General features: G+C 50.9%; 1 long non-coding RNA gene across 1 annotated transcript; it reads right to left on the bottom strand.

Annotated features, from left to right (window-relative positions):
• Nucleotides 1–40,950: 40,950 nt before the first annotated feature.
• Nucleotides 40,951–48,852, bottom strand: LOC113916691. The gene is made up of 3 exons (XR_003518003.1): nt 48,653–48,852; nt 41,630–41,756; nt 40,951–41,307 (listed from the first exon to the last, which is right to left on the bottom strand). It is a non-coding gene; the product is annotated as an uncharacterized LOC113916691 (long non-coding RNA).
• Nucleotides 48,853–71,343: the final 22,491 nt, after the last annotated feature.

The following is a 71,343-nucleotide window of genomic DNA, read 5'->3' as shown; positions in this document are numbered from 1 at the left end:
AGCTGCGAAGGAAGGCAGCGCTCGCGTCGTGCTCTCTCCGGCCGCCGCGAGTCCTGCATAAACATGAGCCCCGCGGGGCAGCGGCGTGGCCGAAAATCCGCCCCCCGCCCCGGACTTCTGCTGTGACCGCCCAGCCGAGGTGTCGCCGACTGAGCTCAGTTCCCTGGACCCAGCAGCCGTTTCCACCCGCCGCCACCTCGCGTCTGCGCCTTCTACAGGTGCCAGAGCCGGGGGGCCCAGAGAGGTTAGGGCGCTTGCTCTAGGCGGCGCGGCCGGCCGGGGCGCCACTCTCCCCTCGCTCGGCTGGGAAACAGGAGGTCTGCGGGGGCCGGCGGGGGGGGGCGCCCCTGACTCCCGGGTCCTCTGTTCTCAGATATGGGATCCCTAGCCCTCGGCGACCCCCGTCCTGCGTACCCAGTCCGCCGCCCGCCGCGTCCCTCCGTCTCTCTCCCTGTGGCCAGTCGGGCCTTGTCTACGGTGAAGGGAATCGGAGAGCACAGCCCCAGGGGCCTTAGTTGGAGGTGGGGGTGTCCTCCGGGCTCCACGCCCCACGCAGGATTTCTTAGTACACACGCACTGCCTCCAGGGCCTCGTGTCCCTCCCTTTCCTTCCCAGGGTTCTGTGTGTCTCCCTCCGGCCTCTTGCGCGTCCCTCTCCCAGTCTCTTCCTTTCTGACCCGGTTTACTTGTTCGCCCGTGTCTCGCTGTGCCTTTGTCTCTGTCTCTGCCTCTCATCGGATCTCGGCCTGTGAAGCACACAATCCACCCCCCCCCTCCGTCGCCCCCGCAAAGGAACACACACCGGCAGAATCCGCCTTTTCAATAAAAAACGACAACTGGGAAACAGAGTGAATTAAAAAGCATTAACTTAAAAACAATCCATGTGTCTGCAAATGCGTTCCAAATGGCAGTCCTTCGGCGGGGGTGGAAGGGGGGGGATTGGGGAGGGGGGGCGGCCAGTCGGCCACATGTTCTTGAGCCCCAGACACAAAGTGTAGGGGGATCAACGCCTGGCGGTGGACCCCTCCCGCTAGCCACCTGGGAGGCAGGGTCTAGGGAAGGGGGTTTTTTTCCATGCCCTCACTCTCAAGGACCCCCACCTGGTTCCTTGGACCTTCCTGGTGGTTCTGGCATCTGCTGGTCCCTCCTACTCCCCCAGTGCCTCCAAACCTCCCTATGCCGACCCCAACTCTCCCTTTGCACCAGTCCAGCCCATACCCATGGGCAGATTCCTCCCTCTTCCTCCCACCCCCAGTCTCAGAACCCATATTCCCGGCCTTGCCCTGCCCCACCCCCATTCTGCCCTCCTGCCCCGAGACCACCCAGCAACCCTGGCTCAGCAGAAGTGGTTAGAACAAAGCTTTCCTTGGCCTGAAGAGACTCTCCTGGGAGCTGCGCGCAGAAAGGACGCTCCCAGTCCCAATACCTGCAACTGCTCTATCATGCCAGACGCTAATCAAAGTTGTGTCTCTGAAGGCCCTACTCTCCCAGAGGTAGAAGTAAGATGCTGGGATTTGAAGCCCTTCATCAAGAGGGGGCACTCCCCTCCCTGCTGAAGTGCATCCTGCTGCCACCCGGCCCACTCTCAGCAGCCTTCCTTTGCCCCTTTCCCTGGGAGGTGGAAGGGTTGGAGTCCATCAATCAGAACGTAATTAGAGATGGAACTGGGCGGGGTGCCCAGACTTCTACTGCCTCCTCAGTGTCTTCTCAACTGGGAAGGAAACCCTGACCATAAACCTGATGGGAGGAAGATCTGGATTCTTAGCCTTGCTCAGCTAATGATAATGACTAATGATAGAACAGTAATCATAACAATATAGCAGTTAACACTTAGGGAGCTCCTGCTGTGTGCTCTCCATACATTTGGTCAAAGAAATCACTAACAGCTCTATGACTTTGAACAATAGGATGCCCTACCCGGGCCTCAGTTTCCCTATCTATAGCAGGAAGGTGTGGGACCTTCCAGTTTAGATAGTGAGTCTGAAACATTTGTGATTGAACCAAAATCTGGACAAGGTGTGTTTGTTGTCACCATTCCTATCTGTTTAGTGAAGACACAAGGAAGTCAACCAGGAAAAAGCTGCCTCCCAGTTATTCCGTGTTCTCGAAACAACAAAACAAAAGTCATCACTTTAAAAAATCCTAAGAGTTCTCACCCAACCAAATTATTCTTCCTCCTAATAGTCAGCAGTGAGCTGTTTAATTTTATTTTTATTTTTAATGATAAAATGGTTCTGTGTTCCTGATATAAGGGAGCCTTTCCTAACACTCCTGGCAACCACTGTACCACAGGCCTTAGCGATGGCTTATCGGATTCTGGGGGAGCCCAATACGAGGGTAGACACTGGTGAGTCTAACAGGAGAATTCTGATTTGCTTACGATTTCTGAATCTGATATCAGGTATCTGCTATCTCATCTGATCTATTATCCTCGCATCCGATGCTGATCGGAGACTGTGACTGAGAATCAGCCTGGGTTCTGAGAATTTTTGTTGAGAGCTTCTCTGTACCTCTCCTGCCGGATGCCCTCACTCTCCGTGTGCTCTTATGCACCTGTTCCAGGGAGGCTGTGAAGGTGCATCTACTGTACACATGTAAGTCTAGGTGTGTGCATGTGCACACACGTGTGCAGGTGTGTGTTTTTTCATGTGTGTCCATGGGTACAGGTCTCAGGGTATCTCGGGGTATTTGTGAGTGGATGTGCTGGGTGAGGGCCTCTACCTCTCTGTTCACATGTGTGGGCCTCCGCGGGTGGGGGCCCATGAATCTGGGCGAATTCCTGTGCTATGACTTTGTGTCTTGTTTATGTAAGAGGGGAGATATTTGTATGTGTGTGTGGACACGTCTGGTGTGCCTGCACTAACGAACCTGCCATTTTCCCTGCAAACAGGGCTGAAGGTGGAGAAGGTGCTCCATCCAGGCCCCTGAAATGCCAGTTGAGCAGTCTCCAGGCTCTGGAGCTAGCAGCCAGAGCTCCTCTCCGGGTTGGGGAAGAGAAACAACAGATTTTGAGCATAAACACAGATCTCTGTGCTGAGCATTCTAATTCAGCAAGTCAAGTAGAAAGCTCGGGCAGCCACCTGCTAATTAGCCACCCTGGGGAAAAAATTGCCTGTGTTGGAGTGGATAATGTGTTTGCCTGTTTCCGTGGGATCCTTGACCACCTGAATGCCCCCCACCTCCCTCCTACCCTCTCCCATGGGTCTGTCTCCCTGCACTCCCCACTCAGAAAGATGGTGCAGCATTTCGCTCTAATACATCGGCTTTTTCAAACAGGCCAATTGCTAAGCAAATGTCATTTGGGCTGAAGCTCGGAAGGCTATAAATGAGATAAATGATCCATTTGAATAGATGAAGATGGGTCCCAGGCTGGACAAAGATGAGCTAATAAAGTTCCCCACAACATCAAGGACGGGTTCCGTGTCCCCTCGCCAGGAAAACTGCTCTCAGCTGCTGGGGCTCCTTTGCAGCATAGAACACATCCTCCAGGACGTGCAGCTGAGGATTCAGGCTTACCAGATGCCCAGTCCCAGAAAGCCCAGTCCCAGAAAGCCCCAGAGCCCCTCTACCCAGGTCCCTTCAGCAGCTGCTGTGGGCTGGTGGGAGCAGGAGCAGCCTCTGTGGTTGAAGTCATGCCCTTCCCATGCTTGTACACACCTATGTGTACACATACTGCACGTGGATACACTCACACTTGCAGCCTGAGCCCATGACTTTAGCCCGTGCTAGGCTCTCATGTACACATTAAGTCTGACATGCATTTCAAAGGATTTGCATACACCAAATTGCCAGCTAACCTTTAATCAGATCTTGTGGAATACCTGTGCATCAGAAAGGGGACAGACTATATCTATTAACAGATTCATGGGAGGCCAAAGCAAGCCTCCCCTGATCCTGGCCTTGGCGGGCATTTCTAAGACATGTATATTCATCCCTAAGGGGGCTGGACCACATAGCCTCAAGAGCGGTTATTGAGCAAACATGACCAAGATGGAGGGCCAAAGATGGAGCTGATATTGTCAGCACTCCTACACATACATTGAAGCCCTAACCTCCAATGTGATGGTATTAGGAGGTGGGACCTTTGAGAAGTAATTAGGTTTAGATGAGTCGTGAGGGTGGGGGCCTCTGAATGGAATTAGCATCCTTATAAGAAGGGGAAGAGAGACCAGAGCTCTTCCTCTTCTCTACCATGTGAGGACGCAGTGAGAATACAGCCATGTGCAAGCTTAGTAAAAGGACCCGCTCCAGGAACCAAATTCGCCAGCACCTTGATCTTGGATTTCTCAGCCTCCAGAACTATAAGAAAATAAAAGTCTCTTGTTTAAGTTGCCCAGTCTAGGGTATTTTGTCATGGCATCCAAGCAGACTAATACGGAAAGGAACTAGGAATTAACTTGCACAGATTTGCAAATACTGACTCACATATGAGTACAAATTACTGATACACTGCTAGAGAGAGAGCAATGCCATGTGTGCCATTGCCACCTTTACTGCTGCTTATCAGTGTGCCCAGTGTTTTACAGACTTTACCTTATTCTCAAGATAGCCCCAAGAGGGACACATCTATTAGCCCCATTTTCTCAAAAAGATTAAATCTTGAATAACACACTCAGGGTTGGTTGCACAACTGCTAAATGACAGAGTCAGGATTTGAACCCAGGTCTCCTGACTGCAATGTGCATGCTCCCTAGGGATAATAGTGATTCCCTGCAAAGTTGGGGGAGGGAAGCCTCCCCAGGTTCCGGGGAGAACAGTCCAGCTGTGCCCATGAGACCAAAGCTTCCCTTCCCCGGGGCCACCTGACTTGTTCAGCCTTGCACCTTATAACCCGATTACCATAATTGGGTACAGCTGTCTCCCGGAGCGGCGGATCCACAGGCATCCCTGAAGCCGTTGAAGAACTGGCTTGTGACTTTCGTTCAAAAGAATGACCATGATACAGTAATAACATAAGATGATTTTAATCTATGCCCAGCTAAAGGACAAGGCTTAGCTCCAGTGTTGGCATTTTCTTGAAATACAAGATTATTTTATTCTCAGCATAAAGTCACTTTTCATATTAATACAGCTCCATGTTTTGAATTAATAATGAGACCATTTAATAGTGCATTTGGACATGATCTCTAGCTGCAGCCCCCCTACCCACACCCAGATTCCCTCATGTCCTGCTCAGTGGAGCCCCACCTCTCCTGGGCTCCCCCGTCCCTCCCTCCCGGAAGCCCCTCGTGCCTGCCCAGAGCTGTCCTGAGGATATTCTGGAGTCTTCACCAAGGCTGCGCGACAGAAGGGCCTACAGACATGTCACATTCTTTCAGCTCTGGACCAACACCCTGGCTGGCTCCCTCGGAAGAAAAATGAAGGTCTTCCTGACAGGCAAGCATAAATATTTTCTTTCCCAGCCTGGTTCAGATGGAGATATTTGCTGTTAATAAAGCGGCAGCTGGCTATCTGGGAGTGTCTGAACGTGGCCTTCCCTGGCAGGGAGCGTGACATCCATCTCTGTCTGCACCCTGTCAGAAGACAAGACTTCGCTGGCCTGCTTCCTTTGGAATGTGCCTCAGATGGCAGAAGGCAGGCAGGGAGCGTTCACGTCACGCTGGTTTCGGCCACCATCTATCTCTTGAAGGGCTAAGAGGTGCGGCCCGGGGTTTGCTGCTCTTGGCAAGCACACCTATCAGGAGTGTGGCCATCGGGTACCTGGCAAAGCTATTTATTTAAGCCCTACATCAAGCGGTGCAATTTTATTTACGGGGATAGGAGGGGGGTGTGCTGGAGCAGACTGGGTCTTCCCACTTTGAAAGGTGCTCAAACCAGAAAGGGCAACACGACGTAATGGGAAATCGTGCTTTTCTTTACAGCATGTGGCCTGGAAATGCAGCTGTGAGGCCCGGAAAGGTTTTGAAATAACATTTCGGGCTGGAGCCCTCCCTGCCCCCACCTGGAAATAGGTGTTAGGATGGAAAACAGGGCACCTCTCCTCACCACTCATCACCAGCCAGGGCTGTTTGAAATGAAAACAAAAAATTCTTCTTTAAAAAAAATGTGTTTTCCAAAGTACTATGAATTCTCTTCTTGACTTCCAAGTCCACAAAAGACGTGTGAAGGCCCGGTTCACAGCTTGGAGCTAGGGAGACTGTTCTGGGAACAAGGAAGGCTGTTGGGGTTAGGTATCACCAGCCCCCAGGTTTTTGGGGTCGCTCTGTGGCAAGGATTGCACTCGACCAACAAACACTTGATGAGTGCTAGGCCTCTGGGTGATACAAAGATATTAAGGTTCCAGGTCAAATCTCGGCTGCAGATTGCCTTAGGAAAGTTATTCGAACTTTCTGTGTTTCAGTTTTCCCATATGTAAGATGGGGACAATAATACAAATTTCACAGGATTGTTCCAAGAAATCTACTGAAGCCTGCATATGAAAGTGCCCACTGGAGCACGTGACTCCTCATCAGTGTGGGGCAACGTGTTGAATTTTGTTGAAGAAGCTCCCGGCCGGCAGCATAAGGCAGAGCTCCTCAGTTTTGCAGTCAATACCTTCTGGGATCTGACCCAACCAATTCTCCCACCCAGTGGCCAGGCTTCTCCTACTGAAATCAGCTTCCCACAAGCCTGGCCTACCCACAGTTCCTCGATGAGTGACACACTGCTGCCATTCCCATGTGCTGGTCCATGCTGTTCCACACACAACGGCCCACCCCTGCTTCATTGTACCTTCCACCTGGATGCCCATGTCTTTGGAGATGACATAACTATCACTTACTGTGTGCTGTGTGTCAGACACTTCTATATTATGTCAGATCTTTGGTTCACAAGGTCAGGAAAGACAGAGTCAAGAGAAAGAAAAGAGGGGACCAGTGAAGAGTTTCCAGGAGGTGACTCACATGGTCACATTTATCGTCGAGGAAAGATCCCTCCGGGCCAGAGAGGCAGCTAGGGGTCAGGAGGAGGCTGGGGTCAGGGAGGAGGCTGAGGGGTCAGGGAGGAGGTTGTTGCAGTGTCCAGACAAGAGAAGACAGTGGTTGTGGCTTTTGGAAGGAGGGGCGGGGCTGGATCTGAGCCACTGTTACCCACTCAGTACCTATCTAGTGGCAGGCTCTATTCCTGCTCCTGGGATCCAGTAGTGAACAAAACAATGCAAAATCCCTGCCCTCCTGGAGGAGAGACAGATGCTAAACAAAATAAATAAGAAAAGCACACAGTGCGTTAGATAAGGATGGGTGCTATTAAGACAAACGGAAGGAAGGGAGAGGGATACAGAAGGTAGCAGCCAAGGGATAAAATTACAGGTATCGTGGCCACAGAAAGCCTTAGGGTAACTTTTGAGAAGAGGCCCGAAAGAAGTGAGAGGGCCAGGCTACAGACATCTGGGAACGCATCCCTGGCAGAGGGATGGCAGAGAGACGGGGGAGCCCAAAGTTCCCAGCTGAGGCTGTGGGCATGCGCCAGGAACAGGGCGGAAGCCAGGGGGCTGGAGGGGGGCTCACGGGGGAGAGGCTAAGGCAAGGTCAGAGATGAAAAGGGGCTTTGATGATCCCAGCAAATACTCCTTAAGGCCCTTGGAGTCCGCCTTGGGCAGTCCCCTCCCGGTCATGAGCCTGATTTCTCACCGCAGAGGGTACTCATGGTGCTGGGTGTCAATGCAAAAGCTTTGAGGTTCATTCTTTGCACTGAGCCAAAATCAGACCCCAAAGGCCCTGAGATTCTACATGCTAAGGTCTGCAGCCCTTTCCAAGACGGACTTTCCATGCTGAGACAATGGCAACGGTGCTGACCTCAGGGTGCAGAGGGCCGGCTCCCTCTGTCCCCCAGGGAAGAGAGCGAGGGGCTGACTTTGGGCAACCTGGGCCTCTAGGCCTCGGGCCCATAAACACTGGGTCACGTGACATGGATTCTTGCCCTGGCGAGATTAACCTTCATCCATCATTCCTTCATGCCTTCATTTATGCTCCTCGATATTCATTTACACATTCATTCCCTCTCTTATTCTGTTTGCTTACTCCTGTCTTCACTCATTCCTCACACACTCACTTACTTGCTTATTAATTTTCCTCTCTCATGGCATTTTATCACAAGAATAACTAAATAAGTACTAGATCGTGCAGCTCTGTAAGGCTGACTTCTCAGCTAAAAGGTAAGGGCATGAGGGCAGAGAAAGCATGTCTCATTCACGGCTTACATGAGCACTTCGCCCGCAGCCTGGCCCAGGGTACGTGCGCTGTAAATGGATGCCCGTATCCCTTCATTCACGGCACACCCATTCATGCCTTCATGCGTTACCAAACTTCCGCATGGGCCAAAATCTCTGCCTGGCACATTTTAGAAGAGGGATAGGAAAAAAGAAAATAGAGAGATAAGAGTTTACGTGAGCTCATCACCTATCCATTCATGTATTCGTTCTTCAGTAAACATTTACTGATATCACTCAGGACCAAATCCTTTGCTAGAAATTCCTTCACTGAGGATGATCACGGGAAGCATGAGGTTGAGCTGGAGCTGGATCTCAAAGAACACGTAAAATTCCCGGAATGGCAGGGAGGAAATGTAGTCAGGGAGAGGGAACGGCATCAACAGAGACTACGAGAAACTTCCCAGCCAGGTGGGTTCTGAGGGCAACTGGCGCTGCCTGGTAGAATGCTAGGGGCTGCCTGCTATCAAGATAGCTTAGGGCAAATCTCGGAGGCCTTTAATTGCCAGGCATAGGGTTTTGCTGTGCTCCAGGGGAGACTGACTTGGGCCTTTTCCAAATGCGGGGCGGGGGTGGGGGAGGCAAGGAAGCACCAAAGGTTTCAAGTTGGTTGCTCCTGGTGCCGTGGGATTCCCTGTTTTCCCTAAGAGGAGACAAAGGCCTTCCAAAGATGCCTAAGATTGCCCAACAGGACACACAGGCACAGGCAGCTCTTAAAGACACAGCTCTGTGATATGGCCTCACTGCAAATGCCCCGAGGTGTGTGGCCCACATGTCCTCCCCCAACACAAGAGCAGGTGGAAACCAGAAGAGTATTTAGGGGCAGAGAGCTGGGTGTCTGGACCCAGCAGAACCTCCTGGGTTCTCTCAGGAGGAGTGGGGGTTTCTGTGGAAGCGTGGGGAGGCAGAGCCCAAGCCTGGGCACCAAGGGCCCCTTGAGCTCACTAGGGAGCCCATCTTAGCACTAACTGGGAAGGTGTCAACCGTGTGGGTCCCACAGGCCCAGCCAGCAGGCGTGGACTTAAACAAGGACAAAGGGTGTTCAGCCTCTAACTGCAGCTTCTCCAGGCTCCTGGGCCCTGCAGGGGCCCCAGCAGAGCTCCTGGCCTCCTCTTGGCCCCCTGACCAACCGAATTTGCTCCCAGGCTTAGGTTTCCAGGGGACCTGAGACCCTCCGGCTAGGCAGGAAGGAGAGTAAACATGAAATAATGACAAAACAGTTGGGATAACGTCAATGCTTATTCTCTCCTATGTAAATGCATTCAGCTCACAAAGCACCTTTGTAATCACGATCTCATTTGATCCTCGTAAGAAGCTGAGGGATGGGTGGGGGAGGAGGGTTATAATTCCCATCTTACAGATGAGAGAGCTGAAGCCCAGGGAAGTAAAGTGACTTTTCCCAAAGTCACGCCTCTGTTTAAGTGTTCTGCCTCAAACCTCCAAGCCAATAAGAGCACGGCATCCTGGCTGGGTGAAGACGGTGTGCGTCCTGGGTGTGAAGAGCAGTAAGCGGTTCCTGTAGTTGCCTCCTACTTTCTTAGGACCTGTGTGTTACAAGCTGAGGCTACAATCGGCGGTGGGGTCAGGGGTCAGCAGTTGTGGGGATCAGGGCTCAGTATGTGACTAGGATCTGGGTTCAGCCCAGACAAGAACCCAAGTCCAGTCATCCTGACCCCAGCCCGGTGTCATTGCCCCCTTACCTGCCCTGATCTGACCTGGGCAAGGCCCCCTCTACACCGGCAGCCTCCCCATCTGGCATTAGAAGGTGTGAAAAAGGAGGCCTCTCAGGGTCCAGGCTGTTGTCACCAGATCGGAGCTCAGGATGTGAAGGTGGGGAGTGAGAGCAGGACATCCCTGGGCTCCTCGTTTGGGAGGTGGAGGGCACTAAAGCCACCCTTGACCGGGCCCCTAACCCCCTGCCACGTCCTCCTCTCCAGCCTGGGCATCTCCTCTGCGTCCACATCTTCTAACTTTGGAATTGACAAGGCGTGCCCACTGCCACGGCCCTGGGACAATCACACACCTTGGACCCACCTTAGGGAGACACTCTCCCTATGCCAGTGTTCACGAGCGGCCTGGAGGCAGAGGCGGGGGCCCATGATGGGCTCTCTCGAGTGCTAGGAAAAATTGTAGGAGGAAAATCATTGAAGAGGTGATAGAAGGAAGAAGTCAAAGACAAGCTGCATTCTGGAAAGGAAAGGGGAGGGGGCGGTTCCCGGTCAACCTGACAGTCGTATTCTGAAACTCTGGCTTCAGGACTCCAGGTCTGACTCCAGCCATCCAGCAGAGCTCAGGCTGGAGTGAGAAGCTTTATGGTATTTCCTTGCTTTGTTGGCTCCTTGGAGGAGGAGATGAGGCCCCAGCAGCTCTCTGGAGATAGGACCCCCTCAAGGAGAAGCTAAGATTTACGGTTTCCGGAAACCTCAAGGTTACTCAAGGCCAGGCAAAGCCAACTGTCCTCCGCTCCCAGGTTTGAGAGGAGGAGGACCTGGAGGTAAAGGAAACCCCAGCACTGTGGTGGGAACCATTCCCCACAATGCCTTCTCTTCTGTCACCTCCCATGGTTCCCAGCAAGAACTCCAGGATGCTGTGACCCCAGGGATCTCTCCTCCTTCACTGAGACGATGGGGGACCTGAGGCTGGGGGAGCTGGTGGGCCAGCCCAGGTCCTACAGAATCAGTGTTAGAGGAGGAGCTCCGACCCAGCGCCCAGCCGGGGCCCCCCTCCCTGAGCTGTTGCCACTAGAGTGAACCCTGAAGCCCAGTCACAAAATACCTGAGTCACTCTGACCAAAGAAAAACAATATTGCTAGGGCCCTGGCCTCTCTGTGTCACCCCATGCAGCTCTGGGACAATAGTCACCCAGCAGGGCTCAGCGAGGTGGCCCGAGTGTCCCCCTCCACCAGCATGTGACCACACCAAGGGTGCTTGCCCTTTCTGGGAAAGCACCCCGCCCCCCCCACGCATATGGACACTGGCCCAGGCCAAGTGGCTCTGGACACAAATGTTTCGTTGACAACCCTACTTTACAGGCACAAGAGGCTGGTTCCTGATGCGGCCTTCCAGTCTTCCATGGCCCCTGTGCGCAGGGTAAATTTTATTTCTGGGCTTAATTAGGGGACATGCCATAAATATTCATGCAGCAAAATGAGCCCTGGCTCACAAGTGTAGCTGCTTCCCACTTGGGGGAAATTAACATTGTTTTCCAGCCCGTGAGTAATGAGGCTCCGCTGCTGGAGAGAGGAGCCTTTTCAACAGCCTCTCTAGGCCGGAAAGAGAGAGCCACAGTCAGAGACACCCACGCCCCGGGGAGCCACCCTGGCCATCCCAGGCCCCTCTGCCTCTCCAAAGCTGGACAGCTCGGGACTCTCCTGCGAATCAGCCAGGAAGGGAGCCCTCACCAGGGTGCTCAGAAGAGCAGAAGAGGCATGATCTGTGTCTTGTCTTGAGAACAGTAGTCAGCAAACTACAGCCCGCAGGCCAAATCCACCTGCCACTTGTTTGGGGGAATAAAGTTTTACTGAAACACAGCCACGCCCATTCATTTAGCGACTGGCTACAACAGCAGAGACCTTATGGCTGTCACGCCTAAGATATTGACTGGCCCTTTACAGAGAAAGTTTGCCAACTCCTGCTCTAGAACCTTCTCATCCTGGACATTTATTAGTATTAATAAAAGCCCCCGTAATATCGAATTCTTTGGGCTCCTAGGAACATGGAGTGGTTTTAGAATCTTGTGATCTTAGAACCCCAGGGGCACAGACTGTGGAACCAGAGTCCGGTCTCAGCTCCCCTACTTCCTCAGCTGTGTGACTGTGGCCAGGCTGCTTACCTTTCCCTCTGTCTATGCTTCTTCATCTAGAGATTGTGGGTAATAACACTACCTATCGTACAGGGTTCTTGTGAAGATTAAGCAAGTGAGGGGCGCCTGGCCAGCTCAGTCAGTTAAACGTCTGACTTTGGCTCAGGTCATGATCCCAGGGTCCTGGGACTGAGCCCCGCGTCGGGCTCCCTGGGCTCTTTGCTTGGCGGGGAGCCTGATTCTCCCTCTCCTTCTGCCGCCCCCCATCATGTGTCCTCTCTCTTTCTCTCTCTCCCCCTCAAATAAATAAAATAAAATCTTTAAAAAAAAAAAAGGGAGTGAATATTTGTAAAGCCCCTAAGAAAGTATTTGACACAGGGGAAGCATTATGTAAGGGTTCAATCTCCTATACTTTCAGAATCCTCAACGTATAGGATCTTAAAACCCCTACAGACTTCGGTCTGTCTGATCTTAGCCTCTCAGCTGGGACAGGGGAACCCACAAGTTTCTGACTGTGCAGAATGCTTTACATGCATTATCTCCTTTACTCTCCAAAACAAACAGCTCTTTGAAGTAGAATTAACTGCCTATTTACATATGAGGAAACTGGGATTTTACGAAGTTTAGGAGACTGACCCAAGGTCACGGAGGGGTGAACTGTAAAGCAGGAACTGAGGCCCAGGTGTGCCTGACTCCAGAGCCTATCTGTCCGATAACCCCATCTCCCACCCCGTGCCACAGTCCCCCTTCTGTACCATCCCAGGGCCTTGCAGCCACTGCTGGACCCCCCCTGTGACGGGGAGCTCGCTACCTCTGGAGACAGCTGTCTCTCTTGCTGGAGAGCTCACCCTGGGCTCTGCTCTTACATCTGCCCACCTCTTGGTCTTCCCAGCTCTGAAAAGCCTAGGTGGGAAACAGAGGGCCCTTCTGGGGCTATCTCCCAACTTGCTGGGAGCCAGCAGTAGTCTGGGCCTCAGGCATTTGCAACAAACTAGACCTGGCTAAAAAGACTAAGCTCCATAGCTTTGGACAGAGCACTCCTCCAAGAAGCCCTCCTTGGTGCCAAGGGACAACAAGGACCTCCCTTTCTCCTCAAGGCTGCCACCATTCCTGCCTGAACCATCACACTCGATGAGACCAGGCCCAATGTGAGATTGGTGCTAATATCCCTTGGGCTCTCTGATCCTTGTATTCTGTCTGCTGTCTTCTAAAGTGTTTTGAGACCCAGCCCCTCCTACAGTTCCACGGCGCCCACCAAGTCTCTGGCATCACACTCATCCTCATAGCATCCTCCACCGGAAGGGGCACTGCCATTCCCATGGGCAAGCGGTGCCCCTGAGACCCAGAGCGGAGGGTGAGGGGAAGAGAGAAGCAAGAAAGAAACCACTGCTGGAGAGCCTCCGTGTGCCAGGCAGCGAGCTAACCCTCCGACTCATGGAATCCAGACTAGGTAGGCAGGAGCCCCACTTTACCGAGGAGGGAATGGAGAGGAGCTCAGCCTTGCTCTAAGTTACAGGGATAGGACAAGAAGGAAGGACACATTGATGAAGCTTCTACTGTATGCTAGGTGCGTTCACATACACGTCTTATTTCCCCATCAAACACAAACAAAATCAAGCTCAAAGGGAGGTATTTGTACTCCTGTTTTCCAGATGTGTGAGGCAATGCTCAGAGAGCCAGGGTGGCTTGTCCCTGCAGGCACGGGGCTGGAAGCAGACCTCACCGGCCGGGAGAGAGCCCTGTCACCCACCCCTGGCCGTCCTCCCAGGGCTCGGCACGCATCCTTTCGGGGAGTGGAAAAGGAAACACTGGGCCCTTTTACAGGGTTTCCGTGTGCATGACGGGGAGCCCCTGAGGATGGCCGACCTGCCACGGATGGGAGGAACAGTTTATTTTCTCTGCGTGCCGCTCTGGAGCCTTTCAAAGGTGTGAAGTTCCGTGGCCTGCAAAGGCCAGCTCCGCCGGCTGCCCCGAGCGGGCCCTGCCCGGGCCCCAGCCCCCGCAGGCCCCGGCTCTTCATGTGCCGCCCGCAGGAACTCCCTCCGGCCCGTCTGGCCCCTCACTCGCTGAAAGGCTGCAGAGTGACGGGCCAGAAACCTGACTCCCGTGTTTATTCACCAAACACAGAGCCGGGCCTCTGGGCCCTCCTCCGCCATCCAGACCCTCTGCTACCTCTGGGGAAGAGGGGTTTCCAGCCCACTCCTAGGCTCGGCAAAACTGGCAGGCTCACCTCCAGAGACTGGCCACCAGGAGGAGCATCCAAGCTGGCCCTGCAGCAAGAGAGAGTCTGGTCAGACACAAGGAAGCACTTTCTGCCCCGGAGGGAACATTCAGCTCAGAGAGGAAAGGGGAATCTCGTCGAGGGCTGGACTCTCTTGGTAAGGACCTAGGGCCATTCTGTCTGAGTTTCCGCTCCTCACCCCTACGATGAGACTGCATGACTCCCAAGCCCCACTCCCTACCAGTTCTAACAACGTTATGATTCTGAGCTTCACAGCGTGAGACAAGAGCAGGAGACCCCGGCTCTATTCCAGCTCCACCAGCAGCTGACTGTGGGAACATGAACGAAGTTACTTCGCTGCTCTGGGCCTCGGCTTCCCCATCTTTAAAATGGGCATACGTATCAAAGGGTAGTGATGAATTAATGGACACAAAATACACTGTGATAAGTACTACCCACAAAGTGCTCTACAAGGGCGAAGTGGATTTGTTATTTCCACTCTTCCTGCCTTCTTGCTTCCTCCTTCTGTCTTCTCCCTCCTCAAGCTTCCTTTGATCCTGCCTCCTTTCTTTCTTTACTTCCCCTAAAAGGGAGAGTCAGTATGGCCCTTTCTCTACCTGGCCAGTTAACTGAGAAATGTTGTTTACAAACTGAGAGGTTTTTGTTTTGTTTGAATTTTTTTTAATGCAGTTAATACAGTGGCCATAGGAAGGTAGTGGGGCCACAGGGAAATACTGTGAAGCGTCCAAATCCCCTCCGGCAGCCCTCTGAAAGGGTCTGGACTATTCCCCCTGCTGGGGAATGTCTGGCTGGGTCTCTGTGAGGGGAGGGCAGTGAGAAATCCCTGTCACAAGGTTGCTGGCCTGGATCAGAGGCCGATTTCTCAATGTTTCCACCTCCAGAGCTATCAAATCACAGACTGCTTAGACACCAGGCAGTTACATTCGTGAACTGCTGGGTTGTTTCCTTATAGAACAGCCAAGGAGGCTGCATGGCTACTTTTTAAAAACTGAGCTGATATTCTTGCTGTTTTTCTGCCCCGCCCCGCCCCACACCACCACCACCATTTTTATAGCTGAACTGACTGTTTTGGTTGGACTGACCTATTGTTTGTCTAAATGGACCCATTGCTGGAGGAACTGACTGGCTGTTTGTCTGTAGTGACCAGCTGTGGCACCGAGGGGGTGGGTTGGGGGCTGTTCTGACAGGATATTTTGGCTAAATAAACTGGGCCGAGGCCCGCGGTCAAAAGGGCCTATACCAACCCCACCCCTCAACCTTATCGCCAACAATGGCCTTCCCAGAGACCCCACCCCAAATGTTCCGGCCACAAACCCCACCTCGTCCACCGTGAAAGGACGTGCAGGACTGTCGTATGGCACAAATCGGGCTTCACAGCAAGAAAAGAGAAAGCCCAGTTGCATAGCTGAGAAACCACGCAGCTGCCTGTCCCCCTCAGCCCTGCCTGCCTGGCCGGCTATCCCTGGGGCCTGAGCCATCAGGCCTGTCCCTGGTCGGAGGTAGGGCTTCGCCGCGCCCCCAGCACAGCCCCCTCACTTGCCTCTTTAACTCACTTCCTTTCATCGCTGACCGGTTCACGGGCTTTCAATGGGGCTGTGGCAAGAAAGTCCTCATCCCCTCTGCCTGGTTCACCCTGCCCACCCCCTCCTTGGCCTTTCAGGCTCCCAGTGAAAGGGACTCGTCCACCAATTGATTTGCCATTGTCCTCTTTGTAAAGGCTCTCCATTTCCCTCAGCCCCACCCCTCCCACCACTGGGATCAGCAGGGGTGGCCGACGTCACAGAGCATAGCACACCCAGCACTCTTGCTTAGGATCGGGGCTGGGGCCTCCGAAACTTGGACTGTGCTTTGGAGCAGAAAGACCAGATCTAGACTTCTCCCTGCTTCTCTCCCCTCCCTAGGCTTCAAATGGGGAGACGAAGAGTCACACAGTGGGACCCCGTGACGCCCGGTTTGCCATCCCCATTAGCTCATTTCCACTGTTTCTTTCAGTATGGAGAAGGCAACAGCGTTTGTCATCTGTGTTAATCCAATATGCCGCACCATTGAAAATGTGTATAAAAACTGCAGTGAGTAGTTGAGGAAGTTTGGGGTCGTGGTTTTGTTGTTTAGCATCTGAAATCAAAAGCTAAAGCCATGAAAACAGCAATTCTTGGTTGAACTACTTCAAAAATAAATAGAAACGCTGGCCTCACTAATTTGAAATTCAACTCACAAAAAGGAAACAAAGCCAAATTGTTCTTTTCCTGTTTCTAATATTTTTGCTCCCACGTTTAGATTATTTAATCCAACTTCCTATCTGTAGGTGGGCCTACTGTGGCCCAGAGAGGAGGTCTACTTGACTAGGGGCACACAGCACCACAGGCAGGGCTGGGCTGGCTGTACCTGGGGCAGACCACGCTCTGCCTCTCAGGCAGGCGTTTCAGTTTTGGAAAAATCTCCACTCCATCGAAATGGTATTCCTAGAACTAGCTGGGCACTGCAATTTGGTTTGGGGGGCTTTGCAGCTTCTGAACTAAATGGGTTTTTAAGGAAAGGTTTGAAATTGGCAAAAGAGGTTGTTTACAAAGTTTGGTCTCCGGGGAAAATTGCAAGATCTCTTAGCCTTTCTAACTTGAGCAGCTCCCTCCCTAAGGAGTTTTGGGGAGCTTTAGGTGAACACCGGACTGGGAGATTCTGAGTGTAAGCTGAGCCAGAGAAAAGATCTTTCGAAGAAGACAGCCTCACATTTAAGTGACCACCGCACAGACTCTTGTCTTTATAATGCTTAAATAAAAAGTAGGAGGTTTTATATTTAGGTTGTTGATCTCTGGGTAGTCCTTTTAGAGAGTTTTGGGAGGAACTCACTAGGAAACGAACGTTTTCTTTTTTTTTTTTAAAGATTGTATTTATTTATTTGACAGAGAGAGACACAGCAACAGAGGGAACACAAGCAGGGGGGAGTGGGAGAGGGAGAAGCAGGCTTCCCAAGGAGCAGGGAGCCCGATGCGGGGCTCGATCCCAGGATCCTGAGATCATGACCCGAGCCGAAGACTGAGCCACCCAGGCGCCCCGGAAACTAACGTTTTCTAAAGTAGCAGGGTGACTCTGAAGCTGGCTGTTTTGCTTTTTGGTTTATTCCTCCACGTGGTAATAGAATCCTCAGTGTTACCATCCAGCCCCTTGCTGTACATATACTGTCCCCCCACCCCCCACCGCCAGGATTTATGGCCAGTGAGGAGCCTCCACATCTCTCCAAATCCCAACGAGGACATGATAACATCATCAACTCATCACTGAGCCATCCTCCTCAAGCCGGCTTCTATCTTCCCCAAAGTGTGATAACCATCAGAGGCTGGTAATTCCCAGCCAATTATCTAATCCACATGTTGTCCGGATTGTGTAAACCCCAGCCCGTGAGGATCATAAAATAAATAAGCATGAAACGGTGTATAGTTTCCAATCTCCTCTCACCTGATAGGCCAGGCTCTCGGGTCCCAGCCTCGACTGTGGCTCCAAGTCCTTCCAGAGGGAAAACACAGCTTAGGTTCAAATCTGGACCTGTTTGCTATTGTTCCTGACACAGAGGCCACAGACACCCATGCCAGACACACAAGACTGCCCTGTCCCCCCTGCTCCCCGTCCTATGCCTCAAAGGGGCCAAAGATCCATTTCATGAATACGCTAATCACGGAAATAGTCTTGTCCTGCAAGGTGGCTACATGGGGCGTTAAGACTCTGGATGGCATGCAAAAAGAAAAGCAAAACCGTCCCTCAAAAAGCAAAGGGTGGTAGGAATTCATTGATAACGATGAGAGGTGGAGCAGAGAGAGGCGGAAAAGGAGTCGTCAGCTCTAGGAAATGCAAAGAATGATCAAATCAGACTGTGTTGTCTAGACGTAAACACGGGGATGCCAAGGGGCTGCTGTATGGGTATGGGTGTGTGTGTGTGTGTGTGTGTGTGTGTTGTGTGTGTGTGTGTGTGTGTGTGTGTGTGTGTGTGTGTGTGTGTAGGGTTAGGTAAAGATTTAGACTGGGCCAGGCGTGGGGACCGAATGACCTCTAAATCCCTTTTGGCCTCTGGAATTCTTCAAGGCTATGTCTAAAAGCCTGTAATTCCCAAATTCTATAATTCATAGATCCTATACTTCTCTAACAAAACAGACACTCTTTGATTCAAATGTTCTGTGATTCTAAGAGTCTATAATCCAATGAGTCTGTAATTATAAACGCTATGATTATAGAAGTCTATGATTCTTTAATTCTACCATTCCATGATGCTAATATTCTGTGATTCTAAGATTATATCATTCAACGTTTCCTTAGTTTAATGTTCTAACATTCCACCATTCTCAAGTTCTGTGATTCTAAGAGACCACAATTCTGGTTTTCTATAAATTCTTCTACACTTCTAACACTCTACAATTCTAGAATTCTGATTCCCTAGTCCTAAAATTCCGTAATTCTCATGTTCTGTGCTACTAAGAACCTAAAGCATTCCTGTAATTCTATAAATCATTTTTTCAAGAATTCTAATAGTCTAATAGTCTATAATTCTAATATTCTGGGTTTCCAAGATCCTACAATGCGAAGATATTTTTATTCCAAGTTCATATTTTAAAGAGTCTATAATTCTAAGATTCTAGGCTCCGTGATTTTAATATCGTATGTTCTCATAATTCCAACATCTTGCTTATTTTATGATTTCGTTATTGCAAACAGAAAGTCGCTTCTGTTACAAAGTACCGTGATTAAGCTGCAACTGGCAAAGAATCGAGTGACTCCCACAGCTGTCCCCTGAATCAGGCTGTAGCCTGTCCCAGGGCTGCTGAGCCTTCCTCCTCGGGGAAAGAGACCCGAAAGCGGCTGGTTTGTGCTGCCTGGGTTCCAGAGCTGCCGGCAGACAAAGGCGTGGGGAGGTGGGGGCCCGGGTCCAGGGGGTCAGGCCGAGGAGTTGGCCCCCACGCCTCCCGGAGGCCCCCCCCCCAACAGCCAGGTTTCCAAACATCTGCCAGCATTTGGGTCCCGATTGCTGTCCTTTAAAAGTATCCCTCTCCCCTTTCTTGTTCCCCATCAGGGGCTCCCATGACAATCATTTCAAGCAGCTAATGAGTTTCAGATGGCCTTCAGGAGCCCGGGACGGATGGAAGCTGGGGGGTAAGGGTTCTTAGGCCGAGTTTTGTGGGCGGGGGGGGGGGGGAGAGGGGTGGGGGCGGGGGGTCAGAAAGAAAACTCTTTTGTAGCTGAAGTGCTATGGGCCCCCAGCCCTCCCATCCAGGCCTGGAGTCAGAACCTGGAAAGGAGCCCTTGGTCACTCCACCTTGCTAACTCCTCACTCACTGTTTCAAACTTGGATGGAATGAAGACCCAGAAGCATTGTATGAAAGCATCGAGGCCTTCCTAAGGCTAAGATGTCATTACTCACCTGCTGATAGAAGCATCTTCGCTAGACAGAAATAATCCCTGTCAGAATCTACATCTTCTGTGACTGTCGCTGTCCAGGAACACGGGGGAGAAGCCCAGGGGCTCGTTGTGCGGCGGTCTGACTCTGGCGGGTACTGCACTCTCTGACCCCCCGAGCGGGGCTGGCTGTGGGGGACGCTGCCCCGGGCCCACTGGCTCTGAGCAGGGGTGGCTCGGCCAGCCTGCAGCTCCTTCCCAGCATCGCTCTCCCCCTTTGAGGCACTCCTGTCCTTGCAGTTGGCCTGAGACCCCTGGGGGGCCCACTGTGACCCCAAAGGGTTTTTTTCCCTCTAACACCGGGGAGCCTGGGGAGACCAGAGGCCCAGGAGGGGGGCACCCCAGCTTTCCTTTCCATGGCATTCGGAGAGCCCCGGGGGGCAGCCGGGGCCCAGAACCTGGCCAGGATTACACAGCGGGTTCTGTGGCGTTCTCCCTCCCGGCTGCGGGGGGACTTCCGCTGCTTTTAAGGTCTAATTTAGGGATCCACTTAAGTGAGCAGAACACTGAGAAAGGCACAGCAGTGCATTTCAGAGGCACTCACACTCCACAGCCCACCAAGGCCATTCGTGTCCCCAGGAATTTCGGGGGACAATTCTGCCACGGGATGTGTACAGTGTCAGGTTTGGAGGGGGTTTCTCCTGGCAAAGGAGACCAAACCTTATAATTAAGGAACTTGCCGTTTCCTTGAAGACATCAACAACAACCACCGCGTCCTCCCCGTTGCCTAAACAGGACAAATCCCGGGTTAAGCAGTTCCTGGTGGTCCGCTCTCACACATGTGCAGAGGGAGGAGAAAAACCCGCCTGGAAGCTGGCCTCCCTGCTTCCCAGCAGCACCCGCCTCCCCCGCCCCGCCTCGGCCCCCCTCCCCCCATCGCAATTAGGGGTAATCTTTTGTTGCCTGGAAAGTGTAAAAATCGCTGGCTTTTCTTTTTGCATGCATAATATCATTTCCCCTCCAAGTGCGTTATTTGGTTTGGGAATTGCATCTATTTACAAGAGTAGATGTTGCACAAAGGTTGTGTTTATGTGGAAAATTGTATCGGTGACACAGGCTGATTGGCATGTGGAGGCTGGGAGAGCAGGCCGAAGAGGGCTTCTCATCAGCTTGGAATAACAAAATGATTGTATTTTCAGCAAAGCTAATTGATCACATACCTCGCTGGGCTATCTGTTTACTCAAAGGCCTGCCAGGCCCTGGGAAGGTGGAGAGGAGAGAGCCCCAGGGCAGCGGTCACTGACTGGAGAGGAGAGAGCCCCGGGGCAGCGGTCACTGACTGGAGAGGAGAGAGCCCCGGGGCAGCGGTCACTGACCAAACCAGCCTTCCAAGGTGCTGAGGTGCGGGGCCCAGACGAGGGCACGGGACAGGCCACGGGGTCATGGGGCTGGACGGAGAGGTGGGCTGACCGTCCTCAGGAAACCAGGCCCAGACCTGAAGCTGGCGGACTGTGCCCTTTCCCCAGGACCCCGGAAGTCAGCATGAGACGCGGAAGGCGTGGGAAGGGCAAGCTGGAGTCGGATCGGGGGCTACCGCAAAGAAAGTGAGCTAATTCCCTTCCTCTCTTCCGTTTGGGAAGCTGACCCGAGAAGGGCTTTTCAGCTGGTGCTGAGCTGGCTGTGCTGGGCCCCTCGGCAGTAAGAGTGCTGGAAGCCTGGCTTGGAATGTCTGCCTTGACTGAGGGGCTCTGTGGGTTTTCAGAGATGTCTTTGCCCCACTCTGGGAGCTCTCCATCAGGGCCTGGGCGGCGAGGCTGAATGGGAGAGACGCCTTGTGGGGGCTTGGGGATGTGGCTGAGGACTGCATTCAGCTTCCAAATCCACCAGCAGCAAACCTGAGCTCAACGCTCTCTGACACCCTCCCAGAACAAAGACCCTGCTTCTGGCCTTTGGGGAAGGAGGTGCTTATCTTTGGGCTTGTGACCAGCATTCCCGGGCCCCTGACACCCTCCCAGAACAAAGACCCTGCTTCTGGCCTTTGGGGAAGGAGGTGCTTATCTTTGGGCTTGTGACCAGCGGTTGTGGGCCGGGGGGATGAATCAGTGTGTCAAAGGCCTCCTAAGGAGATAGTAACTTCCCCAAACTGACCTGCAGAGGCCAGGCCTCCGGGCCAAAGAGCTCACTCACCTCAAGAAGCACGGAGTTAGAATTCTATTTCCTCCCCAGCGTTAGGAACTTTCGGTTGTGTGGGGGAAGAAAACAGAACAGTTGGATATAGTTAAGCAAGAGCTTGTATTGAAAATGACCAATTACTCTGAAAATGACTTGTTGGGAATTAGTCAGGGAACTGATTAATTTACCACTCACTTTGCAAACATGAAGTTCCTTTGAAAACCACCCCTTTAAAAATAATCTGACATCTCCGGCCCACATATTGTGAAGATGGCTGGTTATTTCACAAACTTCCAGTTGGAGTCAGTCAAGTTACTAGTTACACTTTACAAACAACTAGGCACAAGCACCAGGCCCTGGTGTGACAGGTTCCAACCGTGGTCTGCTCTCCCTGTTGCTTATCAGTCTCACATTTAGCTAACTTTTCCTAAAACAGGGATCAAGAAATCTTTGGGAACAATCACTAAGGAGGAATTCCCAAATTCTAAATGACCACTGAACCCAACAGCATTGTTTTACAAATGGGGAGAAGGCAGGCCAGCATCTTCCAACCTCTGCAGATCCCAGTTGGTGGGAGAGGAGCCAGGTTTGTGTGTGATTCGGGGCTCCGTGGATCAGGTGATACTGAATAAACTTCAGGTACTTTTTCTCCAAGCTCGGCCACGAGGTTTTTTCCCCTCTATCCAGGGATAAGCTCCACAAGCCCCAGTCCGGAATCTATTCCCAGCGGCACTCTGGATGTCTGTGTGCGTTATTTGTCCACCATTGCATTTCAAAACCTCTGGCCCTTCCGAAAAGGCAAGCAGCTTATTAACGGGGCGCTCTTGGAATTGTTTTTTAATTGGAAACATTTCGCAATGAAAGAACATTAATAAAACCTGAATCCAAATCAAACTTCTCTGTGTATGTTATTTTTACTCCACAATCAAATGCTTTTATTAGATTTAAAACTTTCACTGTGCTTTTTATCTCTGGCTGTATAATGTTCTACAATAAAAAAAAAAAAAAAAAAAAAACCAATGACTTCGAAGCCTGGCAAAATAATATACTTTCTTGGATGTCTCTGTGTGTTGCCAATTAGCTTTGCTGTGAACGCAGGCCTCCATCCATCGCCCACCTCTGGGTGGCTGTAAGGGAGACCTAATTTGTTTCATACGCCCGGTGCTCTCTGAGAGCCATTCACCAGTGCCTCCAACCTGCTGAGGAGCAGCTAGGCCAAAAAAAAAAGAGATGAATGACAAGAAAACCCCGAGACAAGCCAGGGGAACCCCTTATCAGAACGGGTCCCGGCTCTGCTTGCCCCATGGGAAAATCTCAGCCTCCGTGCCTGCCTCCCAGTCCCTCTTCCTCACACCCCCCCACAACCTCTCCACCATTTCTTCTCCCCTTGCTTGACCCAGAGGGACCCAAAGCTCACAGGCTGCTTGAGTAGAGAGAACGGAGGTCTTATCCTATTCCTCTAGCTGCCCAGGGCTGGCCGCTGGCCCGTCCCCTCTCGGCCCATTCCCACCCCCTCCCACCTACTCCTTTTACAAGCCCAACTTTTAAACCTCCAGTTCCCTAGGAATTTTATGAATGCTTGACACAAGCCAAAATAAACTCGTAAAGAAAACGTTTCTAAAGAAGGTCATAGACCCATACAGCAAGTGCTAAGCGGCAAATACAAAAGTTCTTCGGGTGGCTGGGGCTGAGGTCTGGGTGGTGGAAGGTTGGGGCCAATGGAAGGAAAGGCGGGGAGGTAGGAATAAGGAGCAAAGCCTTCCTTTTCTCTACTGAAAGGAGAAAAGAGGAATCTCTAAATCCCAGACCCCCTGAATCTTTATTTAAAGGAAGAAAGAAAAAGAAAGAAAGAAAGAGAAAGAAAGAAAAAGAAAGAGAAAGAAAGAAAGAAGAGAGAGAAAGAAAGAAAGAAAGAAAGAGAAAGAAAGAAGGCCCTACTATAGTTTGACTCCTCATTTTAATGAAGCTCTAGCCCAGGGAGGTGAGAGGTTTATCCGAAGTCACGCAGCAAGCTGGTCTATCCAGTACTGAAGCCAGGTGCTCTGACTCCCAGTCCAGAGACTTCCCTCTCAGTGCTACTGATGCATTGAGGGAAGGAAACAAAGGGTCTTCGGGGTTATGGAGCTTCCTGTTGTAACTCTCTGGAACAGTGCTACCCACTAGAGTAGGCACTCACCACACAGAGCTGGTCAATCAAAAATTCAGTCTCCCAGCAATGTTTCAAGGGCCACCACATTGGCTAGCACAGATAGAAAACATATCCATCATGGTATGAAGTTCTACTGGATAGCATTGCTTTGAGGGTCCACATTGTTGGCCTTTGAAGACATAATTGTGGTCATGGTGCAAGACGGTTCCTTCCTCTGAGCTTTCATAGGCCCTAGAACTTCTGCCCCCCATCATGACACATGCACCTTGGGGGCTGGGGCCCCATTTCTCTTCTCTTTTCACCCCCACCCCATGATGGCCAGCACAAGGGAGATTCTCAAAGATGATTTAGTCTCAAAGCTTAGGGTTGGAAAGGGAGCTCAACTAAACCACTCCCAGGGCAAGAATCTGCCCCAGAGCCTCCCAGAGGGTGGTCCATCCACTCACTGTCTGCACACTTCTAGGCGCAGAGAACTCACCGTCTCCCCAGGCAGCCCTAGTCCATTTCTGAAGAGCTAGAATGATGAGAATGTACTTTCTAAAATCTGAAATTTCCCCACTTGCATCCGTGACCCTGGCTCTGCCCTCTGGGATCTCATAATACTAATTTTGCTCTTCTTTCTATATAATGACTCTTCTAATAGCTAAACATGGTCCAGTCACTCCCTGTTCCTTTTCAAACATGGAACTCACCACTGAACATCTAATTCTAGATGTGGACTGATCACAGAAAATAGCCAATGCTGACCTCCCCTAATCTAGAGACTATTCTTCTGTCAATGCCACACACACTTTAAGCAGCTTCATTACTCCATAGACTCACACTGGGTTTGGGTTGTGAAAACCACCCAGGCAGTACGAGGGGTCCCATGTAACAGGATAGACTGGATAGATATTGTCCCAGTTGTGAACAGGATAGATACAGCCCCTGCAAAATAAGGCTTTTTGACCTGGGCAAGCAGGCCCCCTGCTTCTGTCTGACTCTCCAGGCAGACCTACACTTTGGAGTACTTTTCTGAAATTTTTCTAGGTCCTTCTCCAATGCCTGGCACTGCTCAGGGCTGGTAGTGCCATTCGGGTGAGACTCTCTGAGACCAGAATGAGACTTGCATAGGCTCTGGTCCATTCGTCCCCTTCAAGGCTCTTTCCACCATCTACTTCATGCTCAGGGTTGACCAGATGCCCCAAGAGCTCCAGGATTCATTTCTGTGGGTTTGTCCTGGGGCTGTATAGCCAGGCCCTGGTCCCGCTAGAGCAGCGTGGCAAATGGATAACTTCCATTAACAACATGGTATTTCTTTTGTAGGGTCTCCAGAATGGTGCTGACGTACTGATTTTGGATGACTCAAATTGTTTATATAGACAGGGGCCCAGAGCACCCAGAAGAAGCATTCACAGTCCAAGGGGAGAAACAATCTACTCTAAATGTTATGAGAGAAGCAGCACTGGGTGAGCCTAGAAGAAAGAGCCTGGAGGGCTTCCCATAGGCAGTGTTATCAAAGCTTTGTCTAAAGAATGAGCTGGGAAAGAGAAAAGTGGGAGAATTCCAGACAGAGAAAAGTGTGTGTAGAAAGGGCTCTGAATATGGTACAGCCTGGTAATATAAGCTGGGTGGATTGCTCAGCTTTTTTGAACTCTGGTTTAATTGTCTATAAACCTAAGAGAACAGTCTGTACCTCACAGGGTCAGGCCTTCATTCAGTCATTCAAAGAATGTCCTAAGCACTACGAAGCCAGGCCCTATGAGGTGCCAGGGACATCCAAAAGCACAAGGCAAACTCCTGCTCTTAACACACGCGTGAGGGCAATGTGGCAGAGAGATCCCGAGTTCCCTTCAGCCCCATAGCGGGGTTAGTTAACTCCAGCCTTCCTGTCCCTTGAACTCAATCTTGAAGGAAGCTTAGTAAGAGTTGTCAGGATAGCAAAGATGGGAGGAGTCTTCTAAGATGAGGGAACAGTATATGCAAAGGCCCAGAAGTCTGAGCAAGCCTGAGATATCTGGGGCCTGGGAAGTAGCCCCATACATCCAGTGGGGTATGGTACATGTTGACTGGGGCTAGAATTTGAGGCCAGAGCCTGAAAGGCCTTGAATATCCTTTATTATGTGGGTGAGGCTGAGCTCTGGAGGATTTTAAGCCTGAAAGTCATCTGATCAGATTTGCAGTTTGGAGAGTTTCTCTGGAGGCCAGTGTGGGGGCTGGACTGTTGAGTGAGAGGCTGGAGGCTGGGAAGTCAAGGAGGAGGCTGGTGGGATGTCCGGGTGAGAGAAGTTGAGGCTGTCTCCAAGGGGGATAGAGGAGGGGCATGGCCAGACTGAAGGCTCACATAGGAGGCAGAATCAACAAAAGCTTAACGGTTGGTAGATGTGTGTGGTAGGGGAGAGGTGGAGCCAAGAATGACTCAGGTATGTGGCATGTTTGTTTTCCAGAAGGAATACCAGCAATTGTGGCAATGTTAGCTAGCATTTATTACTCGTTAATTATGTGCTAGGCAACATGCTAAGCATTTTACACGCATGATCTCGTTTAATCCTCCCAGCAATTCTGTGAGGTAGCTACCATTTATCCCCCATTTTATGGATGAGGAAACTGGTTCAGGAAGGTTAGGTAACTTGCCCAAAGTCACACAGCAGACCCGGGACTGGCATTCAGGGCAGCCCTCAGGGGCTCCATTCTTCTATCTCTCCCCCTTTTCTGTCAGGCTCAGGCTCTGGGCTCCTGCCAGGCCGTCCACACCCTGTCTGACCACCCAGGAACTCAGGCACGGAATGTTTCCCTGTCTGCCTCTCCCTCAAGTCTTTCCTACACAAGAGCAGGGGCTCTGCAACTGAAGAGACCCATACTTACCCATCCGTCCACCCGCAGCACACTTGCTGAGCCCTACTCTAGGCCAGGCCCAGGAATACGGACTGGAACAGACTTGGCCCCTGCTGAGTGTTCTCAGCCCTGGACAGGGCAGTGGCCTGTGCCTGCAGACTCCTATGCGACCACTCTGTCTAAAGGCACTCTGCCAGTCTCTGCCTCTATCTCAGCCCCTTTCTGCTCGTTCATAGCCCTTATCAGAGGTGAATCATTTTATATTTCTGTTTGTGGTGTCTATATTCCCCATTAGAGGGAATTGCCCTGTTATGGGCTCAATTGTGTGCCTTCAAAAATCATATGTTGAAGTCCTAACCCCCTGTACCTTAGAATGTGACTACATTTGGAGATGGCATCTCTTCAAAGAGATATTTAAGTTAAAATGAGGTTACTAGGATGAGCCCTAATCCAAAATGACCAGTGTCCTTATAGGAAGAGGTGAGGAGGACACAGCCCTGCCTGGAGGGAAGACCACGTGAGGACGGAGTGAAGACCGCCATCCACAAGCCCAGAGGAGGGGCCTCAGAAAAGCAGCCCTGCCAACACCTTGATTTCGGACTTTCCACCTCCAGAATTGTGAGAAAACAGATTTCTTCTGTGTAAGCCTCTCGCCATCTGCGGTCCTGTGTTACGGCAACCTGAGCCACAGAACGCACTCCCTGAAGGGGAGTTCTCCAGGCCTAGCATCATGCCTCGCCCGTGGCTAGGTGATCAGTAAATATTTGTTGATTAAGTGTGTGCATGAGTGGGTGTGTGTATTACGCTTATAGACGGCCATGTATGCAAGGATCTGTGTATGGATGGACTCAAGCGTATGTCTGCATGTGTGCCCTTTGACCTTTGCATCTGTGACTCAGTGTGAATATGTGTGTGTGGGTGTGCTTGCGTGCAGGAGAGCAGACTGTGAGTGGCACAGGTTCACATGTTTGTGAACAGGCGTGTGGTGGGTGTGGGAAGGTGGGTAAGTGTAGAGGGTGCTGTGTGCACCTCTGTGAGCCTCCCACCCAAGTGTGCATCCGGCCATATCCATATGCACACAGGAATGTGAGTGTGTGTATGAACTGCATCCTTGTGTCTGAGTGTGTGGATCCTAGCCCGGGGGTCTGAGTGTCGGAGCGTGCCCTGGCACTCACATGTGTCTGTCCTACGCCACGGCTGGAACAGTGGCAGTCTCTGCCCTGGCCTTGTGCTGGGGAGGGGTCTTCGCTGCTGATGCTCCCTGAGGCAGAGTGGCTCACAGGAAGAGCTTCCTGAAGGAGGCTGGGCAGGGGAGGTGCTCCCCATCCAGACTGGCCCTGGGGGCGGTGGAAGGGAAAGGCTGAGCTCCCCTTGGATGCCCCCCAATTCCCATCCCCCTTCTCCCAGAATGGGTTGCTTCCCCGCCACCCTCCTGACCCCACACCCCCACCCCCACACAGACTGTTCAGTTCGGCCATTAGACTGTGCTTATGGACTGTGTCCCCCTCCTCTGGTGCCCTGTCGTCTGCTCCTTACTTTCTCTCTTGGGACTGAGATGGCAATGACGACAACAGGGGGTATGTTAAGACAATTGGGATGTTTTATTCCTCCTCCCGAGGTTCCTTCTACCTCCAGCAGGGAACAGCAGCTCCAGACTCATTGCCCCAGGGAAGGTGTATGGCAGGGCAGAAAAAGTCTGGCCAGCAAGTGTCCGTCATTCTTCTTTTCCCAAGAGAAACAGGGCTGTGCAGAGAAGCTGAGACAGAGAAATGACACAGACTGGCCTGGAAGCCCCAGTGAGGGGCAAGGGGCAGGACTTTCCAGACCTGGGCTGTGCAGAGACCCAGAGCCAAGACCCAGGATGCCCCCAAGCGGAGAGGACGACGATGGCCCAGGTGGGGCTGCGCTGTGCAAGGCGGGGGGGCAGCCACCCGGAGCCACCAGGGCCCATGTGGCATGGGCAAGAGACAGCTCTAATGCAGCTGAATGACAACCAGAGCAGCCCCCACCCCAACCCCCCTGGCCCTGGCACATGAGAGCGACAAGGGTCACATTTCCTACCAGCTCAGTGAGGAGGGGACTCAAGCGCTCCATTCCTGTCGAGGCCACACAGGGACGCGCTCTGTCGTGCACACCTGGACCGTGGACTAAGATTCACACCCCGTGTAGTGTTCATACCCACCATTGGCCTTTGTGTGAGCTCATCTCATCTTAGGGGCAGCTCTAAGAGGTAAGTGCTGTGACAGTTCCTTTGTAAAGACCAAGAACCCGAGGCACAGAGCAACTCGCATGGCCCACCACTGCTCTGTAGCTGAGGCAGGATTCCAGTCCACCCTAATCACGACACCACGTCCCGGAATCTTCCTAATCAGCCCCTCCCCTGCCAGTCCATTCCATATACTCCGGATCTAAATGCAAATCTCCACGCCACCCTGCCTGTAGTACCTTCCTCCAAGGGAAGTTCGCAGACCACTTCCTCCAGGAAGCCTTCCCTAACTGCTCTCCTCCCACCCATAAAGCGTCCTTAGATTTCCCTGGATTTTTCTTTAGGTTTTCCCAGTCCCCATGGGTACTTTCTAGATGGTTCTATCACTTCTTACCTTGGGAGTGTTGACCCTAAGACTGTGAGCTTCTTTGACATACAGGATTCATCCCTGTGGCTGCTGAACACCTAGCACAGAACAGAGACGTAGCACATGTCTGGTGAAATGAATGAATGATGTCATTTGCCATTCAGGCCCAAGCTAATGCCTTTCTCCTTCAGGAATCTCCTCTGACCATTAAGAGTGGGTGGCAGGGGAGCAGAGATGGGATCCCGAGTCACACATATTCCATTTTGTCCCTAAGGTACTATGGACCCTTGACAGTCATCCCCCTGTCTGAATCTTAATGCCTCTTTACCTAAAACGGAGTTCAGAAGCCCCCCTTGACTTGAGAACAAAGAGGTGCTAGCTACAAACACACTAGACAAACCTGGAGCTTGCTCCAGTCCCCATGCCTGGCCTGCCCTGACTGCCTCTGCCCAGGGCTCTTGGCCTGGCTGCCGGGCCCCTGGAACTTCACTCGCACCCAGGCCTCCCAGCCTCCTGTCTTGGCACCAACTCCAGCTGCACCAACCGCTGGCTTGGCCCTGCAGGAGAACCTCAACTTGGGGGCCGTGGGGCCCCGCGGGGGAGGTCAGGTTGGCAATTTATGGCGTGTGCAACCAGCTCCCTCCCAACACGTGATCTATCAAGGCTATGTTTTCCTTGGAAAGTTGCTCCCGTGTGGAACCCTCTTCCCGGCAAGCAGCTCTCCCTCAGGTGCTCCCAGAGTTCATGGGCAGGCAAGGGGGAGCTGAGGGGGCCCGAGGCCTCCTGGGAAGGGGCTGTCTCCATCAGCAATAACAAATGGGTTTCCTCCACTCCGGGCCTCAGCCCAAGCACATTCCAGTGGGCAGAGGCGGTGCAGGTGCCAAGGGGCGACAGAGCTCCTGGGTGCTGGGAGGGAACCTTCGCCGGGCTCTCCTCCGATTCCACCCAGAGACTGGGACAAAAGGGGAGAGAGAAAACATTTAAGAGCAAAGACATGGTGGGGTGGAGAGTCTCAGAGACAGGACAAGACAGAAAGAGAGACAGATGGAGAAGAAAAGAGGCAAGCAGAGGGCAGCCAAGGCCTTGGTGTGGGGATGGGGATGGCGGAGAGGCAGGAAGTTGGGGAGAGAGAATAAGAGGGAGTGAGCCGGACTGACAAGAAGCAGGAAGATGATCAGAGAGAGGCGACAGGAGGCCGGGGGAGAGAGAAGCGCAGAGTGTCAGAGCAGCAGTGGAGCCAGGCAGGGCAGGCGGGGCAGGTGGGGCAGGTGGGGCAGGTGGGGCAGGTGGGGCCGGGACGGCCCAGCCAGGCAGGAGTCCTGCTGCGGGAGAAGCACATCTCCGGGACCCCACACAGAAGGCATGGCCTGCTTCCGCACTGACTTGGAACAAATCCCAGGGCCTGTCACGCAACCCTGTCTGCTCACCGCCTTCCCAGACAGCTGTGGTCCCTGGACCTCTGGCTGGGAGTGGGGTCACAGCTCAGTGGGGCCCCCAGAGGACAAGGAGCCACGCGGAAGGCCTAAGGTGGGGGACACTGGGTCCGGGGCTGGTGGAGTAAGGAACAATTTGGGGGGCTGCTGTGGTGGTCGGCGATTGAGGGACGGTGAGGAGACGCAGAGGCATTCTGGCTGGGCCGAAGAGGAGGAAGAGAAGGAGACATAGATCCCCACTTTCTTGGAGCCAAAGGCCAGTGCAGTTTTCAGAGGATCAGACTCGATTTGAAAACCAGGCAGGTGAGCCTCCATCTAGTGAGCCCTCACTGAACACCAAGGTCCTCTTCCTGCTGCTGGGGACACCGCAGCTGACAGGAGACAGAAAGAATACCCTCATGGAGCTTACTTTCTAGCGGGAGGACAAAGACAACAGACAAAATAATGGCGTGGACTGATGGCCTGTGAGGCAGAGCTATGCACGGCGAATAAGCACAGAGCAGGAAGGGGGGAAGGAGCGAGGGGCCGGTGATTTGGAATGGGGCGGCCGGCAAGGAGCCAGGGGGAGGCCCCGAGCGAGCGAGCCGGGAATGTCTAGAGGAAAGAGGTGGGAGGACCTGTGGAGCAGCACGCAGGACGGTGGGGCCCAGCGGGGGGCCCAGGGGTGGGGCAGGGTGGCAAGAGGAGCCAGGTGCACTCCGGGTGCGATGGCGGAGCAGTGGAGGGTTTGAGCAGAGGAGTGATGTGAAATGAATTAGCTTATTGAGGTGGAGACTGCCTGGCCCAGTCTCCGCAAGAGCTGGTGGTGGCTGGAACCGGGGAGGTAACAGGACGCTGGTGAGAAATGGTCAGGGTCTAGACCCCTGAAGGCAGAGTCAACAGGATTAGCAGAAGAATTGCGTGGGGGTGTGGGGTGAGAAGGAAAGACCAGAGTCACCGCCTCCCTGCAAGGGCTCTCGCCTCCGCCCTCACCTCCCGGGCCAGAGATCTCGCTACCCTTCCCAGGCACCCACTCTTCTTTGGGACAGCCCTGCCAGAGAGAAAATGCTTCTTCCGGGTGGTGGTCAGACCTGCCATCCAGAAGAGCCCACCAGTGGGTCTCAGCAGGCACGCAGATGGGGTGGCAGCGGTAGAGAGCCCCAGAGATGCCCCGCAGACCATCCAGAGAGGAGCTGAGACTAGACAAGGGAGACTGAGCCGGCCCTGCCGTCTGACCACCACTGACTCCTGGGCCCCAGTCCGTCCTCTGGGTGCTGCCTCCTGCCGGAATGTCCTATTTCCCCGAAGTGCTGGCTGCATGGACTGAAGAAAACACAGGTGATAGTTCAAAGAATTCAGTGGATTACAAGAGCTCATGTGGGTAAACGCTGCCACCGAGCTAGTATTCATTAAATGTTGTTTGTCACCATCATTATTACTAGTGTTATTATTGATTTTACCATCATCATCAGGGATCAAGTCAGACAGATCTGGACCCAAGTTTTGTCCTTGGACAAAGTGTTTAACTTCTCTGAGTCTCAGAGTGTACACCTACAAAGACAGGGCATAACTAAACTTTCCTCATATCATTGTTGTGACTAAATGAGACATGGGGCGCCTGGGTGGCTCAGTCAATTAAGCATCCAATTCTTGGTCTCAGCTCAGGTCATGATCTCAGGGCTGTGAGATCGAGCCCCATGTCCAGCCCTGCATTCAATGCAGAGTCTGCTTGGGATTCTCTCTTTCCCTCGCCCTCTGCCCCTCCTCCCCTCAAATAAATAAATAAATCTTTGGAAAAAATGAGATAATGCATGTACAGAATTTGGTGTGGTGCCTGACACAGAGGAAGTACAGGGACTGGGTGCTCAAGTGGTGTGTTGGGATCAGCTCGTACCACCTTGTGAGTGGATTATTACGTTTTCAGGAATTGTATGAGCGGGTTGTTGAAAACAGCTGCCACTAGGAACTAAACTATTTTGGGGGCCCCTGGGTGGCTCAGTCAGTTAAGCATCTGCTCATCCGCATGGAGTTCCCTGTTCAGCGGGGAGTCTGCTCTCCCTCTGCCCCCCACCCGCTTGTACACAGACTCTCTCGCTCTCAAATACATAAATAAAATCTTTAAAAGAAGAATTAAATTATTTTTTAAAAATGAAAATATATAAACTTACAATTAAGAAATTATATTTAAAAAATTATAATACTCAAAGCCCACCATTTTCTATTTACATTTTACCATGATTATCCATTCTCTTGAGGTTATTTACATCGATCGTTTCTGTATGGTGGAAATACTACATGTGATGTGCTATCGTGTATCCCTTCCCAATTCAATTCTGTGTTGAGTGATGTCATCTTGGTAGCTTAGAACCGGCCATGAGGGGAATAGTCACACCTCAGAAATTGGCAAAGCTACAAATCAGTGCTTGATTTATTATTTTCTTGATTATCTAGATTGAAGAAAGTGATGGAGAAAATATTCATGACGCAAATTAAACTTTAAAATTGTGTCTATAACACAAACAAATGAGGCAATACTCTTCTAGTACTCAAAAACTATTATGTAACTAGGCAAAGAATCTGTTCCCGTCATTGATGAAAGAGTAAAGTTCTGACAAACATCATTCTTGTTTTACTTCCATCTTACTTGTTAATATAAACAAAATGATTAACCAACATCTGTGTCAGAACTGTGCTCATTTATCAGTTGCAACCATAGGTTGACTACAAATATGAAATCAAAAATGGCATCCTGTAAGAATTAATTGGCTATATGGAGCTAATAATAAAATATGTTTTATATTTTGTCATTATTTGTAAATTGTGTGCTACACAATTTATTTTATGTACACACGATTTTGAGAGATGGTTTTAGACATTTATCAGCTCATCATTGTGGTCATCATAATTTTATCACCATTGCTATTATTCATAATTCAATATGGTTTCTGGTATTGGCAGACTAGTTAATTCAGACCAAACTCCCCGATAAGAACAACTAGAAAAGCCAAACAATAATAACAAAACACATCTGTTTGAAGGCATTGGCAAGCCAACAAGGCAGTGAAGAGTTATGGGAACAAACTGAAAGAAGAAGGAAACTCAGACAGCTGTGCTTAGCATTTAAGGTGGTTTTTCCCGTGGATGTATCTGCTGATCCCAATAGAGGCAGTTGAGAGGCTGAGATACTGAACAGAGCTTTCAACAGACTCATAAAACTAAGGGGACAAAACTGGGAGCCCAGAGTCTGCCAAGAAGGCTTTTGGTTGAGACCCTAATGGGCTACACCCCAGGAGATAGGGAGAACAGAAAATACATTGCACTAATAGGGATGGTAGCCCAGCTTTAAATGATCTTAATCACTGACTGGATACATGTGATCCAGAAGAGCCATAATCATAGCCATGGACACCTGCAGGAGGCAACTGTACATCTATCTCCTCTGGTCAAAGATAGTATCGGCCCAGCACACAACTTATCTCTACAGTTTTTTACATAAAATGTTCAGAACACAATCCAAAATAACCAGGCACATGAGACTATGTGAATTAAAAGAAATGAAGCAAAAGAAACAAACCCACAGGAGAGCCAGCTAATTGTGTTAATTAGATATGGACTTTAATATAACCATGCGTAATACGTTCTAGGAATTATAAAGCAAGGTATAGAATGGCAATGGAAAAAAACAAAACAATGAAAAAGAATTAATTGGAAATTCCAGAACTGAAAATGAAATCTCTGAAATTAAGAACTTAGTGGATCAGTTTAATGGCATGTTAGATCTAGCTGGAGATGGAATGAATGAGCTAGAAGATAGGTTCAAAGAAAATAGCCAGAATGATCTACAGAGAGACAGAGGGATGTAAAATACAAAAAGAATATAAGACAGGCCTATAATTAGTGTCCCAGATAGAGAAAAGACAGAAGCAAGCCACAGAATCAATAAAATTTGCAAAACCAAAGCAGGATTAATTCAAGGTAAACTACACCATATTTCAGTTAATAATACAGAATAATACAGAAAAATCTTTAAAACAACCAGATAAGAAAGACATATCACCACCAAAGGAGCAGCGATTTGATTAACAGTTTACTTCTCAATTGAAGCAGGGGAAACCACAGACAATGAAGTGTAACAGCAAACAGCTGAAAGAAAATAATCTGATCTAGAATTCGACTCCAAGGCATATGGTCTTCAAAAATGAAGGCAAAATAAAGACATTTTTTAGACGATTTTTTAAATGAGAGAACTTATCGCTGGCAAACCTGAAGTACAAGAAATATTAAGGGAAATCCTGAAAGAAAATGATCCCAGATGGAAGCTGGGATAGGCAGGAAGAAATGAAGAACAACAAAAATAATGAATATATGGGTAAATACATAGGACTATGGATGGTATAAAATAATAACAGTAACGTCTTGTGTGGTTTAGAAATACAGGTCATTAAGACACATGAAAATAATAGCATTAAATTTGAGAAAGGGTAAATGCAGTTAAAGTGCTCTAAGATTCCATTTTCAGGAAGAAATAAAAGTATAAATTTAAAGACTATATAATTTTTGATAGTTAGCAGCACATTTTTAAAACTCTAGGTAAATCACTTAAAGGAGAGTAAAAGAAGGTAAAATAACCAAGCTAATTAAGGAGATAAATTATATAATAAAGATGCTCAATAAATCCAGAAAAAAAGCAAGAAAAGAGGGAGAAAAAGGAACATAGAACAGGCAGGACAAATAGAAAACAAATAGATGCAGATTTAAACCCAAATATTTTAGTAGTTACATTAAAATATAAATGACCTAATGGCTTCAATAGATTTAAAAATTGATAGACTTAAAAACTGCCAAGCTACATTAAAAATGAATCCAACTATATGTTGCCTATAAGAAATATACCTAAAATACAATAATACAGCAAGAGTGAAAACAAAAGGATAGAAAAAGTTATAACATACAAACTAATATTTTAAAAGCTGGTGTAGCTATATTAATATCAGACCATGCAGACTTTAAGGTAAAATTTTACCAAGGTTGATAGATAGAAGATCAATAATCTAAAATTCCACTTTATCTCTGGGGCACCTGCGTGGCTCAGTCAGTTAAATGTCCGACTCTTCATTTTGGCTCAGATCATGATCTCAGGGTTGTAAGACTGAGCCCCATGCCGGGCTCCACATTGGGCATGGAACCTGCTTAAGAATCTCTCTCTCTCTCGCCCCCCCTCAAAAATAAAAAAAAATTTAAAAATTCCATTTTATTTCTATAAATCTATACCAGACAATTTAAAGATGGCAACTACAACAGGACTAAAAAATGTAAGTAAGAATAAAAACAATCAAAAGCATGTGCAATCTCTATATCAAAAACTATAAAACATTATTGAGCAAAATTAAAGAAGCACTAAAGAAATGGAGGGATAGTTCAAATTCATAGATTGAAAGACTCAATATTTCAAGGATGTCAGTTCTCCTCCATTTGATCTATAGATTCAATGAATTTCAATCAAAATCTCAATGATAGGCTAATGATAACTGACAAGCTGATTCTAAAATTTATATAGAAATGCAAGAAGGCAAGAATAGCCAAGACACTCCTGAAAGAAAGAAGATGGGAAAACTTACTCTACCAGCTATAAAAACTTACCATAAAGCTCTAGCAGGATATAGTAATTAAAGCAAGTTGGTACTGGCTAGGATAGATTAATAGATTGATGGGAAAAAAATATCAGAAATAAGCTCAAGCTTTGATGAGTGCTTGATCAAAGGCAAAAATGGCACCCCAGAACATTGAACAAAGAATGGAGTTTTTCATAGACAGGACTCAGTCAAATGTTTACAATATGGGAAAAAAATTAAGACTAATCTCTTCTTCACATCATACAAAATCAATTTAAAATGAATTTTAGATTTAAAGTAAAACAGAAAACTATAAAGCACCAAGAATATAACAAAGGAGAACATACTCAATGAACTGGGAGCAGGGAAAAATTTCTTAAACAAGATACAAAAGCACTATTCATAAGGAAAATCCCAGCCCAGTGCTGGGCAGGAGAGTTACTGAGACAAACAACAAAGTCCCTGTCCTCAAGGAGTTTTGCCTTCAGGGGAAGCAAGTGAAAAAGAATAAGATATGTGGCAGTGTTTAGCGGATTCCCAGCGCCTACCGAGGGGACCTTTGTCAGTACAAGATGGAGAGCATGGGTTGGCATCAGGCAGACCTGGCACATAACTGATTCTGCCACATCCTAGCTGCGACCTTGGGCAAGTCCCTTAAACTCTATATCCTCAGATTCTTCATCAGTAAAATGGGAAATTTGCCAAAGGTTCCTTTGAGGACTGAATATGATGACGTATGTAAATGTCTGACACATACTAGATATTCCACAGGACCTAGCTCCCTCTCTTTCCCACCCGAGAACTGATTCCTAGGGTTGGTTTGTGCTGGGCTTTGAAGGATGAGGGGCTATCCCCAAATAAGGTTCACCTTGTGGGACCTCCCCTCACCCCTACCTTCTATCATCCCCACCCTGACCCCAGCACCTGGCTGGGCACCCAGATGGTCTTTAGATCTTCATTGAAAGCTTGTTGATTCGGTAACGCACCCCCTTCAACAGATGTGATGTGTCTCAGAGCAGAGGACAGCCTTAATTCAAGATTAATTCAGCACTGTCACTTAAAAACAAACAAACCACAACCCTCCCCTCCAAAAAAATCCTTCTTTTAGTTCATAAAAGATAGAAATGTGAAGCAGCGAGTGTTGGGCTGGGCTATGGTAAGGTATGTCCCAGATCGGCTCTGGGCTCTGTCACTCACCAACTCTGACATGAAGTAAGTCCCTATTTGTCTCTGAATCTCAGTATCCTCCTACATATAATGGGGATTCCTGTTCTTCCTCAAACACATATAGTTAAAATTAACTAAAATCATGTATCTATAAACCCTTTAAGAAATGCAAAATACTGTATGAATGCCAGCAGTAATTTTTTAAAAATTTTTTATTAACATATAATGTACTATTTGTTTCAGAGGTACAGGTCTGTGATTCATCAGTCTTACACAATTCACAGCGCTCACCATAGCACATACACACCCCAGTGTCCATCACCCAGCCACCCCATCCCTCCCACCCCCACCACTCCAGCGACCCTCAGTTTGTTTCCTGAGATTAAGAGTCTCTTATGGTCTGTCTCCCTCTTTGGTTTCGTCTTGTTTCATTTTTCCCTCCCTTCCCCTATGATCCTCTGTCTTGTTTCTCAAAATCCTCATGTCGGTGAGGTCATATGATACTTATCTTTCTCTGATTGACTTATTTTGCTTAGCATAATACCCTCTCAAATGACAAGATTGGTTGCATAATATTCCATTGTATATATGTATATATATACCACATCTTTATCCATTCATCTGTTGATGGACATCTAGGCTCTTTCCATAGTTTGGCTATTGTGGACATGACTGCTCTAAACATTGGGGTGCATGTGCCCCTTCCGATCCCTACATTTGTATCTTTGGGGAAAATACCCAGTAGTTCCAGCAGTAATTTTGATAGCCAAAACATTTACTGAGCACTTTCCATTGTCAAACATAGTACCGTATCTCATTAAATAATCCTAAGAAGTAGTTATAATTATTGACTCCCATATGTCAGGGAAGGAACTGAAGCTTAGCAAGGGTAAGCTTACCCAAGGTCACTCAGCTAAGAAGCGTTGGAGTCAAGACACGAACACAGCTAGTGCTGCTATCCTGTGTTACCTTGGCCATGGCTCCAGCGGAACTCAGGCTGAGGCTTTCTTGACATTCTTCTCCAGGGAGTACCCAGGCCCTCGAGGGAGTGGCAGGGAGCCTTAGAGTGAAGAAAAGGACTTTAGGGTCATTACCACTGATGTCACAGAGGTTCATGAATTCATTCACCACATTTGTGCTATTTACTGATGCGCCAGGCACTGTCCTGGGCACTGCTCTGTTGGTGGATCAAAGATCTCCACCCAGTTGCACCTGCATTCTCTGAGAGGGAGACCCGCACAACAGCAGGCACCGCGTAAGTGAAGTAGAGGATGCACAGAAGATCACAAGGATGATGCAAAAAAGAGAAAGGAGAGCAGGCTGAGGGGGATGGTAGTGAAGGGGAGCGGAGGACCGTTTTAACGGGGTGGTCAGGGCAGGTCTCACTGAGAAGGTGACATTTGAGCAACGGCTTAAAGGCGGTGAGTAACTGAATCATGGGAGCAGATGAGATTTCGCCAGAGGAGAGTGGGGATTTGGACTGGGGCCTGTGAGCATCCTGGACTGGATGCAGGGGGCATAGGTACACGCGGACAACCTCTCGAAGCCTCAGTGTTGGAGGGGTGCCTGGGACGCACTGCACCCAATCCCCCTCCCACGTCACTGCAGGAGGGTGAGGGCAGAGGGACAATGAGGTAGTGGCCGGCACAACAACTCACTGGCCCAGGGCTCGCTAGCTGGCCGTCTCGTGAGCGGGAGTCCAAAGCATCCCACATTAGCAGGGCTGAGCCCCTTTGTCATCTCGCACACCTCTCTCTCCGGCACTGCCTGAAGGTGGCCGTGGTCTCGGCTGTAGGCCAGAGTCAGGCCGGGGCCAAGTGCAGGACTGCATGGCCGGCGTGGCCCGGCCGCAAGAGGTTTCTCCCACTTCCCCACCCAAAATGAAGATCGCCTTTTAGATGATCTTCATACCACAATTTCAAAATCACAGGGGACCACTCCAATAAACTAGCATTTCCGCTGTGGCTTCATTGGCATGTGCTGAGAATGGTCACAGATCCAACTGTGGCTTCTCGCTCCACATAATTCAGCGCCTTAATCCGAAGCAGGCCCCCAGCTAGCGCCTTTGTCTTTGGAGTCCTGAGAGGCCCCAGCCACCCTGCTTCTCCCCAGCGCTGGGGGCCCCTAGAGCAGCAAGGTAAGTGAATGAAGCCTTAGAAGAGTCTGTTGAGAAGAGATCCCAAAGCCAGAGAAAAATAGACTCATTTGCATTCATTTCCATTTAATGAAACAAACATTTACTGATTATCCTCCCACAGGTCAGGGTCTGTGTTTTGCCACGAGTGGCAGTAAATAAGACAAGGTCCTCGCTTGTGGGAGATTGCAAAAATGAGCATCCATTCTTCTCATCTCTGCAGGTCTACATCTTTGCAAAGTCACTTTGCAGCTCTTCCGATCCAGGAACGGAGTCCGTTTCTCCAGCCCTCGACTCTGGATTGCCCCCCGACCCGTGATCTGCTTTGGCCAATGGAACACAAGTACTTGACTTGACAGCACCTCGCTTGAAAAGCATGTGAACATGGAGCCCGGCCCTCTTTCTGCTCTTGGGAACCCTGCTACCACCCCGTATGAAGCAGCTCAGGCTAGCCTGCTAGATGATGAGAATCGTATCGCTTCATTACTCCATCCAACGACCGGCCACCCACAGACGACTGACACCAACAGAGCAACCACTCAGATGAGCCCAGACCAAACTGTAGACTCACGGAATCATGAGATAGGTAAATGGTTGTTGTTTAAGACACTAGGCTCAAAAAGGGCTATCTCGGGAGCCAGGCCAGTACGTCAGTCAGTGCAGCTAGGTTGGTGTAGGACAGCAGGGAGTCATGAAGGTGACAGCCAACTGTCCTCACCTAAAGGAAACAGGCTCTAGGGACGCCGGGGTGGTTCAATCGATTAAGCGTCTGCCTTTGGCTCGGGGCATGATCCCAAGGTCCTGGGATCGAGTCCCACATCGGGCTCCCTGCTCAGTGGAAGTCTGCTTCTCCCTCTGCCTGCCACTCCCCCTGCTTGTGCTCATTCATTCTCGCTCTCTCTCTGACCAATAAATAAACAATATCTTTAAAAAAAAAGAAAAAGGAAACGGGCTCTACAGCTCCTTCCAACAGGGCCACTCACGAGTGTGCACCCAGTGTTGCAGACAGTTTTAAAGAGATGCCAAAAATAAGATATTTATGCAAGATCCCCCAATATTTAAATGTTGACAATGTAATCATCTTTCACACCATGTAAGTTAAGAATCTGCAGGCCTAATCCAGCCAGCAGACATCAACTTCTAGTTTGATGGAAGAAAACGGAATACAGGTGACCCTCGAACAACACAGTGAAATGCACAGATCTACTTATATGCAGATTTTTTTCATAAATACAGTACAGTACTATAAATGTGTTCTCTCTTCCTTATGATTTTAATAACATTTTTCTCTAGCTTATTTTATTGTAAGAACACAGTATATAATACACACAACATACAAAATATGTGTTAATCTATGGTTTATATGATCAGTAAGACTTTCAGTCAATAGCAGGTTATTAGTGATATTAAGTTTGAGGGGCATCAAAATGATATGCAGAGTTTTTACCACATGGGGGGTCCACACCCCCAACCCCTGTGTTGTTCAAGGGTCAACTGTACTTTAAACAAAACAACACCGATTATGATAATAATAATAATAGTTTTTAAAGAGGGAGTTAAGTGCAGAGAAGGTTAGGCACGGGGGCTGCAGAAACCCAGGAGAGGCACCTAATGCAGCCACTGGAGGTCAGAGTGGGCTCCTTACGGCAGGTGACGTCGGGCTTGGGTCTGGAAGAAGGAAGACATGTAAGCCAGGTCACAAGGTGAGAGAGAGATTCCCCACAGAGGGAACAGCCTTCATCAGGGCTAGTGTGGCAGGGCTGACAGCCTGGGGGAGGGCATCCCTAAGCCATAAGGGGAAGGAGGAGTCAGAGTAGCCAGAAGGGAGGCTGGAATGGTGGACGGCGTCTGTGAAAGTTTGGACGTTATCATCTAAGGAGGCAACGACGTGGTGAGGTCTTTCAGCGAGCAGCCCGGGGAATCAGGCTCCTCAATCTAAATCCCAGCTCGGTCATTTCTTCCCCAGGCCAACCCTTGTTGAGTCACTTACCTCTTTGAATAGTGGCAGAACCTGGCATCAGCTTCTTAAAGCACGGATAGTATTTATCCGTGAAGAGCCACTGAAGGTATTGGTTGTTTCATGCTTTCTTAAATGTTCCTTCTTTCTTTTTTTTTTTCTGTTAAAGCAAACATGCTCATTTTAGAAAATTACTGAAATATAAAAAGTATGAAGAAGAACATTTTTAAATTCCCCACAGTCCCACCATTCAGGAACAACCACGATGGACACTTTCAGATATCTTCCCGGTCTCCCTATCCTGTACCAGTATGGTTTGCTTGCCTGTGGTTTGTTTCCACAAAGTTGAAATCATTCCCAATATACAGTTTTGTATTTTTTTTCACTTAATGTCATACCATAAGAATTTTTCCCATGTCATTAAAAATTCTTCAAAAACATCATTTTTATAAACTATTATGGAAATAATATGCCTGTGTGGGATGTCTTCATTAGGCAATTAGAAAATAATGCCAGTACTGGTGGTTTACATTTATTAAACAGTTACTATGTTCCAGGAGTTTCCATGTATTAACTTCTTTCATTCTCATGCCCTTGAAGGTAGGGGTCATAGGTACAACCCCAGAGGCTGGGATCTGTCCAGATGCGCTCTCCTCCCCTCTTCTCCCTGCCCCAGGCCTCAGTGCGCTGATGGGTATGGATGCCTGCACCTGCTACTTCGCCCTCTGCCATCTGGCTGGCTCCTGCCAATGGGAGGCATGGCAGGAGATCCATTTCTATCCCCTTGGGTCCCTTCCTGCTGGGGCTGGGGCAGGTAGGCTGCCTCCTACTTCCCCAGAGCCACAGCCCCTGTCAGAAGCTCTCTCCCCACAGCTGGCTCTCCAGCTCTGGCTTAACGAAGCCCTCCTCTTGGCCCTGCGGGCCTCGAGGTGCCCAAGCTCCCTGCAGGTGTTAGTGCTGGAGTGCTGCCCCCTCGGCACTACCTACATGGTCATAAAAGTCCTTTTGTTCACCTCTCATCAAATGACCCAGGTCGGTTATGCCGTCTGTGTCCTGCCACTGCAGCATGTCCATGGAGAAAAAGTCATGTGCCCTGATAATGAGCAACTCCAAAAGTTATACAATGAAAATTAGACCCCTGGGTTCACTGCCCAAAGGTGACCACCCTCAAAACTCTACTTTTTTGTTTAAAAAATAGGAAGAATAGCTCACACATAGAGTGTTCTGAAGATGAAGAAACTGGGGGCGCCTGGGTGGCTTGGTCAGTCAAGCCTCCACCTCTTGATTTCGGCTCAGTCGTGATCTCAGCGTCCTGGGATGGAGCCTGCCAGGGATTCTCTCTTTCCCTCTCCCTCTCCCTCTGCCCCTCCCTACTGCACTCCCTCTCTCTCTCTCTCTCAAATAAATAAATCTTTTTTAAAAAGATGAAAAAACTGAAGCACAGAGAGGTTAAGTGACTCACACATGGTCACACAGCTCAAAAGTGGCAGAGCCGGGAACTGAACTCAAATAATCTGGCTATTGAATTTATGTTTTTAAATACTGCATATACTACCTCTCCCAGAAGTCTCTATTAATATCTACATCTATATCTTTGTCTCTTTTTTTTAAAGATTTTATTTATTTATTTGACAGAGAGAGACACAGCGAGAGAGGGAACACAAGAAGGGGGAGCGGGAGAGGGAGAAGCAGGCCTCCCGCCGAGCAGGGAGCCCGATGCGGGGGGCCGATCCCAGGACCCTGAGATCATGACCTGAGCTGAAAGCAGACGCTTAACAACTGAGCCACACTCTCTACTGCTCTCACACAAATTGAAACATGTTATATGTACTAATCGTGACTATTTACTTAGTAATATAGCTTATAGATCTTCCTGTACACCTTGTTCTTTTTTCCCACTTAACATACGTTGATATGCTTTCCTTATGCACGACTAAGCTCTACCTCATTCTTTAGTCTTCTCCTGATTTGCATTTCAATTGGTTTCCGTTTTTTTGCTATTACAGACAAGGCCACAGTAAATAACCTTGTGCAAATATCTATGCATATCAGTGCGGGCATATCTAGGGATTAGATTCCTGGAGGTAGAATTTCTAGGTCAAAAGGTATGTGCATTTTTTTTTTTAATTTGCACAAAGATTTTTAAATTTTGCTTTTGCAAAACTGTCATTGATGATGGCTATCTCAACAGTATCTTTAAGCCTGTTTTACTTGGTTGTGCTTTATCAAATTTTTTACCTTTTAAATTTTCGTAGTTAAAAATAGTATCATATTTTAATCTTCATCGTTTTCATGATGAGAGAGGTTGACATCTTTTCAATAAAAACCTTATTTTATTGAGCCTTACTATGCTGTTGTTTAGCCCATTCTTCAAAATTCACTATTAAAAATAACAGTATGATGACCACCTTTGCACATGAGTCCTGTCTGTATCACTTAGTATTTCCTGGGAAATATTACTTAAGGTAGAATTACTGAGTCAAAGGGCATGGGCTTTTTTAGACTCTTGCTGCATATTACAAATTACCACCAAAAGAATGACATTGCCCTCCCACTAATGACGTCTGAGAGAGATCCCCTCCACCTACCTCCCCAGCACTTTTCTAATTTTTAAATGAGTGTCCCTGAATAAGGAAAATGGGATTTCAATTTCATCTCCATTGCCTTGATTTCTAATAAGCCGGATCGAGCATTTTTTTTTTCATATTCTCGGCCATTTACATTTCTGTTTCTGTGAATTCTTTTATCCATGTTTTTCCTTTTAGTGTTTCTCTTACAACAGGTGAACACCCAAGGTTTTTAGGCAGGTCAAATCAGCGTATCATTTATTAAATCCCTACTACGCAGACAGTGTGGAGCTAGGTGTTTGAGAGCCATAAATGAGATGCAATAATTATTCTTACAGATCTTGTGATTTGGCCAGGCAGACAAGCCCATACACAGAGAAAGCAATTAGAGAGCAAACCAGACAGTCTGTAATCAAGTGCTAAATGGGCAGCTCAGATGCTACGTGCCGTGGGAGCTCAAAGAGGAGAGACAAGAGCCATGCTGGTGTGGTCAGGGAAAGCTTCTCGGAGGAGGAGCCCCACACAGGAGCTCTATGTTTAAAATTGACTATGGCCTAGTGACACACATGTCTCTCCTCCAGCAGGAAGGGTGACACCTCAGTGGCTCTCTTAACACTTCTGCGGGAAATCAGTCTTCAACAGATAAACTAGTTGACCTCAGCCACGGCTCAACCAGGCCAGCGGCGGTTGGCCAGTCTCATCGTTGCCATGGTAACCACGGCGACAACAACTGACATTTATTGAGCTCTGACCATATGCCAGACACCCTGTGCTAAGTGCTTTCTATTTATAATCTCATTTAAGTTCCTGGCGAGCCTATGAAATAGGTACTATTACCTCTTTTACAGATGTGGAAAGTGGGGTTAAATAAGTCGCTCAAGGCATCGGTGAAAGTGTTGATGAGCTTGGTCTCTGACCTCTGTTTGTGAGCCTCCGAGAAGTATCCTCTATGCCCAGGCTTGCTGCAACAGCTCCACCCAACCCTTTCCTCCTGCCTCAATCAGAGCTGGCAGTTCCTTTGGCATGACTGACAGAAAGGCTTGAGGGGAACAGATCAGCGTCCTAAAAGTTCAGCGAAGACTCCCTGAGTACATGCTAAGTCCAGGGTGAGGCACCCCGGTCCCCACTGAACAGGGAACGGCCCAGGAGTAGACCAGGGCAAGGCTGTGATGGAGATTCGGGCTGCTAGGGAGGAGCATGAGGAGCGTAGACAGCAGAGGGGGTCACCAACCCCAAGCGCGCAGCTGAGTCAGTCCTGAGAAATGGAGGGGGTCCCCAGGGAAAAGGAGGGGTAGAGGGACATTCTAAGAAGAGAAAACAGCCGAGGTCAGAGTCAAGGTGGAATGCAGTATGGGCATGAGGGCGGGGTGGACACGATCACAACGTGTCCCTTTATCACAGTGCTGACCACACCGTGTGGTCACCCTCTACTGACCCATCCGTCCTTCCCAATGAGCCACGTACACCCCCAGGGCAGCAACTCCACGCAACCCTCCCCTGTGAAGCCGCAATGACAGGACGCCTAGCCCATATTGGGCAGGCAAGACATGTCCATGAAGGAAGGCACTGACGGCCAGACGTCTCCATCAGGAAGGACTAGGCACTCAGGACTTCACCAAGTGAGGCAACGCCCCAGGGTGGGGCCTGCCGTGCAACCAGACTGTGCACCCACTGAGGACAGGGGCGTCTCCTTCTCCTTCCTGTCCTCCAACACCAAGTTGCCAAGCACAAGCCTGTGAGCAATGGAATAATAACCACTACTATTAGTCCAGCAAACACATAATGATTACATGGAAGGCGCAACTCTAAGTGCTTTGCAGAAATCTTTCTCTGAACCTTCCCCAAAATCCCATTATACTCATTGTACAGATTGGAAAACTGAGGTACAGAAAGGTTAAGTAACTTGCCCAAGGTCACTTGAGAGACACTACAGAATAAAACTTCACAGCAAAGGCATGGGGATCAGACCAGACCCAGGTTCAAGTCCTAGCTGTGTCACTTAGTGTGCCTGGGGAATAGTTACTTATAATCTCTGGCCTCAAGTTCTGAAAGAGTAATAGTAACAACTTCACAGTTCCACGGTGAGGAGCAAATGATATAAATGGAAAGCACCTAGCTCCGTGCTTGGCACACAGCAGGGACTCAGGAACCGACAGCCATCATTTTTGCCCTGAAGTTCAGAAAGCTCTTGTTCCAATGAAGACAGGCCACGGGTTGCCCGTATGGTCTCCCCTGGTCCCCTTCCCCTCAGACACAACTTCTTGTCCCACACATGAGCTACTCGCAGGAAGACGTGTGAGTCAGACCCCCGGTCCACTTGGGCCTGCTGTTCCCCAGTCAGCAAACTTCTTCCATCCAGAGCAATCTTTTCCACTGTTCCCAGCTGCCAGCAGAGGCCGGCATCAGAGAGCGTCTTGGCTCCCATTGGAAGGAAAACAAACTTTGCAGAAAAATAAACACTTTTTTTTAAAAGTCCTGTGGTTTTGCATTCAAGACCTAATAGTTTTTCCTTTCTTTTTTTTTTTCCCCCAGATACCACAAATCTTCTGCTGGAGGGAGAAAAAAGAAAAAGCGACTAAGAAGAGACTTCTAGATTGTTCTTTCATGCAAACACACCCCAAGATGGCCGCATTCAAGGATGAAGGTCTGGCATCTGTGCCGCCATGGGGAGACCTCCAGACAGCAGCCCCTGGAGACTAGAGTCTTCTCTTCCCCACTCTCTGAGCTGTCCCTTCTCCTTACTTCCAGGCCTGGAAGGGTGAGTCTGAGTGACTTTTCTCACTCACTCCAGTCGCTCCAGTGCTGTAATGGGCAGACGCAGGCATAAATGTCGGGGGGGGGGGGGGGGGGGGGCCCCAGACGGAGGCTCTCGTGTGATAAGCCTGTGACATTTTAACTTCCAAATACAGTTGCCTCCCAAAGTGAGGCTAGCTGGCCAGAGGCCATTCTGTCCCAGTGACAAGTCTAAAACAGGACACTCTTTCTTAGAGAAACACAAACTACTGCCTTTGAGAACAGCCTGCACTCTGCCCCTCCATCCCTCAGCAGGGCAGGGACAAGAAGGCTGGAGTGGCCCAAGCAGTGGTCGAATGCTCTGGGTGAGCCATGCCCCTCAGACAGGCACAGGTTTGCTCATCCCGAGTCTCTGGCTGTGCCGGCCCCCTGCCAGGCAGCAAGGGAGGCTGGGGGGTGTGGTGATGGAGAGACATAACAGCTAAAGCACCTTCTACAGGAACAGGCACACAGTAGGTGTTCTGTTCATCTCTTTTCCCTTACATCCAGAGCTCCCGAACCTGCCCCGTGGCTCTGGGAGGTCTGAAACCCCCGGAGGGGTAGACAGTATTTTGTGTGCACACTCTCGGGGGTGAGGGCACTCGCTAAAATCTCAACAGGTCAAAGACCCCCAGAGGCTAACAAGCACTGGCTTTTTAATTTAACTTTTCAACTGAGAGTTGAACTCTCTGAAAACAAGAACCCAACTCGTTCATCTTGGTATTATAATAGCGCAGGAAAGGCCCAGCATGCTGGCCGTTCAATGGCATGAATGAATGAATGAGTGAATGTCAAATAGCTTATTCCTTCAAAGAATTCAGAGCCCAGTAGAGGAGACATAGAAAAAGGAAGCATAATACAAGGCAGAAAATGATACAGGACAAAAGGAATGGGAAAGTGAAGGGTGGCAGGGGCTTTGTGCAGACACACGTTTCTCTAGCAAGGCGGAGGTGCTGGGCTGGACCAAGGGGTGGGGGCAGTAGATAGAACGTGAAGAGGGGCTGGGAAGTCATGTCAGGAAACATGGTAAAAGAAAGAATCACAAACTTTATAGACACATGGACATTTTTTTAACTGTGGTTTTGCACTCGGGGCCTAATGGTTTTTCCTTTCTTTTCCCATACAAGCTGTCCAGTTTGGCGAGAGGGAAATATCCGCTCGAGGCAGGGGTGGGAAAGAGGTTTGGAAAGAGAGGTTGGGTCACATCCTGGGGGGCCCCCGAATGCCAATCTGCAGTCCCGAAGTAGCAGAGCAGTTCAGCACGGGGACGAGAGGGAGAAGGGACGGCCGCCCCATCCCTGCGAGGAGCTGCTGCCGGGCTCCGGGGGAGGGAGGCGGCGGCACACCAGGCCTGGCGAGGGGCTCCGCGCCGACGGAGGAAGGGGGACCAAGCAGTTGGCAAGGGAGTCCGCTTGCATGGAGGATGGTGACAGGGAAGCTGTCCTCCGAGAATCCTCTGACTCTCCCCAGCCTGACTTACTGCCGTTTTTGATTCAAATAACAGTACATTTTAAAAGATTAAATCAAACTCTGTTATAAGAATATATAAAGAGAGGAAAGATTAAATTCAGTTATCAGAACATATAAAGATAAAAAAGATAAGGAAGACTGAAATAAATACACAGAATTGGCGTAAAGTGATGCTTTTTGCCTCGTCTCGTTGGTGTCCAGTGACTGCTTCCTGAGTCCAGGTCCCTCCGAGACCGAGCACCCTCACCTGGTGGCCCCAAGGCCTTTGTTCGTGAAGATGCTGCTTGGAGACCCTGTCCCCTGGCTCCTTCTCAATAGCTCCTTTCATGAAGCTGCCTTCCCTTGCAGGGGACTTTTCTGAAGGCCCGCAACCGACGGTTCCCGTCGGGACAGCCCCGTTCTCTCCTCCTGCCGCCGGCCAAGCGCTCGGCACCCACCGCAGCAGCCGCTCCTCAGCGGCGAGCTCTGCGCAGGCGCTGCCCGGGGCGACGCACGGGTTAGCTCCTTTACTGCTCCCAGAAGCCCCTGGGGCCGTGCCCCCAGCACCCTCACCCCCAGCTCGTGACGGGGAAGCACAGGCCTGGGTCAGCGAACGGGGAAGCCTAGATGGAAGCCCAGTGCGTCCGCCCTGGAGTCATTTGGGTCCCGCTCTTTCCTTCGCACACGCTGATGCGCGGCTTCGTGGGTGGGGATAACGACCCGCAAGGCTTTCACGAGGAAAAGGTGAAGGGTGTTCTGTCCGTGCCGACCATAGTCCTCTGCATACATGGTTGGTTTTTGTTTTTTAAATGCGGGAGGAATTGTTGAGTGTTAGGCACTTTGGGAGGGCAGGGAGGCAGCAGCTCTCTGTGGTCTGTCTGCTCCCGATACCCCGTAGCCGCTGGAAGGGACCAGACCCGGCTGCGCGGTCTGCCTCCACATGCCAATCTGAAGAATGGGCTTCCACCTTGGGAATCAGCAGAGGGCCACAGACCCACAATAAGAACATAAATTCAACAAGTCTCAAAGAGCAACACCCGTGATTTGCCTATTTGAGACAAGATCTTCCCCCCAAGAAAGACCCCAGGTCCTTCAGGGACCAGGAAGGGAACTTGATTTTTAAGGCAAGAGAGAGACACAATACTGGAGAAAACCTAGAAACCCACCAAAACTTGGGTTTCGGTGCTGGTTTTGCCGCGCCTAGCCATAGTAGGACTGCAGAAGAGTCTACCTGCCGAGCTTCTGCTGACCCGCTCGGGTCCAGGGAATAGTCTTTACTCTACGTCCACGACTTTGTTCCTTTGTTGCATTCTTCTAGGTTTTGCATCAGCTGAACTTCTACTTATTCCTCAAAGCCCCGTGGAAATGCCCTCCCAGCAGCCCCCAGGGGGAATTCATCTCTCTTCCACTTGGTACATGGAACACCCCTTTCTCTCACTAGGGCTTACATATTTTGCTACCTTGTATTTTATATATTCATTTAATCATTTAAGACAGCGTGAATTTATTTGACATAATCTCCTGAGCACCTACTACAAAGCCAAGGGTTGGGCTAGAATGCTGGGAATGTAATGAATAAGAGATTGTTATGGGCTGAATTGTGCCCCCCAGAAAAGACAAGTCAGAGCCCTAACCCCCAGGGCCTCAGAATATGACCTTATTTGGAAACAGAGTCATTGCAGATGAAATTAGTTGAGGTCATGGTGGTGTAGGGTGGGCCCCTAATCTGATATACTGGTGTCCTTACAAGAGGAGAAGAAATACAGAGACGGGGACACACAGGAAGAACACCATGGAACAGCAGAGACCGAGACTGAGGATAGGCTGCCACGAGCCAAGAATGCCTGGGACTACCAGGAGCTGAAAGAGGCAAGGGAAGGTTTTCTCCTAGAAGCCTCAGAGAGAGCGCGGCCCTGCCAACACTTTGATTTCAGACTTCCCAGCCCCTAGAACTGTGACAGAAGAAATTTCTGTTGTTTCAAGCCGCCCAGTTTGTGGTACTTTGTTATGGCTTCCCTAAGAAACTAATACAGAAATTTTCCCCACTTTCAAGGAACGATACATAAACAGATAATTATAAAAGAGCATGGGAATACTATAATAAGAAGTCCTCTGTGCCAACACAGAGAACATGGCAAGTAACTCAATCTTGGAAGAGGATCAGGATAGGCTTCCCAGAGCAGGCCCAATGAGAACTGGGTTTTGAAGGGTGAGTAGGAGTTCTCTAGGAGAGAGAGCACCCTAGGCAGAACCACGTGTGTACCTTCTCAGTCTTTCCTACTAGATGGTGCTCCCTGGTGGCCTTAGCACAAGGCTCTGCCTTTGACAGATGCTTAGCCTCTATCTCTTAGACTTGCAGAAACGCTGTACTCTCTGGACAAGAAGAGAGGAACGGAAGACAGAGTGTGGGTGGCTGCCACCTAGAGACAGGAAAAACTGAACTAGTCAGACTCCCTAAATAGAGAGCAGATGGAGGGCAGCGGCGGAGGCGAGAGAAATGAAGCAACCCAAGCAGGGCTGACTTTTAAAAAAAAGAAAGAAAGAAAGAAAGAGAAAAGCGTTATTCTCTAGGGCTCCAGCTCAGCTGGGAAGGAAAGCAATTTATGGCCAAAGGAAGTAGGCTGACAGTAAACAAAAATACAGTGACCCCTGAGTTCCCACTGGACAGAAGATAGATGGTGCCGTCGTAAAAATGAGATTAATTTTAATAAGGGCTTTCACCAAGCAGCAGACCCTGGCGGCCAGAGGCCTGTCAGAGGGCCGATGACAGGCAGCATCGCTGATGGATGAGGCTGACCCCAACGAGCTGAAGACATGGGGAACAATCGGAAGCTGGGGACCGGCCCCCAGCTGGGGATTGGGCAGCTGCTGCTCTTGCAGATTCTTTGTCCTAACGGTTGGTGTCCCAGAGCTGGATGCCCATGGTCTGAATCTCTGAACTGCGGCTCATCCCTTGCTGAGACCACAATCCCCTGTTCCCTCAGCTTGATGTGGGACTGGGCTTGCATACCTCCAATAATGAGAAGCTCACCACCTAGAAAGGCTATGGGACAGCGCGCCAGATGGGGTCACTCAGGAAATGCCCGTGTCTGTGTTTGCCACAGGACAATCCTTAAAGACTGTGATCAGTCTTGATTCAAATCAGCAGAGTTCAATTTAATAAACGCTATCTGAGGGCTTACTGTGTAGCAAGAGTATGAGACAAAAGATGGTCAGGAACGGGTTCCTCCAAGATCTTTCAGAAGGGAAAACAGACTGTGCTCCTGACCCTGACTGCAGAGTGAGCCCTGACCCTGGCTCTTGATGGAGCCCTCATCCTCTTACCGACTCAGCCATAATCTTGGATAGGAAAGTAAGCCCTGAACCTAGTTATAGATTAAGCCCTAGGCCCAACTCAGACTGGGCTTACCTGCAGGCTGAATCCTAACCGTTTTAGAGCATGAGTCCTGATCCTGGTCACAACTGGGTCCTGACTCTGACCCCAGGCCTCATACACAGGTGCCTATTATGGAATGAGGGAGATGGGAAATGAGGAGGTACAAATGGGCCAACATCGCTTGAACAACGTCCAGATCCTTGATGCTTGAGGCAGACATCTTTCAGACAGGGAACTGCATGAGGCAGAGTCTCTGCCTTTGGAAGCATGCATAGACACCCCCCCCCGCCCCGCCGCCCCGGCAAAGCTGTCACAGCCCATGCCTGTCCTGCCCCAGGGTTCGGTCACATCACTGTATGTGCACACCCACCCCACTGGCCTCTGCTCTTCCCAAGGATACAGACAGTGCTGATTTGCTTGTGGCCAGGCTCCTATAATAAAACCCTCCCTTCGGCCCTACTCCTGAATACCTACTGTGTGCTGGGTCCTGGCCTGGTCACAGGAACCCAGGGACGAATGGCATGGCCTGGCCCAGACACCAGCAAAGATCCTGTTAGGTCTTTAATTATTTACTTAATCAACAAACCCATGAGAGGGATCACCTTGCAGAGAAATGGTGCCCCATGGGGTTTATGAGCTGAACACCTGCCAACCGAACAAAACCAGCCCTCATGATTTTCCAGCACTCAAAACCCCTGGCATCAGACAGCCCAATTTCTTGTCAGGCATTTCCCCGATTATGTATCAATAGATGTCACACAATCAAGTCCTGGCTCCCAAGAGAGCGTTTGAAAAGTCAAAGATGTTTGTCTAATGCAAACCGATGTCATGTCAGGAATTAGTTTGACTAATAGGCCTTTAATTAGATCCTTGTGAGGTCTGGGTCCCAAGCAGAGGCTTCCCAAAGTTTTCGTTTAGGAAGATAAACTATCCCTTCCCCCAGACTGCCACCATAAATCTCCTTTCCAGCATGCACTCGGAATGGCACAGCAAGGCACAGACTCGTTTCTCCTGCCAACCTGAAGAGTCTTATGCCCAACCACCCAAGGGACTACTGTCTGGGAGCTTCCCGCAGGCCAGGTCCCCTCGCCAGAGGAGCTGGGGGAGATGCCTGGCCCATGCCATCTGCTCTGGATGGGGACCAGAGCTTCTCACCAGGGCCAGAGAGGCATTTTCCCAAGCAGCAACAGGAAATGTTCATTGTGTCAACCTGAATAACCCTTCCGAGGCCAACTCCAGAGCACAGCAGAACAGAGAATACAATTTGATCATCATCCAGGGCATTTCTCTCAGGGGAAGGAACATGGAAATCAAGAGAAGCCTGCAGAATGAGGTCATCATGCCACCAGGCAGGCAGGAGGGATCTCACACAAAATAATGTACGTAGCCCACCAGCCCCTGAGCAGGGGCTTCATACATGGCAGTGTGATGATTCGTGCTGATTCCCGCCTCTGCCTTGAACTTACTCAAGAAATTCTTTGAGCACCCTAGGTCAGCTCCACTGCAAGTGCATTCCAGGGCCCGGTGCCAGCCAGCCCCTGACTAGTTACCAATTTGAGTTTTGAGAAATTGACATTTCAGCTGGCATTGGTGTAACAACTTTTATTATATTTCATGAAAGTATTACTGATCAGCAAAAGATTGAAAATAAAAAACAGTGTTTCACCACAAGTAGTTTGAGAAGAGGGGCCATGGAAGTTTCTGAGGTGGGTCTTATTATTACCATTTTATACATGAGAAGCTGAGGCTTGGGATGATTAACGTGCCTGAGTACACCCATCCAAGTGGTCCAGCTGGTCTTCCAACCCAGGTCCTACTCATTCTGAAGGTCATTACTTACAGTCATTCTAATCCAGGGGCCAAGAGAGTCACATCTCGGACCTCCATGTATGGCTAATAACAAAAGGTCCACAGTGATCGGAGACAAAATCATGGGCTTCTTGTCTCACCTCTGCAGTCAACTCACCCAGGGGGTCATTTCCTCTTTGAGGCCTCAGTTTCTCCATATGTACAGTGAAGGAGGTGGCCCTGAGTCATACTGAAGACCCCTTCCTGCTCTGACATCCTGAATGTGATCATAGACTCCTTCATCAGAAAGGGACCTTTGAAGTCACATGGCCAACCTCTCTTCCAAAACAGTCTGGGATTCCTGTAGCCCCTTGCATGCTCTCTGTGTGTGGCCGTGATTAAATAGCTCTAATTTTCAGGCTAGCGTCTTGCTTCCAAGGGCTTCCCCACGAATGTTGGACAGAGTCTCTTTGTTGTTCTCAAGATGCCAACCCCATCACTCTTGCCTTGGGGGATCACTCCTCAGAGTCAGACCTTGTCTTCACTCATAGATGCTCAGCCTCAAGCCAACCCAGATCCTACCTGTCGAGGGTGTAGCTCACCTCTGGTGCAGGAGAAGGAGAGGACAACCTAGAAGCCACTTGTGTTTTTTCCCCGGAGAAAGCAATGAAGCTCCCTTTTGCCTTCAAACACTCAGAGATTCCATCCCTAAGGGGCTAGAGACCCTGAAGGCTCCCATCTCCTTTTGCAAGAGTCCCAAGGGGCGCGGGGAGTAACTAGCAGCTTTCCCAGGGCCCTGTGTTCGCAGGAGATGCATTCAAGCTGTGCCCCGCCTGAGACGCAGGCTGCGCGGGTTGGTGCGTGTGTGATGTAGAGCCGTACGTGCTGACTCCCACCACACTCTATTGAGGACCCAGCCCTGCCCTAGCAAAAGCTGACCCCAAAGCCTCCGTTCTACTGCCCTCATCTAAGTAGAAGAAATGAGCTACAAAGGAACTGGCCCAGCTCTGTGGTGTGCCACCCCTTCTACCTCCCATCCCCAAGTACTGACTCTCCTAAGCTCTGTCTGCCACAGCTGATTGATTAGAAAGTGGGCAGCTCTGTCTCTGTCAATGCTGAATGAAGCGATCAATTACAAACTCAGGGACTCCTGGAAATTGGGAAATACACAGAATTCCAGAGTCAGGGAATCATGCAGCAAACATTTCTTGAATATGTAAGGGGGCCGGGGTGGGCCCCAGAGACTTGCAAGTACAGGGCAGTCTAGAGTCAGGGAGTCCTACAAACGGAGAGTCGTGGACTCTTAAGGTGTTAGAATCCTTAAAAGTATCCAGTAATAGAATCCTACAACATTAGATAAATGAAATCTAGAATCACAGGCCTGCGTGAAGGGTCCACAGAAACAACAGGAGTTGTCGGAGGCTTCCCTGTTTCATGCTCTGGTGCAACCAGCCAGCCCAGCCCTGCGGCACAACTGGGTTCAGAGGAAACATGTTCCCACCACGGCACCGGGGCAGGGGGCAGGGGGCAAGTGACACGTGCCATGGAGAGGACATTGGCCTAAAGAGTGAGAATGGGGGCAAATGGCAGGAGCTCTGGTGAGGCATGTGGCTACCTCTAAAATACAAGCCAGGGGCAGAAGGACTCCCGGTAGGATAAGGAGAGGCCACAGCTGGAAGCAGACTTTCCGGGCTGGCCCCACTTCCTGCTAATGGAGGCATTCCTGGCCTCCAGGTGGGTAAATCGGAGGCAGGTGGGCCCACTGCTGGGCAGCTTGGATGGCAAGAGCTGGCTTGGATGGAGCTGAAATCGACCTCCCCACTCTGCTCTCTGCAAGTGCCTCACTCATGGAAGAGGGTTCCTGATTCTTTGTCCCACACTGGCGAGGCCACTCTTGACAGGGACAAGTATGTTGCAAAGGCAGGGAGGCTGGAGGCATAGGGCATGTTCCCAGGAGGTGGTCATCTCAGGTGTCAGGGACGTGGAGGGGGCACTGAGAGAAAAAGAGAGAGAATGAAGAGAGAGGAGAGAAAAGAGAGAGATGATGCTAGAATGTGACATTAGGATCAAATGACAGAGGTCCTGGCGGGTCAGGGCTGGACTCTGCCCGTATCTGCCACATCTCTGCACAGCGTGACCTGCGGCACAGCAGGGATCGCTGATCACATGGGCCCCAACAGGGCACTCGCAGGGACCTCTCGTTCTCCCTGTGGCAGATCTGTGGGATGCCCTTTCTCTGCCCCTGGGTGGCTCAAAGAGGCCCTGGAAGAGCCATGTGGTGGGCTCAAGGTGTAATGTGCAGGCTTAAGTGTCTCTAAAATAACTAGTAAAAACCCTGACCAAATCCAAACCAGATGCCCCCGGGCGTGCAGGGTTGAGAGCTGTCAGCACCTCTGCATTTTCACCTGCTCATGTGGATTGCACCTGTAGGCGGCAAGAACTCAGGACAGCTTCGGGCTGCCCACCAAGCTCAGCCCCACGGAGCTGCCCAGCGTGGAGGCACTGAGGGGCCGAAGGGGTAAGGCAGCAGACCTCTCTTGGGCCAGACCCCCACTCGGGTGATTCTCCCCTTTCTCTCACTTCCCAATATAAGCCCTCGGGATTGTTAATGCCCGACCTATACTCCCTAGCCGTGAGAAGTCGTGCAAGTTGCCTCTCCTCTCTGTTTCCCTATAAGCAACATGGACACATTAATAATGACCTCCAAGTTTACTGGAGAGTTCACTCAGTTGGACAAATATTTACTAGGCATTTATTATAGGTGAAGCATTGGGCTAGGTACTTGGAATACAGTGATGAACAAAACCGACATTATTCTTGACTTCATAGAGTTTACAGCGTAGAGCAGATGGGCAAAACAAGCCTTCAGACAAGTAAATAAAAACAGTTTATGAATTGGGTTAATGCTCTGAAAAGGATATGCTTTGGGGGGAGGGGGTAAAGGAGGCCTCTCTGAAGAAATAATAGTTAAGCTGAGACCTGAATGCTGAGTAGGAATAAGCCAGAGGAAGGGCTTGGGGTAGAGTGTTCCATGCAAAAGAATAGCATGTGCCAAGGCCCTGAAGCAGGGAATGCTCGACTCATTTCTTCCTTATGGGCAGAGAGCCGAGAGAGCAGGTGACGTCATGAGATTTTAGTCTGGTGACAATAAAAAGCCCCCAGAATGTTTTCAACAGGGCCTCTACTCAATTCTCTACTTACACCTTTAAAAGATGACTTTAGTGGGGAGCTGAGATCAAGCGTGGAACTTCCCCACCACTGGCCTGCAAGAACGTCCAGGATCTAAGGCTCCAGAAGTGAAGGGATTGGCCATGACCAGTAACTGCCAGGGACCAGGATTTATGCAGCTCCTTCCCTCGCCCTGGGCAGCCTCTAACAAATATAATGTGCCTGCCATCATCCTCGACCTCATTTGATCTTTCCAACCCTTGGGGGAGGGAGGCACATAGGACAGGGATCCTTAGCTCAAAAAACCAGGACCCAGAGAGGTGAGGTGAGTGAGTTTACCACGAGTCGTGCAGCAAGTTAGTGACTTGACTTCAAGTCCTCAGACTTAAAGCTAGGTCAGGTTGTTCCCAAGAACCAGCACACTCCACAGAGACCCCTGCCCCACCAGCACGGACAGCCTCAACAGTGGAGGTAAAACATTTCGGGGAAGGAGGACTTTAGAGGCTGAAGCCACACCACATGAGGACAGGAATGAGGCCCAAGGTGCCAAACAGAAGGTACCAGACAAGATCTGGGAGTGATGTGGAATGAAATGGGATGGCCTATCAGGGAACACCATGCCAATGACTGACCACCATGCCAACAACAGTGAGGACAACCTCCTCCACCCCTTACTGGTCCCAGGCCCTCCCTCGGGGCCACACGCCCCCACACATCTGCTCCCTCTGCCCCAGAACATACCTGACAGGGTTTAAAGGCAGCAGCTCCGCCCTGAGTCTGAGCAACGCCTGGCACCACGGCGGAGTCCTACAGCCACCACGTCCGGGACAGAGCCCCGCCCCTCCCCCTGCTCAGCGGGGCCGGGGCAGCTCGGAGGCCCCAGGGGCGGTACCTCCGTGTTTTGCTCAAGATCTCCCTGGCTGAACATCATTGGCACAGCCCAGACTCAGCTCTGTCAACAGCCATACTGCACCGGGGACTGCTCCCCCCATCTTCCTGGGGCTGCAGCAGGCCTGGCCCGCTGTGCCACTCCCTTAAGGCAGCCTCTTTCCTTGGTACACATCTCCCTGGAAGACTCAGCTCAGCCATCTCCTCCCCCATCCTCCAAAGCTCAGAGCAGGCATCCAGTCCTCCAGGAAACCTCCTAGGCACTCAGGATGAGGGAGGAGCCTCTCTTCTCTGGGCTCCTGCAGCCCCTGTCCTTCTTTTGCTCTCCCTGGTGGACCATAAGCCTCATGAGGGCAAGGTCTGTGCCTTCCTTGTTTCGGTTTCCCAGAACCCAGCACACAGTAGGTTAGTAAATGTCTATCATCTCCTCCTTTCTGCGAAGAGAGTTGGGTAAAAGGCCTTGGAACATGAAAAAATTAGAATTTGCCTAGCGGTGGTTTCAATCCTCCAGGGTCTCCTAGAATGAAGTCCTCCTGACTGGCGTGGTCTCTCCAGGGTCTCTGCCACCCCTCCCCTGCTCAGGCTGCAGCCAGGACCATTGCCGACCATGCGTCCCCCACCCCCAGGCCCACATGCTTCCGGCTTCCCTCTCCTCTCTTCCTTCTCTCCCTCTTGGCCAGTGGGGTCAGGTAAGTGCAGGTTGAATGTCATGTCCTTCTCCAGAGGCCTCATCGGGTGACATAACCACTCTACACCTCACCTATAAAACAGCCTGCCACAGAATAGGCCCTTGGAAAAAGTCAATTTCCCTTTTCCTGCCTTCTCTCCCTGCGTAAATTGTTTTTCCCCTCCAAAGCCTGAAGCTTAGCCCTCCCTCGCAGGAAGCCTTCCCTGACCTCGTCCGGCTCCCATCTTTGGGGAGCTTGAAGACTAGGTGGCCTCCGGCTCACTCCCGCGTCCTGGAAGGCGGCAGGGCAGGACGGGGCCACCCCTCAGCCTGGACTGATGGGTGAAACCCAACAGTCGGGAGAGGTTGTTTTTGGACCTGACACAAATGCTAAATGAAGAGCCCTCAGCTTTCCAAGCAATCTTTGCTTTGTGCTCCCAGGCCCAAAACTAACATTTTCATAATAATTTTCCAGTATCAAAGTGATAGTTTTGATTCAAGACAGCTGAAGCCTGCAAAACTGTGCGGCGGCCTCTCCCGCCCTCGAGCCAAACATGTGCCTCTGTCTCTATTTTAACACCTTTGATAATCATCGAAAAATGCACAGGCCAAGCAGTTTTCTGGGCTTGCTGACCAGAGCGGCCGCCCCCGGAAGGAGGCCGGAAGGAGGCGGGGGGCGGTCTGTTTTGCTTTCGCGTGACTCGTGACTCGGGGCTCCCAGCCTCAGGCCTCCCGCTCGACGCTCCGCTAGTGCTGTCTGAGCAAGGAGCTGCCCTTTCCAGGCCCATTAACGGGGCGGGGGCGGGGAGGGGGGCAAGAAATACAGTAACACAATCTCCTGGAAAACTGATATAATCTTTTCAAAACTATAAAGATCGCTCACCCGGAGGAACATCTGCATGGAAAAAGAAAAAGGTTTTAAACCCACTGGAAAGGGGTCGGGTAACTTGTAAAGGCCGGCGTGTCAGGAGACTGCTGGCTCGCCCCCGGCCCGCTGTCACTCTGCGGGGGGAAGGCCGTCCTCGGAGGGGCCAGTTCCCTCACCGAGAGCTCCCGCCATCTGGAATTCATTGCAGGAGGGAACACTGGCGTTTGGAAAAAGAACCTCGGCCTTATGATCATTGTTCCTTAAATCATTAATACGGCCCAAGTTCCAGATGGAGAATCAAAGGCCAGTAGGGACAGGCCAGGGGCCCAGGGCCGGAGTCCTTGCCCACCCCACTGCCCTCTTCCTTGGAAGCCCTGACCACCTGCTCACAGAAACAGGCTCAGGTCAGGTTCTAGGCTCTTCCGCTAGCCAGCCTTCTGCTGCCCTGGAGAAGAAGCTGCTGCTAACCTGTTACTTGCAAAGATGCTTTAGGTTCTTGGCACCCTCTGAGTTCAGGGGCTCAGAAGAGGCTGAAGCTTATGCAGTAAAGGCCCTGCTGGAGGCCCGACTCCCCGGGCCCCCACATTCCCGAGAGGACTCAAGGGCACCGTTGGGGGTGGCAGTCTGCAAAGGCAGCATCTGCCCTACCCAGGAGATCGGACGAGAGATGAGCTCACACACGGGAGACACAGGCTCAAGGCACAGCCAGCATGGGCAAGGCCCAAGTGCACGACTCAGGCTGTTCAGCCACCGGAGATCTGAGATGGAAGAGGTTCTTGTGGGCCCGGGTCCACCGGGTCTTAAAATAACAGCATCTGAAGATATGCACGGAGACGTCTGAATGCTGACCTTGTTGCCACCCTTGGACATACTGATTTTCTGAAAGGTAATAGGTGGCCTGCAGGCCCAGGGAGACCAGAGGGGACCGAGACCCACTCAGGTCCCCGAACATCCGGGGCCTGAGAGCCAAGGGACAGCTGCTGGACAAGAATTGCCTCTGGGCAGGAGTCCCTGTCCCAGAGTGCTGGGCCAGTCACAAAGTGCTGCCCTTTGGGGTACTTGGTGCCTCTGTGCCTCCTCTGTTCTCTGCCCAGGAGCTATCCAGGGGCCCCTGCTCTTCTCCCTTGGAGCTCTGAGGGAGCTGAACAAGCTCTCTGGTGGTGGCTTCTGTTACCACCTCTGTGCTTCTGACCCCCAGATCTCAACTCCAGCCTCTCTCTCTGTCTCTCCTGAGTGGAGACCCATAGAGCCAACTACCTACCAGACACCCCCCCGCCCCCGCTCCTTGAGATCTCACAGCCTCTGAGCCCCAGCACATCCCAAACAGAACTCTTCATCCCCCTGAGGTGATCCCTCCTCAGTGTCCCCACCTCAGGGAAGGCACTGCCATCCACCAGGTGCCCCATCCTGGAACCGGGGAGTTGTCCCTGACATCTCTCTTGCTTTCTCCTCCCAATTCCCAAGCGCCAAAGACCTGTCCATTCTTCCTCCCACGGATTTCTCAAAGCCACTCCCGCCTTTCCACCCCCAATCTCAGGCCTCACCGTTTCGTGCCTGGGTCACTGCAACCTGTTCTGGACTCATGTCCAGATCCCCCACCAGGCAGCTAGGGCCATCTTTCTAAAACACAAATCTTACCTGGTTTCTCTCTGCTTAAAACCCATTAAATAATTATCCATAGGAAATACTCCCCATTCTGTCACTGTACTAGTCCAGATGGGTTAAGTTATGTTGCAGTAACTAACATCTCAGAAATCTCAGAAGCTTAAAATATCAATACTTCTCACTCACACTGAGACATTGAGGGTTGACAGGGGGCTCTACTCATCGTAGGGTCCCCAGGCTCTCAGGGTCCCCAGCTATTGGAGCAGCCACCATCTTGAGAGTTGTCAGTCAGCTACTGTGTTGGAAGGAAAGACTGCCCTGGAAGGTTTCACACTGGTAATTAAATGCTTGAGCCTGGAAGTGGCAGCCACTTCCTTTCACAACTCACTTGCCAGAACTAGTCATATGAAACCATCCAACCACAGGGTGACCAGGAAAGGCAACCCTCTCATGTGCTCAGAAGGGGAGAGTCAGAAATAGTTGATAATACCGGTCGTACACTTCCTTCAGTGCCCAAATGCCCATGCTTTCTCTTCTATGTCTTTCCAAAAGCTGTTCCTTCAACCTGGAACCCTCATCCTCACACCTCACTTAACTACCACCCATCCTAGGATCTCAGCTTAGACATCACAGGCCTACACTGAACCCCCCATCCTGGTATGAGCCCCTCCTCTGGGCTCTCAAGGCTTTGTTCATTCACACTCTATTATAATTATGTTTATTGTCTTCTCTTTCTTGGGCGGTGAGTTCTATGAAAACTGAGGCTTGAATGCTGTGTTTATCACTGTATCCCCAGTGCCTGCTCAAGTGCCCACATGGAAGGATAAGCAGAATTGTTGAATGAATGAATGAATGAATGAATGAGAGAAACATCAAGATCCCAGAGCTATCCGGAGTGGCAGGGAGCCTGAAGGCTTCAGGAATAAAGCCAACAGTCCATGCTGAGTAGTTCCAAAGGCAGGCATCCATGGGCTGGTGGAACAGTGGGAAAGAAGGTCTCTAGTAGTGCCCACATGAAGAAGGATGTGCCCCATGGAGAATGACAACCTACAGCTCACCCCCCAGCAGTCAGCAGTCAGTCACAGGTCCATGGGAAGCCTCCCCTCCCCCAGCAGACAAGGGTGAGGAGGGGCTGGGGTGCAGGCCAGGGCCCAGCTGAGAGAAGTAGAGTGCCCACATAAAACCTGAGCCAGGACTGCCCCCCCACCTCTCCTGAGTCCCCTGTCCCCCTCCTCTCATACCCTCCAGACTCCATCACCTGCTCTGGGGTGGCTAAAAGCAGAAACCCTTTGTTTATTTTATTTTGGAGAGCCTTGGGTGCGCTCCAAGGGCAAAGATGCGTGTTTCTCCAACTTCCCAGCAATTAGTACAGTACTTGGCACATAGTAATAGCTCAATAAATGTGCAAATCTAACTCTGATCCACTCCCTACTCTCCAAGGCCTCAGGAGAGCTCAGCCTGCCTGGTATCCACTGTCCCTCTGGTTATTAAGATGTTGGCCTCTGTCGCCTCCCCCGCTCCATCCCCCCACTCCTGACCCTGACATTCCTAGGAGCAGATAGGGATGTGTACACTGAGTGCCCAGAATTGACTCAAACTCCATGAATCTCAGCCAAGACTCTCTGGCATGGAAGGCCCCTGGGCCAGCCTCCAGGGCATCCCCTCTGAGGCCTTAAAGCGCCCCCCCAAAAAAACAAACAAACAAACAAACAAAAAACTAACAAAAAATACCAGCATCTGTTCAGTATAAATAATATCAAGGGTTCCAAGCTGAGAGCTCCAGGGACAGGGTCCAGGTACTTGATGGGACCTACTGTGGACTGCAGTCAGAGCCCAAGGGCCTAGGATTTCCACAGTCCTGACCATTCTCCTCTCCTCACCCCACCCCCCACCAATCCTATCGGTCACCAAGACTTGCCTGGCCTACCTCCTAAATGTCTCTGGAATCCATCCAGTCCCCTAAATCACCTCTAGCTCACATCTCTGGCCCCAGCCTACTAAAGTCATCTTCCTAAAGCCGCATAGAGCTTAGGTCCTGCTCCTCCTTAAAACCTTCTCCTCTGGAGTCGGGATTAAGGCCTACAAGATTCTCCATGCTCTGTCCCTAGCTTAACTGCCCTCTGCCCCCAGTCTCATCTCTTGCTACCTCTGCCCTCATACTCCCCACTCTTCAGCTTAGCACATGCTGCTCCTCCTACCTGGAACTCTTCTCTCCTAGAAAATATCTACCCCTTTTAAAGACTTTTGTTCAATGTTCACCTCCTCTAGGAGCCTTTGCCTGAACACCTGCCCCCTGAGAGTCAGATGCACCCTCCTTTCTGTTCCCACAGTCTCCAGGCTTCCTTCTATCATAGCGCTTATTACCATGTCATATTTTCATTCATTCATTCACCAGCATCTAGTATCTAGCTGCCCTAAAAATATCTACTGAAGAAGGATGAGAGGGAGGAGGAAATAAATAGCTGAATCCAGCTGGGACAGAGTTGAGCAGGATAGACAGGAAGGCTGGAGGAAGCGGGAGAAATCTGAGCAGGCTCCCTGGAAGAGGAGTGGCTAGAGTAGAGCCCAGATGACAAGAAAGGCTCAGTTAAGTGGAGAATAGGGGCCGGGCCAATTTCAGGTAGGAGAACGGGGTGGCCTGGGAGTTGATGCAAGGCCCCAAATACTAAGCTAATGAGTTTGGACTCTATTCTGAGGTCAACCATGAAAGGGTTTCAAGTAGATTATAAGGCAATGCTTATAATTAAATCAGGATTCCATCTGAGTGTTTGAAGCATCTCCCTGGCTGCAGTGTGGTGTGCAGAGACCAGTTAAGAGGCCGCCCCAAGCTCCATAGGAGAATGAGGTTGGCCTGCGTGGAGACCAAGTGGACGGAATGAGATCAAGGGATGGATTCGAGGCCCGCCTAGAAGGGCGAACTGACAGGGCTTGGGCACAGAGTGAGGCAGAAAAGGAGAATGGAGTTGAGAATGTCTCTGAATTTCCCCACCTGGATGGCCAGTATGTGCTGAAGACAATTCATTTTTCTCTGGACACATTACATATTGAAACCTCAGGTGGGACAGAGGAGGTGAAGGTGGCCGTTAAGCAGTTGCTTCTCCTGAGCGCCCAGCAAGGGCCAGAGCACATAGTAGGAGTGCCGCTGAGGTAAATAGACTTCCTTTGAGGTGCTTGGCCTCCTTATTGCAACAGAGCAGATGCATTCCCCACTCCTGCGGGTCAGGATGAGCCTGCAGGCCACACGGGTAGGAAAACCAGCCTAAGCAAAGGCCTGGAGGTGGGCACCCCCAGAGTGTGGAGGATCAGATAGCCCCATCCAGAAACACAGAGTGGACAAGCTGCCCTCTCGAGGACCCAGGCTTCATCTGATGGAACACTGGGTGTGTTCTTCATTTGCCCACCAAGAAAAGGGGTTTGGTGGCCCTGGCAGACAGACAGCAGGTCGGGGTCGGCGTTCTGATGCCCAGAAGTCAGACAGTGGCCTATCCACGGAGTCCAGGCAGCTGCACAAGGAAGCCAGAGAAGAACAGAGCACGCCTGCTGCAGGGGACAGACCGCTCAGCTAGCCCCAAAGGTCATGGATTCCACACAGGAGATGAGGGCTGGGAGACCCCCAAGTCCAAGGCTGGTACACAGTAGGTTCTCAGTCAGTGTCTCGGGATCACACAGACCTTGCTGTGTCCCATAAGTTCCAAACTGCCAGCATCTGGGATGAAGGGAAGCAGAGATACCCTCTGTGATGCGAGTTTGCTCCGTGCTCAGCTCCCACCCTCAGCTCCGGGCAAGTGGAGCCCACCACACTCCCCTGGGCCCTCCATGCCTCCTCGTCCTCCTTCCTGGCTTTTGCTCCTGCTGTTCCTTCTTCCTGAAACACGCTCATTCTCCCTACCCCTTTATCCAGCTTAGATGTCACTGCCTCTAGGAAGCCCTCCCTGATGCCCCCAGGCTGGAGTCATCTTTGTGCCCTCACAGCCCCGCTCCAGCCCCCAGAAACCACTGTAAAGATCACCCAACAATGCGTCCCTTATCATTCCATCCTGGCCCCTCACCTGCTGAATTCCAGCTTCAGGCTTTTCAATGTGCCATGTCCTACCCGCCGCCCCCCCCACCGCCGCCCACAGACCATCACAGCCATTCTTCCCTTGCCCAGAAGGCCCCCTCTTCTGACTCCACTCGGGCAGCAAGAGTTCAGCCCTCCTAGCTCAGGACAAAGGATCCATCCTCAGAGGCCGTTCTTGACCATCACGCCATCCCGGGCCGGGGTTCGCTGCAAGAAGTTCCCTTAGCCCCTCGGCCAGTGCCACCATGTTTCCTGTCATTCCTGTTCCTCCGTGTGGCCGTGAGGCACAATGGTCAAGGGCATGGACCCTGGAGCCAGACCACCCCGTTCACATCCCAGCCCTGCCCCTCACCAGCTCTGGGTCCTGGGGACGGTCCCTTGGCCTCTCTGCCCCTCAGTTCCCTTGTCAGCAAAGTGGGAATGATCAAAGGACCTACTCCCCGGGGCTGAGGTGACGCTCAACTCTGTCATGGACACACGGCCCTGGGGCTGTTCATGAAGAGCCTGGGTCCCCCCTCCTGCGGGCATACGGCGGGACTGGACCTCCCACTGCCTCCGAAGCCCAGCATGGCCAGGCAGCTGCACTGGCCTGTGACGTATGAGCTGAGTTGCGAGTGCCGCCTCCAAGAGGAGGCCTTCGGAGACCCTGTGGAATTTGCTGTGTCCCTTGGTCCTGCCTCTTCCGGGAGGGGGTGCCTTACGTCTCCTTCTGACCCATAATGAACATGTGCTATGAACGAGAAATAAGCCTGGGTCATTTCAATCCTCTGAGAGTTGGGGGTGCCTTGCTTCTGCAGCATACCTCTCCTCTCCCGACTGACGGAAGCATTTAGAGCGGGGCTTGGCAGAGAGTAAGCGCTACGGAAGGGCTACCTGTTGTCACGGCCTTCCCACGCCTGCGCGCTAGATACCAAGAGCAAGGCCCGCCGTCTCCGGCTCACCGTGGTGGTGCCAGCTCCTGGCACGGGGCTTAGCACGCAACAGTCGCTCAATAAAATATTTGTTGATGGTCAGGCAGGGGGTGCCCAGCCAAGCACACACATCCACCCCACCCACCTGACTGGCCCCCACCGGGGGTGACAGGGATCCGGCTGCGCTCAGAATCACCCCCTCTGCACTGCCATAATTCCCAACGGCATCGTGTCTCTTGAACAGCCCCCGGAGTTCTTCCATCCTAGCAACGTCTGTCAGTGTGATGGAATAATCTGGTCTCGCCAAGGCTGTGGTCTGGCCCATCCACTGTGGCTCCCTCGTGGATATTCTTCCTGGCCTGGCATGGTGGGCGGCCTTTCCCCTGGCAAATTATTCACCAAGCAGTTCCAGGTGGTTTCATTTCACTCGGCAAACCCAAACCACCCAGTGTCTGAGGAGATTCTAGATTCTGATAAAAGGAATATGTCTCATCTCCATCCAGTAAACATCATCCCAGGAGGCACCAGTAGCTGCTTGCACACCTCTGTTGATGGGGACCTCACTTCCTGAAGAGTTCTAACTCCACAGCCCTTCCCAATGTATGGCTGCTGTCTGCATGTCTGTAATCTCACAGGGATGCGTATCTACGAGGGACCTGCACCACACTGATCATGGCCCCTTTCCCTGGCCTATGACAACACCCTCGGCCCCTCACCATCTTCTCCAAAGCATCCTCAACTCCCTCCTTTCTCCGCATTTTTTTCTTTATTTGAGATTTTATAAGGGAACTCCCTGAATTTCACATTTGTGGGATTTTTGTCAAAGTTGATCATTGGTCCACTCCATATTTTGGCCTCAAAATACGGGCTAGCCCTCTGTGCAGCCACCACCCCACAGCCTGGGGGACTAGATGACCAAGCCTCAACACGAATGTGCCTCCCGTGGTCTGTTCCTGTGCCAGAAATATTCGTCAACTCAAATCCAACCACAGAGAACTCCTGGTGTAAGATATTAATAGTTGTTCCTTTAGGAAAATCATAGAAGACCTCAAAAATATCTCCGGAAGGATGGACACACATGAAAACCTCGGATGGTACTCAAGTTCCAGCCCTGACATGAATTTTGTGTGATCCTAGGTTAATCCCCTCACTTCTCAGGGCCTTAGCTTCCCCATAGTCCTCACAGTAGGGAAGTGGTGCTCAGTAATCTCTAAAGGCCCTCCAGGCTCTATCAACCCCACTTCTTAGTATGAATTAGTACCTTGGCTTAGAGACAGCAGCGATTAGGTCGCCAAATGGACCAGTTGTGGGTGGTAGTTGCAAGTAACAGAAACCAACTCTGGCTAACTTAAGGAAAGATAAAGAAGGAGGAAGAGTAGATGGAGGAGGCAGAAGGAGGGGGATCGAAGAAGGGTTTATTAGGAAGCTTTTGAGTGAACCACAGAATTAAGGAGAAGACTTGAGAACCATGCTCACAAAATGAGCAGAAGCCAGAGGAAAGAAAAAAAAGGCAGAACCACCCACAGATAAGTTTGTTCCCCCCAAACAGCCTGCTTAGGGGGGCCTGTCTGTTCCTGCCAGGATAAATCTGGTGCTCTCTTGACATTTTCTCTTCTCTTGGTCCTTGAGATTGCTCACTCCAGTACTCCCACCGTTCTCTTCGCTGGCCACTTCCTTCTCTGACTTCTGAACAGATTCAATTCCCCAAGGTTCTGTCCTCGACTCTGACCCACCTGCTGGCTGAGCTGGGCTCACGGCCAGAGCCGAGGGCCGTCTCCACGATGGCTGTCCTCTCTCCTGGGCCCGCTGCCTTCTGCTTCCTGATCTTGGGCAAGTGGCTCTCCGAGCTGGGTCTCTTCATCATTAAACTGAGGCCTGACCTGTGCCCTGGGCTGGTGAAATTTAGGGAGTGCCAGGGCAGAGGTGCTCAGGACACCAGCCTTGCCACCAGCTTTGTGCTCCCCGCTGGGGGGGTGGAGTGAGAGTGGGGCACCCCTCTCCCCCGTTCCTGGCCTCTCCTCCCTACTGGTGCCATTTCTTTGACAGCTGGGATGCAGAGCTCACTTCCGTGGCCTGGCCCAGCCTTCAGCTCCGACAATTGAAGGGGGCCACCAATGAGTGGGTGGGTGTGGTGGGGGGGGTCTTGCTGTTCAAATCCCCTTTGCATTTATGCTAAGAGCCCCTTCAGGATGGCAGCTGTGGCTGGGGTGAGACACCCCAAGTCTGGACTGCACTCTCCCTCTCCACCTGTGGCCCTTCATTGAAGGCCCCTCGTGCCATCATCAGACTAAGGGGATGTTTTCCTGGCTGGGGAAGGGGGGCAGAGGAGCAGGGCCTTTTGGGTGGGTTTCAAAGAGCCTCTGGCTTTATTACCGCCTGTCCTCTCCCCTTCCCCTTCTCATCCTGGAGAGCCCACCCTCCTCCCCATCAGGGGGAAATTATACCAGGTTCTAAGACGGGGTTGAAGGGAAAGCGTCCCCTCTATTCATCCCGGCGGCTCAGCGGGCCTCTTGAGCACCCATTGTGCCCATCCTGCCGCCTCTGCCTCAATTGAGATCAGGTGGTCTGGTCTGGTCTGGCCCCTCCCCCGGGCCTGGGCCAGAAAGGGGCTCGGGCAGTGGGCCGGCCCACAAACTTCTCTGTCCACCCTCTCGGGGAGCTTTTGTTGCATAAAATAGCACCCGTCCCTGGGCCACTTTAAACCAGGGCCAGGCACTTGAATGTGAAAATGGGGCCCAGGCGCTGGGAGCGCAGGGACAATGGCTGCCCTCAATTAGCTCACTGAGGTGCCCCAAATGGACTCGAGGAGGGGCGCGACCACAGCCCATTCATGCATATTTATCACAAGCTGCTGCACATCGGTGTGCACTGTTCCCATGGCAGCGCTGGGGAAGGGCGGAGGGGCGAGGGGCTCCCTGGGCCCGGCAGGGGCTGTGGTTCAGGGACGCTCTGGGCCTCACCCCAAAAGATTAGAAACTGCCCCCAACCCCATGGCCCCCTGCCTTTACCGGACCCTGAGACACTTGAGCCAGCCTAACCTGGAAACCCTAGAAAATAAGAGCAAGGGGGCTTTGAAAGGTACAGAGCACACCCACTTGACAGGTGGAGAAGTTGAGGCCCAGAGCAGAGGAAAATGAATTTTTTTCCTTTTTCCAGTTTACATATAGGATGAGAGGAGGTCAGCAACAAGAAAAGTATGTATGTAGGTTTGTATTTATAATAAAAACATTTAATGAATCTTTACTCAGTGCCATGATGTAATCTTGGAAAACTTCCCCGCTGTCTCCCAGGCTTCAGTCCTCTCAAGTGAAGATAACACAACATTTATCTCATTTGATAGGTCAGTTGAACATACTGGTGGGTACCAGTCGCAGAGCTGGGATACTTACCATCGCTCTCATTGTCCATAGCCCAGGGCCTGGCCACTGTTGAGGAAGTAAAGCAGGAGGAGGCTGTTAGTTGGTCATCAGCTGCTGGGTGCTGGGCACTATGCAAGGGGTCGAGTTCAAGTTGCCGAACTGGACATGAACAATACCATGTGAGGGCCCCATGTAACACATGTGGAGACTGCGGTGTGGAGAGACAAAGTGCCCTGGCCCGGGCCACACATTTTCAAGTAGCAGGGCCAGGGTGGAAGCCAGGCATGGAGGGATGGCCGTCCCCAGCTTGCTCTAAGAGGACACTCATTTCCTTCTTTTCTGGAGCTTCTGGAAAAGGAAGGCAATTTGGCTTCCAGATGCTGCTGAGCTATGGGGAATCTCACCCATGTGGGAGGGGCTGCGGCTGGGCCTGCCCTCACAGGGCCTTCCCGAGAGCTCCTCTGGGCTTCTGGCAGGCAGCGGCTACTCCCTAAGGCTCCTAGGCGGAGCTCTGAGGTTCTCCCTTCCCTCGGGAGTCCAGCTTGTCCAAAGAACGGCGAGCCCCAGCTGGGATGCAGGCAAGTAGAGAAGGTGGGCAAAGCTGTGTCTGCAGCCTGGCATGCGGCTGTGGCAGTGAGGCCCCGGGCCCCCTCCCGGTCTGTGCCATCCTGGTGCTTTCTCTCCCAGCGTGCTGATCTTGTTCACTGCGTGCCCATCCCCACTGTCCTCCGTGCAAGCACCACGGCCGCCATATCTTGGCTCGGGCTCCTTCTCCTGCTTGGATTGTGATTTGAGTTGCAACGAGGTGAGGAGAGCTGGAGAGCGTGGTCGTTCGTTTGGTTTGGTTGGATCATGTCCGTTGGGTTTGATCTGTGGCATGTTGAGCTGAGCCGAGTTCCATGGCATTGAGTTCAGCTGAGTTGAGCTAAAGTCAGTTGAGCTGAGCGGAGTAAGAATGAATTGAAGCAGCAGTTGTGGGTAAGCCTCAAGTTAGTAACCTCCAAGGAACCCCCAACTCTGAAAAACTAGGATTCCAGGAATCAAGAGTCCCCAAAAGCAGAGAGGCTGCTCTTTCCATTATAGCCCTCATTTGCTGTTGGACTTGACTCCCCCTTGGGCCAGAAAGTGGATAGGGGCCTCTGAGACTGTCTCATTATTTTTATTAGCTCCTTCCCTGGTTGGAGGAGCAATGATTGTGCTGTCTGGTAGAAGTCAACGCAAAATCCTCAAACACTGACTCTCAAGAGTATAGATTCACTGGAGTCCGAGACCTGCAGGAAATAGCAGGAGAGACTCACAAATCATCTCCCCGCTCCCCCATTGTCCCCAAGGCCAGGACCCCTCCACAGGTTCCCTGAAGGGGCCTACCAGCCTCTGCTCACGTCCCAGAGGCAGGACGCCCCCCCACCTCGAGGGACCACAGTGTCATCTAGTGGTAAAGAAGTCTGAGTCGGGTTTGCACACTGGTTCCTTGGCAGCAACACGGGACTAATACTTTCCCTTTCTGAGATTTCTGTGAGGATGGGGTTTTGTGGACACGAATAAGACGAAATGCCTAGGCCACTTAACCTGACACCTGGCATTCAGTGAGATCTTCGTCAAAGGTGCTTTCTATCACTATCACTAATCCTGTCGCCCCTGACTCTTAACTGTTACTACTGACAAAACTGATCATTGCCTAGCAGCCTGTCAGAGAATGCTCTGCACTTCCGAGCCGGACGCCCTAACCCACGCCGAGCCCCCAGCCTCGTTCCCTCACCCCCTCCTTTTTCCCAACACGGCCTCCGCCCTGCCTCGCTCAGCTGCCAGTCACGGCCGGCTCCTTCTGCTCAGGGACTGGCCCTCCTCCCGGCTTGGACGTCGCTTTGTGGGGTGACCTGGGACACGTCCCTTCTCTTCTCAACCTCAGTTCCCACAGCTATTCAGCGGAGGATCAGGCTAAATTGTCTGGAGATGCCAGCTCGGACACCCCAGCCATGCATCTGAGGCCCCTGTTCCTCCCACCTCCCTCCAGTCCCCTGGGTAGGAGTCTGCACGGCTTCTGCTTTTCTGGTCAGTCCTGAGTGCCTCCTCTGACAAGGATTTGCATCAATACTCCGAACCCTCCTCACGTGAGGCTCCCAGAAAAAGGCGTCAGAGCCAGCCACTTCCCCCACCCCCAGATGCTAGTGCTAAAGGCCTGACTCAGCATCATTGTTTACTTCACGAGAGCCGGCTGTCCCCGGGCAGGTAGAAGCCTCCCTCAGGACCACCAAGCACATGGAAGGCA

Source organism: Zalophus californianus, chromosome 4 (assembly GCF_009762305.2).
Source record: "Zalophus californianus isolate mZalCal1 chromosome 4, mZalCal1.pri.v2, whole genome shotgun sequence".
In the NCBI taxonomy this organism is placed as follows: Eukaryota; Metazoa; Chordata; class Mammalia; order Carnivora; family Otariidae; genus Zalophus; species Zalophus californianus.
This window is presented reverse-complemented; position numbering and strand designations above follow the sequence as displayed.